This window comes from Magnolia sinica, chromosome 7, assembly GCF_029962835.1.
Source record: "Magnolia sinica isolate HGM2019 chromosome 7, MsV1, whole genome shotgun sequence".
NCBI lineage: Eukaryota > Viridiplantae > Streptophyta > Magnoliopsida > Magnoliales > Magnoliaceae > Magnolia > Magnolia sinica.
The window spans coordinates 40,452,984-40,525,072 of NC_080579.1; the positions used below are offsets into that span (position 1 = coordinate 40,452,984).

Genomic DNA, 72,089 nt, shown 5'->3' on the forward strand with positions numbered 1-72,089 from the left:
TGATTGACGGGGCACCTCCCCTTAGCGATAGCCATATGGACCCTAATTTGGGCCCGGATCGTGAGACTATGCCGGATTCTCAACTGGCCACTGGCCCCACTAATGGGCTAACACCTTTTGCACCACTGGTTCTAAAGCAGAACCATATATCTACTTCGATGCCTCACATGCATCAGGCTTCTCCTCCTGATAGGCTGGAGCAGATGATGCTCCTTATGCAACAACAACAACAGATTTGGACCACTATTGCTAGGGCCCTTTCCCAGAACATAAGTGTGGTTCTGCCTACATCACCTATGTACCCTGGTGGGAATATGGGTGTCAGCGGCCTATTTGAGCAATTTTAGCACTTCCGACCTCCCACGTTTGCGGGTACTCACAGACCTGAGGAGGCTGAGTATTGGCTTGACCGCATCTCTAAGATGTTGAAACTGCTGCACTGCACTGAGGCAGAATAGGTCAAGTTGGTCACCTACATATTCGAGAAGGAGGCTAGTCTCTGGTGGGACAGCTTCCTTAGGACAATTGCTCCTGGTTCCATATGGACATGGGAGGCTTTTGAGACACGCTTCCACGGGAAGTATTTCTCTCTCACCTACTATAATGAGAAGGAGGGAGAGTTCCTTCGCCTCCGACAGGGAGGGATGACTATAGTGGAGTATGAGAACCGATTCATGGAGCTAGCTAGATATGTTCCCTTGATATTGGCAGACCAGCCGATGTGAATGCGGCAGTTTTTTGAGGGTCTACGACCCGAGATACGCTCGAAGATGTGTTGAGCTAGCATACTCAACTATGCTGAGCTAGTGGACATGTCTCTACGAGCTAAGCAGGATAGAGACAGGCTATCCAGCACACGTGTACCTATGGTTCCTAGGCCTCGACCAGATTTACCGAGAAAGCCGTTCCTCGGCAAGAGGCCACATGCAGATTCTCCTCCTTGCCTTACGGCTCCACAGACACAGCCGAGCCGACCTGATATATGGTGCACCTGCTGCAGGAGGTCGGGCCATCCTGACACCTACTGTTTCACTAGGATGAGGGACAACAACTTTATGCCTCCTCGGAAGATCAACCGGCAGATGCCACCAGCTATCTTAGCTCCACCTTTACGTTCTGTACTACCTGCACAACCTTCTTACAGGACACCTGCACCTCGATTTAGGCCGCCTTAGTGACCTATGGCACCACAGCCGAACCGTTCTCAATAGGCGAGAGTACATGCGCTTGCAGCTGAAGCGTCTGAGTCAGCAGCTACAATGCCTTTAGCCTTTGAGGTCACTGCCCACATCCAAGGTACATCCGTATTTCTGTTAGTGGACACTGAAAAAGCCAAGCTATATGTCCTAGAGGGGGGTGAATAGGACAATGCCAAATTTAAACTCATAACAGCGGAATTAAAATGAATATGATAGCCAAAGTAAATCACAATGCAGTAAATTAAAATAACCTCAAAATTCAGATCTTGAGAGGTTGATACAAACGTTGTTCTAAGGACAACCTTACACCAAAAATAGAGTTTATGGTAGGACAACCTTATTTCTAGAAAGATCTTTGTATCAAGTCTCAAACTGAAGAGGAATACAATAATAAATATAAACTGAATTGAAATAACTTGTAATTAAAAATGTATTGTTCTAGGGACAGCCATACACCATAAAAATGGCAGGGCAACCTTGCTGGAACAACTTTCAAATGAAATTGAAAATCAAGCGATAAAGGAATAGTAGAAAATAAATTCTAAACTATTACAAGATTCTCACAAAGCTTGAATTAAATGATTACAACATTCACCACCATACATACATCCCACAAAAGAAATAATTAAAGATTAGAAGAATAAATCAATTAACCACAACACAAGGGTTTATAGTGGTTCGCCTGTGTGTTCACCAACTGTTAAATAACAGCCACACAAAATGCTACTCCACTCCTAATATCCTCACACAGGGGATATTAGCGTTCACTAACAAATAGGTTTTCCTAGGTTCACCCAAAACCTTTACAATTGTGTCTTTGTCTGTGGGCTTACATAATTAAAAAACCCCACTTCTGAGTTTTCCTGGCTCTCCTCAGAAAACCAATACAACAAGATTTTTCTGGCAAATCTTGAAAGAAACCAAAATAGAAAGGGATTTACAATTAAATGTAAAATACTTGATTATCTCCTTCGTTGTAGTAGCCCGGTAGAACCAAATCAGAGTAGATGATTGAATGTCCAAGTTCAATGTCCAGTACTCGATTACAATGGTTCTAATTCTAATAGATTTTAAATTAAACCAAATAGGGCTTGCATTAATTGATTTTGATTCCAAAGAAAGGGAATAACAATTCCTCTTATCAAATCAGATTGGAATAGCAGAAACAAAATCAATTAAATAAAGCTAAGGAAAGAGTATATTAAATAAGCACACTTAGCTTAGATGGAGCACAGAATTATCTCTCAGAAGTTCGACGAAGATTGGCTTGAATGAATTAATTAAATCGATGATTTCTTCTGAGATTCGTGCACTATTTATAAGTGAGCAGATCGGGTCTTCGACTGGTCTAGAGTGCTCTTCGACTAGTGAAGCAATAACAGATATTTGAAAAATCCGACGGGATATGCTTTGACCGTTCTACGACTGGTCGAAGCTCTCCTACGACTGGTCGTAGATATTTTGAGTCGTAGGTCTCCTTCGACCAGTCGTAGGTCTGCTTATCGCTGGAATTCGAGTCGAAGATGTTCGACTGGTCGAAGATGCAATCGACATTGTTCCTACGACTGGTCAAACAGATTCCTGGACTAGTCGAAGCCTAATAGATTTCATCCGAAATTTGTAACAAACTCACGACTGATCGAGGAATTTCTTAGACAGGTCGAAGCAAGTCTAGGACTAGTCGAAGAAGGCCTAGGACTAGTTGAAGAATAGACCAAACTCATGTAAAATAACATTCGGTTTATGTATCCGAAATGACCTACTTCTAAGGTCAACCTATGGTCAATCAAACCTCAATCATGAAGTATGGACATTGAAACATTAGGAACAAGTGACCTTAAAGAATGAGTCTTGAAGTCTTGATGTAGATCAATCTTGAAATCTTCATGTAGCTCAATCTTGAAAGGGTCTTGAGTTCTTTACCAACTGCCTTGTATTCTTCAGCTTGAGTCTTGTCTTGTGAGCTTTACTTGATGTGAGCATAGCTTGTTCATGAATGTTGATCCTTGAGAGAGCTTCACTTATGCAAGTTATATACACTTGGGCTGGTGGTGCGCAACTAATTTGATATGTGTACCTTCGCAATGGCCAGGATTTTGGTTAGGCGCACGACTAACCTGAGATCAGGAGTCTACCAAATTGAGTCTAACTATCCAAATTTAGGTATGAGACTAGTTTGGATAGAAGTCCCTTGCGATGGACCTCACAGCTTGCGATACTACGTACTATCATCCCGACTTCACGCTCTAGTTTGGTCATTTCATTCGCACGACATATTTCATTACATTCTCAGCACATAGAATTTAGTTTAATATGCTCATGTATTACATATTCTGAATGAGGTTGATGGTATTATAGACCCACCAGGATCTGCATATTGCATTACATCCGCAGTATATGGCATTTAGGTCGCTATGTTTCTGCATTTGTATGGCTTAGGTGAGACTGTTAGTATTCGTGGACTCGTCAGGATTTGCATATTGTATTGCATCCTCAGTATATGATATTTAGCTTATTTTATCTCCGCATTGCATAGATGATCTACATTACTTAGTATATGATATTGGCTTATTATGTTTTTTCATCGCATAGCCTGGATAAGGCTTATAGTACTTATGGACTTACCGGCATGTTTCCGCATTACTCTGATATTGAATGACTTATAGCCTTGCCAATATTCTGCTTACGCTAATATTTATATGCTTGGCACTTTTCTTGCATACACACGTACACCACCCTCTAAGCTTTCTATAAGCTTATGACTATAGATGCGTGCAGGTGACGTTAGGATGCGACCGAGCTAAGGCAAGAGCGTGCAGTAGAGCTTCTGGAGTTTTTCTCATTTACCTTGTATTTCCCTTTTAACACTATATTCAATTGTTTATATTAGTGGATATGTGATGATGATGTTGCCTTTGTGATTTGGGTGAACTTATGGTTATGCTTCTTATGAGATAAATGTATGTTGAAAAATCCTACTTGTAGGATCCTAGGATCGGAATCTGGTGTGTAGGTGCTGGGAGCTGAGAATGGGGTACTACAGAGGTTGTTAGCATTGGATTCGTCAATTGAGAATTCTGTGAGCCTAGTTTCCGAGTCTGGGGCATGACAGAAGTTGGTATCAGAGCATAACTTGGGAATACCTAAAGATAACATCACATATCTACTGATAGCTACACTTCACTGTATGATTGTTGAGAACTTAGAATGATTAGGTCACTGAGTTCGAATAACTTAGAGACTTTCTAATAAATCTCCCCATTGTGTGTATATTCAAGAGTGTTTAAGGATAATAGGCGTCTTTGTTCTTTCCTATAGGACATGCCGCCCTGGAGAGCGACCCGAACGACTCCCACTCCACCACCAAAGACCCCTGCTCCCTAGCCTGAGGATGCCGCTCCTCCACTTGAGACTGGTGTGGATCCGACCTTCAAGGGCAAGGTAGGTACCCAGTATTTTCCCAGCCCAGGCAGAGCAGGAGCACACAACACCCTTATTCGAGAGTTCTAGCAGCTCGATCCACCACGTTTTCAAGGCGAGTCAGATCCGTCAGAAGCCGAGAGATGGCACTCCGAGGTGGAGAAGATTTTTGATATGATGGCATGTACAACCCAGCAGCGGGTCCGGTTAATCGTATTTCTTCTCTAGGGTAAGGCCGAGTACTGGTGGACCTCCATTACCCATGTTGCAGGGCCTGATTTCGTTTGGACATGGGAAGATTTCATAGACTGATTCAACTAGCAATACTTCCCCGACCACATTCCTTGGTAGCGAGCATTAAAGTTTGAGACCTTAGTGCAGGGAGACATGTCTATGGCATAGCATGCAGTTCTTTTCATGGTGCTATCGAGGTTCACACCGTATTTGGTTGATGATGAGGAGTGAAAGGCTCACTTTTTCGAGAACGGCTTGCGTTACGGTCTTCGAGGTCATATTGTTGGGCATCAGCTCTCGACTTTTTAGGTGGTAGTACGGAGGGATCAGATTTATGAGACTCAGTGGGCCGGTGCGTAAAGTGATCGGGATCAAAGGAGGGACCGGAAGAGGTAGGCTCCCTCCGATAACTCCCAGAGGCACAGGAACCGCCCAGCCATCCGAGCATCAGCAGCACCCCCAGCACCACCATCGAGGCAGCTCGCTAGTGTCTTTCATGGGTGCGGTGGGATGAGACACCGTTGGCGAGAGTGTCCCTGCATTCATCATCAGCAGCATCAACAACAGCTCATACCATCAAGACCCCAGCAGCAGCAGCCGAGGTAGCGATGACTACAAAGAAGACACACACCTCCCCAGCAGCCCAGGGCAGACTTTATGCAGCCCAGTAGGACCCTCAGTCGTCAGAAGGAGTCATCAATGATTTGCACAACTAGGCCTTAGGACCATCTTATTAGATTAATCATTAATGAAATTCTGAGGCTACAAGGTATCCCAGTTTCAATCATTTTTTATCCAGGATCTGAGGTTCAGTAGCGGTCACCATAGTGTTAATAAGGCATCTTGGGAGTGTGAAGCTGAGATTCACAAGTGTTATCCCCATCTCCTTAGTTGTTGACTACATTCGTGGGTTGTGTTTCTAATTTTACATGGTGAAGTGATTTTCTTCTTTTATAAGCTCCAGTTAGTTGTGTGATAGTATAAATTTTAAGGATAAAATTTTTTTAGGAGGGGAGAGTTGTAAGACCTGTATCCTAGACCGTACCATTCTATAAACTTCTGCAAATCTCCCTGTCGAATTTCAATAAACCGCGACCTGTAACCGGTGTTTGCGCGTGACCCTAAGTCACATCCCATATATCTGAGTTGACTCGACTCGACACTTATACCATTGCGGCCGTATTGTCACAGCGCTTCCAATGCCGCATCTTGCGCACCGATGCGATACCCAGGCCAGGAGATGTGGGCCCACGTTTATCTCAAAGAAACACCACGCATTTGCAATCCCGAGAGAATCTCTACCAAATGTCAAATCAATCAATCAATGTACAAGTCAAGTACACATTCTATCACCAGTACAAGCAACCCATACTCTACCCATCTCTCTCTCATCTAAAGTCAACTCTCTCTCCCTCCACTCATACCTTTCTTACACTCACCCATCACCCATCACTCAGTCTTACATCACCTCTCTCTCTCTTTCTCAAGTCCATTTCCCAAGCAACTCCTAAGGAGAGGACGTCCAAGCTTCCCATGGAGAAGCTATTGTGTGGCCCACTTCCTACCTCCCAAATCTCCCATCTCCACCCTTCAATCCTCATCTTCCACCATCAAAGAAGAAGCCAAGAAGCTTAGCTTTCCAAAGGACCAAGAAGAAGTGAAATAGGTGGGTGTACATAGCACTAGATAGTGATTTTGATTTAAGGCCCACATGATTTGGGACCCATGTTGATGTATGTATTGATGCATGAGTTAGAGGGGCCCATAGTGGAGGGGCCCCTCCATCGCTCTCTCTTTCTCTCTCTCTTTGATGTGTAGCCCACTTGATGATACACGTATGATGATCCAGACTGTCCAATTGTGGGTCCCACCTTGCTGTCCATCCGTTTGGACAGGGCTGGATGAAGGAAAAACACAAATATCAGTTTGATCCAAACTCTAATGGGCCCACCTTGATGTGTGTGGGCTGGACGCGCCATGATGTGTCCTACATCCACACGTCCATACATTTTATCCAGATCATGGGCCTACCTGATCCTGACCATCGAGGCTCAGGCGTCCAGCAACAATCGTTGCTAGACCATGTGAAAAGGGAAAATAAATATCAGCTTTATTCCAAGCTGAGGTGGGTCACACATGTGGACCCACCCCTCATATATGTGTTTCTACCATGCTGTCCATCCATGGGTCCCATGTGGGGACTACCATGGTGTACGTGTTGCAGATCCACACTGTCTAGAACTCTGGATGGTGGGTCAGCTCATGAGGTATGAGTTATATCCATACCGTCTATTTTTCTGACAGGTGGGACCCACCCACACGTGTAGTACGTGTGGGGTGGGGGCCCACCTCTGATATATGTATTTTATATCCCTGTCATCCATATCACAGGATGGTGGGTCCCACTACTGATACACGTCTGCAAGTTATGTGGGTCCCGCCCAGAGGTATGTGTTCACCTCAGCCATCCATCCATGGGGCCTACCTCTTGCACACGTGGAATCCTCACCATCCAGCAAGGACGGTGGGATCCACCGTGATGTGAATGTTCTATCCATGCTGTCCAGATACTGGACGTGGACCCCATGATGCATGCGCTTCATCTAACCGTCCATCTGTGGCTAACAAGTAGCACAATTGTTGTCATGATGTCAGCAAGTTCTGTGGGTCCCGCATGATCTCAGTCATCCATCTTTTGGGACGTGTGGACCCCAATCACGAGGTATGGGTTATATCCCAATCGTTCGTCCGATGGTGGGACAAATTATGATGTGTGTGTAACACCATCCGTCCACCTAGCTGGACGTGGCCCGACCCCACATGTGTGACAGGTTAGACCCACCTTAATGCATTTATTCTATATCCACTATGTCCATCTGCCCTGGACGGTGGAATGGATCCAACTATAATGTATGTGTTTATGCACACCGTCCATCCATTTCAGCTTACGTGGGGCCCACCCCACACGTGTTGCACGTGTGGGATGGGACCCACCATAATGATGTGTTGTATATCCGTTCCATCCATGGTAAGTGGGACCCACCTTGATGTATATGCTCTATATCCACCCGTCCATTTGGACGAGTGGCGTGAGGTCACCATGATGTATTGTTATATCCAACCGTCCATCCACTTGAGGACGTGAACCCCACTTGAATGTATGTGGTTCTCTAGCTGTCCATCTATCTAGGGTGGTGTGGGAACCTGCCGTGATGTATGTATTCACCATGCCACCCATCGGCATGTGGGGCACACCATGATGAATATGTTTCAATCACGCCGTCCATCTGTTTTGCTAAACCATGGGCTGCCCCATTTGGCCCACTTAATATATATGAGGCCCACCTGTTGTATGAGGCTCATTATGTAGTATTTGAGGCCCAGAAATCAGACCCATGTGATGTATTTATGGCCTTTGAATGAGGCTCAATGAGATGTATTTACAGCCCATTTAATGAGAACCAATGAGATGTATTTGAGGCTCATATGATGAGGCCCGATGTGGTGTATGAGGTCCATTTGGTAAGGCCCAAAGTGATATATGTGAGGCCCATGAGTGAGGTCCATATGATGCACATGTGACCCATAAGTAAGGCCCATCGTGGTTTACCTTCAACCCTTTATGTGAAGCCTATTATGTTGTGTATGAGGCCCTTATGTATGGCCCAATGGGATGTGTATTAGGCCCTTGTGTGAAGCCATGGCACCATCATATGTTAGGCTCTATGTGGGCCACTCCTTGGGAGCAATGTTGGTTAAATATCCACATTGATGGGCAATGATGGTTAAATGTCCACATAGTGACCTTCCCTTAGGCCATTATTAGGCCTATTCTCATCATTCTTTAAGTGGGTTGACCCTAATCATTGGGCCCCATTGATGTTTGCATGACCCACCTATTCATATTGGGTTAACCCATAACGTTGGGCCCCCATTGGTTGCTCGTAGGATTATTTCCTTTTAATCTTGAAGTTCATCTAGGACTTATTTGGGCCCCTAGGGCATCTACCGAGCCATATGATAGTATGGCGAAAGAAGCCCTCTTCAGATCCATAGTAATATAGGTAGGCCACCTAGGCCCAACCTTAACATGAGGAGAGTACGGCATCACCGTAGATGGAGGGATCTATGTAATCCGATTTGGAATATTCACTGCCGAGGACCGATCCTCATGGATTGGATCTGCTATCCTTTTATGTACCCTGCCATATATATAGGCCGATCATCGATTATGACTATGTTAGTATACGCACTGAGTATGTGTTAGCATAACATTGTGATTTATGAGGCCCATCGTGACCATGTGAAGCCTATTGTGATTACCTGAGGCCCATTGTAACTGTGTGAGGCCCATTGTGATTGTATGAAGCCCATCGTGACCATGTAAGGCCCATTGTGATGGTATAAGGCCTATTGTGCATGTACGAGGACCATTATGATGTGTGGGGACCATTGTATTGTGATGGTGTGAGGCCTATTGTGAATGTATGAGGCCCATTGCGATGTGTGAGGACCATTATGTTGTGATGGTATGAGGCCTATTGTGACTAGATGAGTCCCATTGCGATATGAGAGGCCCATTGTGACTGTGTGAGATCAATCACTATTATGATCGGTAATCATGCATAGGATCATGTTACATGCCCATATGCATTATCTGCATGTTTGACAAGAGATGCAGTTGACTATTGCATATGCCATTGGGCAGGTTGTTTATGGGACTCCCTGATAGGCGGAGTTGCCCCATATGAGGGCGCGATACGCGCAGGTTTGATGCATGACTGGATGGTATGATTCATACATGTCACATTTTGTGATATGACCACCGTACGCCCTAGTGACATCAGGGTCGTAGACTCCACAGGCATATCATGGATGTCCAGATGGGATACCGAAAATATTTTCTATATGGGGTGTCATAGATGTCCATGGGTGAAAGTCCCTAAACCCTCTTGGTACCAGAGGATGCCCCAACGTCTAGACCGAGTGGAGATATATTAGCGCATGAGGGCCGTATACTAGTAGGCCACATCTCCCACTGTGTCATGGTCGGTTGAGAGGGGGTGTGGCCTTACTCACCTGAGGAAATAGGCAATGTTAGGTTGTATTTAACTAGCTCATAAATGTGTCTACTATCGATGAGTCAGGCCCGATATTGGCATGCGGATAGTGAGGTCTCTTCCACTAACCCAGTTGTCCACTTAATGGGGCGGCAGGTGGCGTAGAGTGTAGTAAACCTTGGTGATGTACGATAATGATATTTATGATAATGATATGTAGACTTATTAAGCAAGAATTGCATACTCAGCATTTTACTCATTCATTCATTCATTCACTATCCACTCGGGCTGGTGGTGCGTAACTAATTTAATATGTGTACCTTCATAATGGCCAGGATTTTGGTGAGGCGTGCGACTAACCTGAGATCAGGAGTCTACCACATTGAGTTTAGCTATCTAAATTTAGGTATGAGACTAGTTTGGATAGAAGTCCCTTATGATGGACCTCACAGCTTGAGATACTAGGTACTATAATCCCGACTTCACGCTCTAGCTTAGTCATTTCATTCGCACCACATATTGCATTGCATTCTCAACACATAGTATTTGGTTTACTATGCTCATGTATTACATATTCTGAATGAGGTTGATGGTATTATGGACTCGCCAGGATCTGCACATTGCATTACATCCGCGATATATGGCATTTGGGTTGTTATGTTTTTGCATTTGTATGGCCTAGATGAGACTGTTAATATTCGTAGACTCGTTAAGATTTGTATATTGCATTGCATCCTCAGTATATGATATTTAGCTTACTTTTTCTCCGTATTACATAGATGATCTATATTGCTTCCTCAGTATATGATATTGGCTTATTATGTTTTCGCATCGCATAACATGGATAAGGCTGATAGTACTTATAGACTTACAGGCATGTTTCTGCATTACTCTGATATTGAATGACTTATAGCATTGCCAGTATTTCGCTTACGCTAATATTTGTGTGCTTGACAATTGTCTTGTGCACACATATACACCACCCTCGAAGCTTTCTATAAGCTTATGCACGATAGATGCATGTAGGTGATGATAAGACACGACCGAGTTGAGGCAAGAGCATGCAGTAGAGCTTTTGGAGTTTTTGTCATTTACCTTGTATTTCCCTTTTAGCACTGTATTCAACTGTTTATATTAGTGGATATGTGATAATAATATTGCCTTTGTGATTTGTGTGCTTAGCACTTATCTTGCGCACACACGTACACCACCCTTTAAGCTTTCTATAAGCTTATGCACGATAGATGTGTGCAGGTGACGATAGGAAGTGACCGAGCTGAGGTAAGAGAGTGCAGCAGAGCTTCTGGAGTTTTTATCATTTACCTTATATTTTCCTTTCAGTACTGTATTCAACTATTTATATTAGTGGATATGGGATGATGATGATGCCTTTGTGATTTGGGTAAACTTGTGATTATGCGTCTTACGAGATAAATGTACGTTGAAAAATTCTCCTTGTAGGATCCCAGGATCAGAATCTGGCGTATAGGCACTGGGAGCCGAGAATGGGGTACTACGGAGGTTGTCGACCCCGGATTCGGTGATCAGGAATTTTATGAGCCCGGTTTCCGAGTCTGGGGTGTGATAACCTCGACCTAGGACCTCTGTAGAATCCCCCACTCCATCATCTCCTGCTGAACAACAGAGAACTCCAACTCATGAAATTCCTCAACCAAACATACCCCCCTTGGTAGTTCCACCACCCAGCGGAAATCTTCTTAAAAAATATCAAGGCCGGAAAATTATTATGACACGATAGGTTGATACCAACTGCATTCAACCTTATGGGATTGAAATCCTTCTGACCTTAGTTAGGTGGGAGAAAATCTTGTAATTTAGGGGAGAAATAAGAATCGAGATGGTCTATCAGTTTCTAGCCTATTGACATTCCAATGTTAGCGATCCTCCTTCCGTGATCATCACAATTGGGGACACAACCACAGTCATCACACCAAACTGGATTGCAAACTTTCTTAGGATTGCATGCTCACCTGTTGGTCTGTGCAACATCAACATTAATTCTCCACTTGTGCACTTGTCTATCACAAATTTTTTTATGCAAAGGTTAGGACGTTGCATGGCATGAATGGAATGCTTTAAAAACAGAACACATGCCCTTCAATTTCAGAGTACTCCATGCCATTTTTACCACAAACATATATCCTCGTGGTACAAATCAAGTGGACATGACTCCCTTCATAGTTGTTATCTTATATTCTATCATACATGAAACCAAGCTGTGTCTCCCATCTCTCATAGTCCATTAGCTTGCTCTTACCGTTCATGGAACTCAACCTATATACCTTCCATTCCCACATTTTATATGTCGATTGTCTCTGGAATGTGGACTTCTACCCATCAATGATTGTCCTCTACCGCCTCCTAAGTTCAAAAAACTATAAATATCAAACATATGAAGTTTGCCCATTCAGAAGCTGACTCTTAACATCATGATCCTGAAGCGGCTAACACTATTGCACCAACTGACATCCCAACTGAGGAGGATGTGCCAGCTCCATTTACTATCCCGACGACCCTTGACTTAGCACAGTCTCATTGGCATCGCCGACATCAGGATAGGATCGAGATGATTCTTTGAGGCCAGCAGAGCTTAGAAGATCGGATGGGCTAGACTGAGTCCCGACTCACAGACATGGAGTAGATAATAGAAGGCATACAACGCACTACTCAACATATTGTAGATCTTCTCACATGTCGCCATGATGATGTTGCACCGCGCATACCGCATCTACTCCATAGCTCCTCTCACACTGCATACAGATGTTGATTTGTTAGCTAGGGTGCATGTATATTTTTGAATATCCTAGTTTGTGTGTATTCTGGCTGAATTTTTACTGATTAGATCTTGGTGTCCCTAGTTGGGACGTTTCATTTTGGATATTATTGCCCATGCTTGGGACATTAAATTTTGGATGATTAAGCCCATAAGGGCTTCTGGCTAATGGTTGCTACTCATGTTTGGAGTAGCCTTTTTGTGGAATGAATGATGATATCTCCTTATATGGCACATATGTTGCATACATTCAGATACATGATGCTAGGGTTTACAAATGATTGCTTATGCTAGTATGCTGCATGATAATTATATATACTTGCATCGTGGGAGTTTAAAAATCTAACAAATACTTGCAAATATTATTTCTTGGACCCTTTATAGGCTTGGAAGCTGTAGAGTTTCGTTTGTTTTCATACTTGCTCTTACAAAAACTATTCCTCAAAGATGTATGAATTCAAAACTTCAGTTACGATATTGCTCTCTAAAAACACTAACCCTTTGCCAATGACTAATAAAAAGGGGGAAAACAATACCTAACATTGTCATTTAATGATTGTTGTTTAAGCAAATGGTGATGCAGGTTGAAAGAGGAGCTAGCAATAAAGTTTTAAAGTTGTTTTCATTTTAGGACTTTGTAAAATTGTGTAATATGGTTGTACACACAAATTAGTTTAGTGCTCTAAGTGTTTTTGTCATGTAATTGATAAAGGGGGAGATTAAAAGTGCCCTGGTTTGTCAATTATCGTGACACAAGAGTCATAGAGTCCGGTGAGCCCCATATGAAGACTACAAGCTGAAAGAATCAATAAGTGGATATGTGCAAAAGTCTCCAAAAGGTGATAAACCTCACATCCCATGACCAAAACACCACAGGTAATAATCTCCTTTAAAATTGCTCTAATCTATCCTAAAATCATCTAGGAAAATAGCTTTGATAAGTTAGAAAATAAAAAACCTAGTTACAAGAACAGTTGAAAACTCACATGTCTTTTCTGCAACTATCGATGACATCGAGACATGTTCTGTTCGTGACATCGACCTTATGCTTGAATATGTCCAGCAACCATTCTATATATCTCTGGAATTATTTAATGGAATCGAGACCCATTCAATGTCATCAAAATTCAAACTTCGATGACATCGAAATATTAGCATAAAAGGTTCAGTGAGTTTTAAAGGAAAATCATGATTTATTCAATGGCATCATACTCCTTTCGATGACATCAAATTTCAAACCTCGATGTCATCAAGGAAGGATAATGCAGTCTCGATGACATCGATGTTAGAATTATATAAACTCTCTCAGTATCCTCTTAGTCCTCTTGGTAAGAGAAACTCAATGAGATTGGAGTCTGTTCGAATCATCGAAGGAAACTTCTATGACATCAAACGGACTTCGATGACATCGAACGCAGATAGATTTCTACCCATTTGTTTTTACCATTTGAACTGTATTGCCTATTTATAGAGGCTTGCTTCTTAGGTTCCGGAGGGAGAATGAGAGTGAGATTTAAGAGATTATTGCTACTTGATCTACCCTCTATCTTAAATCTCCTTTCTCATTGGAGTTCATCTTCTAATCCACTCTTAAATGTAATCATTGAGAAATCAATAGATTGGATTGAAGAATAAACTTCACCGTTCAAAGAACTTTCAGCAATATCTTAAAGACAATTTATTAAGCTAAAATCACTTGAATGGTAAATATCCTGAAATCTCTTCATCACTTAAAGACCAACATTTAATATAGAAGATTCCATAAGATACCTTGACCAAACTCTGGCGACTTGTATAGGAAGCATCTACAATTGTTGCGGATTAAGAAAGTTGAAGACCTCCATCAACAATGAAGATCACCTTCAGCATGTGTCATGAATGGGGCTCATCTACTTAAAGCAAGTCACCAGAGTCTAGTGACCCTGAAGATCTTTCCTTGTGTAGGACTGATACTCAATGGTTAACATATTAAGACCTTCACAGGCCTCTGAAGGGAGAATACGTTATCCTTGTGTAGGGATAGGTTGCCTTGTGTAAGCTCCTTTCTATGTCCTTGTGTATGATGTGTCACCTTGTGTAGGCATTTAAGGTTGCCTTGCGTAGGCTCCTTAGTTAACCTTATATAAGTTGTGAAGGTTGATGGTTAACTTGATTTAAAACCATTTGATAGTAAAATCTGGCACACTTCAAGGAGGAGTGTGCTAACCGGGAGTGGAGTAGGCACATAGTCGAACCATTATATATTGTTGTGTTTATGATGATTATTTGTACCTATATATATATATATATTGATTGATTGAATGCTTAAATTATGCGCAATATATGTTTGATATAATGCAGTAGTAATTTCTCACTATTCTTGCTGTCTTCTTAACTCATGTCAAAATTGGTAGAATTTTTAGTTAAGAAGAAGTAAAATTTTAAAAGTCCTATTCAACCCCCCACCCCTCTAGGACATTTGGTCATATATCCATACTTCGGTAAACAACGATTCTATCGCAATTTTACTTAGATCCCTACCGGATAAGTTCACTCCCAAGATAGCCTCAATAGAAGAGTATAAGAACATAGATGGGATGAAAGTAAAAGAACTCTTAGTTTCCTTACAAACATATGAACTACACTTTAAGACCCTCTCTAGAGTAAAGAAACTTATCATTCTCAAAACATCTCATAGGCATTCAAATAGGCTTAAGACAGTTAAATCTAAAAGTGATAGTGATGATGGTGAACAGGATAAGGAATTCGAAGAAAATTTAAGAAATTTCTCAAATTGAGTAAAGAGAAGAGTTGTGACGAGAGGACAAGATAGTTGAGAAACATAAGGAAAGATATGTAAAACAACCTAAGTCAATTCAATGTTGCAACTATGAGGGTTATAGACATCTTGCCTCCAATTGCCCTAGTAAAACAAGATTCAAAGGCAAGGCTATGGCGACAACATAGGATGATATGAAGTAATCCAAATATGCTTCAAAAGACTCCTGTATTATTAAAGACCTTAGTCACTTACGTATCTTAACGACCTACACCACAATATTCATCCCTAGAGATTTGAGAGACTATAACACCTCAGAAAGGTGACCTTATAAGGTCTCTTTGGGATAAATTGTTAAATTCGTGGATTAAGCCTCATTCGTCTTGATAATTTAAGTTTTAAAGTTGCTAAATTTTAATATCACATATTTTTATCTTAGACTATCATTGGTCATTCCTATTTTAATTGGTATATCTTTTGAATGACCATAATTAGCATGCTCCATGATTTTTAATGATCATATGTACCCTTTAACCCTTGGTAGTATGTGCGTTATAATTGATAAATCTATGACCTATAAGAGTTATTTCATATTATGTTTTTATTGGTATATATATTGGAACTAACTCTTTGTCAAGTACTGACAAAAAGAGGGAGAAAGATCAAGTCCCACCAAAATAATGAATTCTGTCTTATAGGGTTTGTTTGTTGTTGCAAGGATTGATGAGATAGGGGGAGAAAATATCAGCGAGCATCGCAAGTGTTACATGTCTTGTTTGTATCGAGTTATAAATCATTTGTAATTTGACATGTAATATTTTATGTTGTTTTAGTATGTCATTGGTATGAACCATGACATGGTCTTATGTAGGTTTTTGTCACATAATTACAAAGGGGGAGATTGTTAATATACTAATTTATACACCCTACTTTTTAATCATGTGAGTCCTTATGTCATGTATTCAGTTGAGCCATTGAAAGCTTAAGACCGAAGACACAAGTTAAGGTGGAGCATCAAAGAGCAAAGAACAGATAAAACATGGTGCCTTTATGACCCTTACTCTTGACACAAAACAACCTAAACCTTTAGATGATCATAAACCTAATTGGTAAAATCGTTATTGATCATCCCTTAAGCCATATGAGCCTAAATTGGTCATCCTTAGATTGCCTTTAGAGGTCATGTGTTACTGGAAAAACTACACAATTTTAGCAACATTAGATCTCACCGAACCAACATTTGGTCCGACCAAAAAATGACTAAAACAAGACTGTAAGCTGAGGTAGAATTTCAAGTAATTCGGTTGCAACCAAGTGTCACCTTTCGTCCTACTAAATACCATGTTCTATGCAATCGAAGACCACTTCGGTGTGAACAAAATGACCCAAATTTGTCTAGCAGCTTTCTTGCCTAATTCTGTTCAACTGAACTTCAATTCGTTGCGACTAAACATACTTTAGTGCGATCGAACATACACTCGGTGCGACCGAAGACTAGGCGTTATAGATCCATTGGAATTTCTTTCTTATAATTCTAGCAACCAGCTCTTTGTGGAAATGATATATTTTGGCATTTTAGAGACCTTAGTACATCTCAAGATCTACCAAACCTCTTAAGCTCTATCTCAATGAGATTCATACTCTCTTCTTGGTGATTCTTCACTCTAATGAGCATTCCAAGATCTCTACAAAAATGATGATCTCAAGCCATCTTTAGAGTTTAGATACCATTTATCTTGGCAAACCTAATGGGGTGTTTGACGTATAGGAGTAAGAGGGTTTCAATGGGAGTGGGATTTCCAAATCCCGGGTTTGAAATAAAAACCCGTTTGGGAATAGCTGAGTTGCTGGGTTTGAAGGTATTACTTAGGTATGGTGCCTGGGCAAGGGATTGTCCTAATCCCACATGGACTTCGAGCTAGCCTCAAGTCACTTCTGAATACCACTGTTGGATTTTGGGGAGACTAATAATCCTATGGAAATGCAAAGTTTAGGAGGTGTTTTGAATTACGGGACTTCCTACGGAAGTGACGTCACCAATTTCTGTGGGGCCCACCATGATGTATGTTTTGTATCCACACTATTCATCCATTTGGAGAGATTGTTTTAAGGCATGATCCAAAGAATAAGTCAGATGTAAGGCTTGAGTGGACCCCATGATAGAGAAAAGTGGGAAGTTTTTAATGGTGGGCGTCTCTATACCCACTGATTTTTGTGGTGTGTGTTCACAACCCCAAGTGTAGGTCACGATCCAGTAATAATCTTCGTGAGACTGAGGTCGAATCCACAATGACTAATCTCGTGAGTATTCTGAAAGCAACTAGAAGTAGAACTAGAAGAAGATGCAAATCTAAATCTAGAAATTAAGGGAGAGTAATTGTGAATTATTTTACTAAAACTTGTAAATTCAAAGTTGGGAACTTAGGTTTCCAAGGATCCACATGTAGAGATCAAGGAGATCTATGCTTGATCCAAGGACACAACTGGAATCAGAGTCCTATCTTATCCAATTGAAAGATATCTCAGTAAAACCAAATTTGAACTTCCTTTAACCTAATTCTCAATGGATGAGAGTTATGAGAACTGGAAATGATTCCATCACAAAACCATGCCCAGGAGACAATGGCTCACAATAGGATATACTAATCTCATAACCAAACATAAGAGAATCATGAAGATTAGAAGGGATTCCATCATCCAACCATGCCCAAGGGATGATGATGAACAACAGGATTTCCTAATTACTCAATCTCAATACATGAAAAGAACATACTCAAAGCTATCGCAGATCTATTGTAATTTGAGTCACAACAAACCATTAAAAACTGAAAGTATTTCTTAAATATCAAACTAGAATCAAAGAGAGTTCAACATAAATATGAATCAAAGCAATAAAAAATATCTCATCATACTATAAGCTTCACCTCTTAGCTAGCCTAGCTAAGAGGTTTAGCCAACCATAGACATGATTGGAAATAAAACCCTAGAAGTAAGCATGAAAAACTAAGGTAGAAAGAAGAAAAACGATTGGCGATGGCTCTCCACCCTTGTGCTTCACTCATCCAAACCTTAGATTGATTAGATAGATTGATGCCTAGGGATGCCCTGAGGACTCTTATTTATAGTTGTGTAACACCTCCTTTCGTACCTTTTTGGAAAAATCTGAAAACTGCCTCAAATTTATTCACTCTATGTAACTTTGCGCGATTCGTTTGATGACATCGAACAGGCTTTGATGTCATCAAAAGTGTCTTTTATACGTGTTTTTTCCACGCTTTTGTAGCTTTATCCGGACTCTGCGACCTTTTATGTCAACGAACCTACCTTCGATGTCATCGAAGAGGCCTTCGATGTAATCGAACATTATCTGGGGAATCAATAATGTGTCCAAAATAGTCCAGAGAGTTATTCCAATTTCTTCAATAAATTCGATGTCATCGAAGAGACCTTCAATGTCCTCAAATAGATCTTCGTTGTCATCGAGGAATGCTTCGAGTAATTGAAAATGGTGCCCAATATGTCCAGCGAGTTTTGCCGAAATTGCACAGAAAATTCGATGTCATCGAGCTGGTCTTCGATGTCATCGAGCAAAACTTTGAGTTATCGAATAAGTTCTTGAGTTATCAAAAAACATCTTCAATTTTTCCAGCGACTAACTCAATTTTCCTTCATACATTCAATGTCATTAGCCTGTATACATTCAATGTCATCAGCCTATATTCGATGTCATCGAATGTATCCTTGATGTCATTGAACGGTGCTCGATGACACAGTCAATGTGTATTTTGCACTTGTTCTTTCGGCTTCGTTCCTTCTCCACTTAGTTTCCTTGAATCTTGGGACCTTGAAATCTTCAATCTTTATCTCATAAGATCCATTCTTTGCATTGGTGATTTTTGAGCGACAAATCCATGCTTTAGTACCTTTTCCAATCCAAGCTCTTCAATTCACCTTGCAACACAAACATGAGTAAAATAAGACATTGAGCAGTATCATGTTCATAAAACCAAGATATAAATAGGGTTCAATATGTAATATTTGACCCTCAACACAATTCCCAACCAGCATTTTGCTAGTCTCGAGCAAAGTATGCGTAAAATAAATCTCAATGCTTAATGTCAGAAATCTTTTTCAGAAAAATAGTCTTGTGTGCACTCAAGTATGAAAGGGTAGAAATAAGATGTAAAAGTGAGATTTTGAAAACCTAGAACCAAATCACATAAGAAACCAATCAATAATTTGTATATCAAGTTTTTCAATGTGCTTAGTGAAAATCAACTTACTTCCTATACGAATACTATCAATTCATCATGTTAGCCATGCTCATCACTTCAAGATCAGTTTGAAACTCAGGTACTGATTTCAAACTTATCCCCTTTTCCTTCTTTTTCAGGTTTTTTATTTTATATCGACGGTCAGTTTTTATTCATTCTTTTCTAAATTTTTGCATTCTTTTCTAAATTTTTCATTCTTTTCATTCTTTTTCATGACCTCTTTGTCGATCTCCTATTTTTTAACTGGTTCTTTTCTTCTTTTAAGGTGGATAGACTTCTTCAGACTTGATTCTCACCATCTATCAATGATTCACATACTAACAATTAGAAATTCTAGTATGTCTTACAGAAGACAAATTGAATGCGTTTTGTGATTTAGATTAACATGATATTCAAATTACTTCTTAATCAATTAAGCGCAAGAATTTAGGTGATAAATTACATAAATGATTAGACTCGAGCAATTCAAAATTCAATCTCTATCTTATCATACCCAAAGCACTCTTAAGTACACCATTCATTGCTTCCTAAACAGATTTCAACTTAAAACATTGAAATTTAAAAAAAAAATTGCTCAAAACTGAGAAAATACTGATTAGGTTACCTCATCTCCCATCCCCAACTGAAAAATCTACATTATCCTCGATGTAAATGAATTAAGCATGTGTTGCAAAAGAGACAATGACAAGAAGAGGGAAGTGATGGAACGGTAATACCTGAAGAAGGAATCCTGAGGCTATTTCTTTCAATGATCTCAATGCAAAGATGGGTTAGCACAAATAACACTCAACAAAATATAAGTAGACTATCCTAAACAGTAGAAGCAAATTACCCTAGTCCTATGAAAGCGATAAATCTACCTATAGCTCCATCAGACTAGGAGATTAATCCTGGTACACAGGATCAGTCAGAGGTATGGACATGTCATCTGAATCAAATTTCTCAACAAATGGCTTTAAGCGATGTCCATTTACTTTGAATTCATTGTCATTGTTTGGATTTTAAATCTTGACAGCCCCATGAGAATAGACATTAGTAATAGTGAAAGGGCCGATCCAACGAGATCGGAGTTTGCCCGGAAAGAGATGTAACTGAGAATTGTACAAGAGGACTTTCTGACCTGGTGTGAATGATTTCTGAAGAATGTATTGGTCATAAAACACCCATCTTGTCCTTGTAAATTCTCGAGTTCTCGTTGCATTATTTCGAATTTCTTCACGTTCATTCAACTGAAGTTTGCATAGCGAGCCAGTATTGTCCAAGTTAAAGTTCATATTTTTTATAGCCCAGTAGGCTCTATGTTCTAACTCCACAGGCAAGTGGTAAGCCCAGTAGTTGTTCACGGCATTCAATTGCTCGTTCAGTGCTTCTTAAAAAGTAGGTATCATTGGGTAATTTTCAGTTGTATGTATGTTGCAAGCACAGATACCGCAAACAACTTCCTTAGCCTTATCCTTCTTAAATTTCATGGCCTCCACCTTCCTTGCAAGACTGACCACTTTAGCATTTATATCATCATCCTCTTTCAGCAAGTATATCCCACCCCTCTCCCTTGCATGAGTAAGCTTAGATGTAGGCCTAGTCATGAGTCGAGTCAGCTCGAGAAACTTGATCGACTTGACTCGAAAAAAACTCGCCTCGACTCAGTGGGACGAGTCAAGTCGAGTCACACTAGGGAGCTTGACTTAAAAAATGAGCCGAGTTCGAGCACCAAATTGCTCGACTCGACTCAGGCTCGACTCGACTCGAACTCAACTGACTCTACCTGCTGCCTATAAAACTAAAAAATAAAATCCCTAATTCCCTACCCTAATCCAGCGCTGCTCGACCGAACGCCCTTCTCCAATTTTTTTCCCCTTTCCTCTTCTTCTCATTCTCCTTCCCAAATCCAAGGACCAGATCCCCTTTTTAGTTTTTCCTTTTCCTCTGCTTCCCATTCTCCATTTCTCCTTCCCAAATCGGATCCAAGTATCCGACGATTCCTACCATTTGCTGGAGCTTGGAGGCTGGATCCTGGAAGCCTGGAAGAGATCGATACTCTCTCTCTCTCTCTCTCTCTCTCTCTCTCTCTGTTTAATGAGCTTATTGCCCTGCTTGAAATTTCAGATCTGCCCTGAGGTTTTATATCTGTGTTTTTGTGTGATCTCAACCGCAAATTGGTGATCTGTGTTTTCACTGGTCAAGATCTGTCTCAAATATTCGACCCGAACCCTCTCTACAATGTTATAAATCCCTGACTAGACTGAGTCGGGTCCATCGCATACCTGTAGATCTGGTACGCGTTGGCAACCCTCTCTTCAAGGGAGTGACTACAGTCAGAACTCCCCACCCTTTTTAGTTAATCATTAAGCCGTTAAGAAAGAACCAACCTATAAGGTCTGTTGGACACCTGAGAGGCAAATATGGTGGACAGACCCACCCATGAACATAACCACATGCAAACAAAAAAAAAAACGAAAGAAGAAAAAGGCTTGTTTACTCAGCAGTGGGTCACTCTTAGGTGAAGAATGGATGGGCTAAAAATACAGCCCTATAGGTGGGGTGTGGCCCACCTGACGAGTGGAGTCGTCTGTATTGCTTCCACACACGTTTCCCATAGGGAAGGTCACGAGGCAACTCGTTTCCAGGGGTCAGGCCTGCCTCAGTATGTATGCAAGTGTTAACTCTCGGTTACAAGTAATTCATATCCTATGCCTATGGGTGGTCTGACCCTGGAGTGCTAGGGCTTGAATTGCTGGAATTGGCCCAAAGGATGGGCCTGGGCTTGAAATGTAGGCCTCATAACCAAGTGGGGCGGGATTAGGCCAGGCCAAGCTAATGATAAATAGCCAAACTACCTTGTCCAGCCCAACCCATTGCCCTAGTGCAAATTGTGTAGCACATGTTCCAATCCCTCCCTTGTCTGAATAGTTTGGACAAGGAGGTAACCACTTGATTTTCGGTGAGGCCTACCACAATGTGTATCTAAAATTCACTTTAAACATTAAATGTTTAATCTCACTTTAGCCTAGAATCAAAATATTAGGCGGACTCATGATTTAGAAAGCCACATTCGCCTTGATTTTTACAAGGCCGACTATGATAATTATATAAAATCCACTCCAACCATTAGATGCGACACCATAAAGTTAGCCTGGAGCTCACACTCATGCTTATTTGTGATTTAGGTGGGCTACGTAAAGAGAAACAAATTAGAATATAAGTATTACCTTGTATGCTATTTCCAATCATGTGGTCCTCCCAAATTTGGGATGAGATGAGTTTTGGGCCATAGGACTAAAATGGAATGACACACCGAGTGGTCGGGATAAATTTCACATAAGAATCACAGTGGGCTCACTAGTGCTGTCAACCATTTGCTCCCACATTGACCCAACCTAACTTTAAGAAAATTAAAGAAAGGTTAGTAGAATGGGAATACTTCTATTAATAAGGTAGCTTTTAATAAGGTAGGGTGAATACAAGCAACCGAAATTTCTCTCCTTCAAAGACAAAAACTTCATTACTGTGCAGTGGATGATAAGCAGAGACTTGGAAGTAGCTTAAAATTTGCTTAGGTGGAATGTGAATTAAATTTCAAATTAAAAATTCCGCAATATGGTCCTCCTTATTTGACTATCAAATATATTGGATAGCTAAAAATGCATCATGAGCCAAAATTTTGCTTATTTAGCTATTTGACTATCAAATTTATAGGACCGCGATGGATGAAAAATCTAGTGGCTCTATTTCAACAAACAAGTGCTCTCCAATCAAAGGTCAAGATTGTTCAATGAAACAGAATTGTTTATATATGAATACTAGGAAACATAGTTTTTTTTTTTTTTTTTTTTTTTTTTTTTTTTTGTATTTATATTTCATGGGTGTTTCAAGACATGCAACGAACTGGATCAAATCGGGCCGCCAAATGGATCGGATCAATAAGAACCCATTTCTGGAAGGAAACTGTTTGAACTGACTAGATCGACCATCTGGTTGAAGCGGTTCATCTAGCTCGACAACACAAACCCTGCAATCAAACCTTTACTCATCATGGGTTGGGCTAATTTGGACCCACCCATCCACAAAAACAGATCACATGCCGTCGAGGTTTTAAAACATGGCCCTCTTGATTTAGTTAGAAGATCACAGTTCAGTTCACTAGCGCAGCTAAGTGCGGCCCCAAAATGTTGTCGAAATCATGTCGGTGATCTGTGTTATACTTCTCATCCCAACCATTTCCGCTCAAAATTTTGAGGTGCACGCAATAGCAGAGAAAAGTAGTACTAAATGGATAAAATGAAGAAAATAAAGAATATTTGAAATGAATATATAAAATTTGCAAGCTTGAATTGATAATATCTCAAGACAGATTTATTGTCCTTTTCTGGATATTTAATAAGTGTGAGATAATGGAGATGGTCAACCATTTTCAGAATAGGATGAACTCACATATCCGTAATTCAGCACGAAGATTTACACCTCTTAAGTGATTGATAAATTGTTAGAGGTTGACACTAATATTCTTCGCAAAAACATTTTCAATAGATTGTTAGAAGTTGAAGTTCCATTAGATATTTCGTTTTTCTTTTTTTTTTTTTTTGTTTAATAAATTTTTAGGCACATTTTGTGTTTTCATATTTCTATATTTGTGCTTTAAATCATTATCTCAATCATTTTCTTATATATTTTGATATTTGTTCTTTAAATGTTTATGCTTATGATTCTTTGTTAACTGATGTTATTAATTAGTATTTAGGCCACCTAGTGGTTTAGCAATGTATCCCCCCATTTAGGAATTTATATTGAACATGTACGGTCATTCGACTGAAAATGCTTGTTCTTTATGGATTCCTAAATTGTCATATTTTGGACAGTTTGGTATCATACCATGTACTTAGGTTGTCCTCATTTTCAGTTTATATATAGTTGGAATTGCAGTGGCATCTCCCTATATTTTCTCCGGATATGTGGTTCTTTACTAATTGGTTTCCTCTATCCATATATAAGGGATTACATGTGGTGGCTAATTAGTATTGAATTTTACATATATCTAAAGAATATGGAGAGATGCTACCAAAACTTCAGCTCGCATGTAATCTGTACGGGGATAGTACATGGTATGTTACCGAATGGGATAGAGACAATTAGCACCTCTAGATAGAGGCAAGTAGGAATAGATGCGATATTTAGAGACAATTAGTAAACAAAATTTGAAATAATTAGGGACAATATATAGTTATGTATATGTATGTACCCTGGTGGATTTATTTATTAGGGGACTATTTGAGACACTTGTGTCTTGTAGTTTATGGAGGGGCCTCAATATTATTTGTACTATATATTTATATACATACAAAAATGTGATTGATTGATTACTTCAACCTGTAAAAGCTCTGACTTACCTTACATTTGTTATCTTTTGATTTATAGATGATTATTGAGAAAAATGCAAGTACCCTCGGTGTCGGTGCATCAATCACATCCCCTCCTATCGTGGAGGGAGACATATTACAAAACAAAGTTAAAACGACTTCAAGTTCAGTAAAAGGAAAAAAAAGATCAGTAATATGGAAATTTTTTGATGAGATAACGCTACCAGATGGTTTGGTAAAAGTTAGATGAAAGTATTTTAAAACTCTTTACGGTAAGTATTCTGGTTCTTCTACAACTCATTATCAGAGGCATCCTGATAAATGTGTGAAGAGACCAATAACGTCGGGGAGTGGAGTCCAACAACTGCTTTCATTAACCATTTTTAAAAATGATGACTCTCAAACTACACTCTCCACTTATAAGTATGATCCAGAAAAACTGAAAGAGTGGTTTGCAAGATTAGTGATAGTTAACGAGAAGCCATTTAGCATGGTAGAGAGTAAAGTTTTTATAGGATTTTGTAAATTCCTTAATCTCAGATGTGAGAAGGCCTCTCGCCGTACTGTGAAAAGAGAGTGCCTGAAGATGTATGCAATTGAGAAAGTAAACTTGAAAGCACTTCTAACATCCGTATTAAGAATATGTTTGACTTCAGATATGTGGACGGCATCGAATCGAAGAAAATGATATCTATCATAAACCGCACACTTCGTTAATGTAGATTGGAAACTACAAAAGAATATTATAAACTTTCTCTACATTCCTCCTCCTCATGCTGGTGTGGTGATTTCCAACTGTATTTACAATTGTCTTGTTGAGTGGGGCATCAAAAAGGAAATTTCTTCAATAACTTTACATAATACCTCTTCTAACGACACTTTGGTTTCTTTTTTACGTAGTTAATTCAAGGCAGCCAAAAATTTATACTTTGATGGTAAAATATTCAAAGTCAGATGTTGTGCCCACATACTGAACTTGATTGTGCAAGAAGGGCTGAAAGCAATTGACTCCACGATCGCTAACATACAAGATAGTGTTAAATATATAAGGGGGTCACCTTCAAGACTGAGTACGTGGAATGATATAATCCAACGTTTAGATATGAAATCTAAAAATAGTGAAGTTGGATGTCTGCACGCGCTGGAATTCAACTTATGAAATGTTGGATACGGCTTTGGAATTTAAAGTTGCATTTCCTGAACTTGCGGCGCGTGATAAAATGTACACATACATACCTAGTGATGATGACTGGACTAAAGTTGAACATGTTCATCTGTTTCTCAAAGTTTTTTACAACTGCACGAAGATTTTTTCAGGGAATAGTATCCTACAGCAAATCAGTTTATTCCAGAAATTATTTTCATTATGGATGCTATAAAAAGGTGTGTCGATGAGGGTCCAGGTTTTTTTTACAAATGATGACTTTGGGAATGCAAATGAAATTCGATGAGTATTAGGCTGATTGTCATTTATTAATGGCCATTGCAGTTGTTATGGATCCACGGTACAAGATGGCAATGATTAAATATGTTTTCATATCACTTTAATCCAGTTCTAAAAGAGTTTCAACAAAGACCGCCACTATTCATGTTGCAGTTGAAGAGCTGTTCACTTCATATGTTGGTACTTCGGCTGCAACATCCAGTCCAAAAATTACTCAATCTATGGGGTCGGGTAGTACTTCTATTGAAGGAAAGAGACTTCGTGACTTTGTCTTTTTTAGACGAAGAAGAAACGAATACGCATAAAATTGAATCAGAAGTAGAGAAGTATCTAAAGGAGCCAGTCATAAAGTTACAAGAAGATGATTTTGATATTTTGTAGTGGTGGAAGTCGAGAGCTCGTAAATACCCTACACTTTTAGTAATAGCACGAGACATATTATCAATTCCAATTTTGACCGTGGCATCAGAATCAGCTTTTAACATGGGAAGCAGGGTTGTTAGTGAGTATCGAAGCTTACTCTCCTCGAAAACAATTGAAGCATTGATATGTTCACAAGATTGGTTGCATCCAGTTTGGGGCGGTAGCAGTTTCAATGTTGAAGAGTTTAAGGATGAGAATGAAAGCGAAGACGAGGTCCAGAATGCATCTAAAACTTCTTGAAGGAATGTAGGCTTTTAAATTTTGTTTAAGCTTTTATATTTTGTGATGTGTTTTCTCCTTTTGATTTGATGTCGAGGACTAACATGTGGTATTGAGAGGTATATATGACATTGTTTTTATCTTAGTAATGTGCCTTTTGTATGTTTTTGCCTTTTGTATATTTTCAAAAATATAATAAATTGACATGAGAACAGGCTCAACTCGACTCTAGGTAAGCTCGTCTCGACTCGACTCGAGGTAAGCTCATCTCGACTCGATCCACCAGCTCGACTTAAGCTCGACTCGAAAGTTTTGGCAAACAAGCCAAGCTCTCGAGCTCGAGTAGAGCACGTACAAGTCAAGCCGAGCTCGGCCCACCTCAACTCGACTTGGCTCGATGTCCAACCCTACTTAGATGTGGTGCTAGATTTTGGGGAGATGTCCTATGATTGTGCAGTTTCAGCGTGTATGTCAAAGTAATCCCACACGTCATCGACAATTTTTTTCATGAACTCCTCATTGCACATCGTCTCGACGAATTGACACATAGAAGATGTCAGTTCATCATGGATGAAAGTTGTTATACGCCATGTTTCAAAACCATGTTGTGGGCATGAACTGACGAGATCCTTGAACCGCTCCCAACATTGGAAGAATGTTTCATCTTCCTTTTGGGCGAAGTTCATGATCAACTTCCTGATGGTGTTCATCTTATGGTATGGAAAGATTTTTTTTTTTATGAACTCCTTCATCATGTCATTCCATGTGCCAATAGATCAAGGACGTAGTGAGTGCAACCACGTCTTAGCTTTTTCTTTCAAGGAGAAAGGAAAGAGTTTCAGCCTGATCGTGTCCTTAGACAAGTTAGGAAAATATAAAGTGGCTATAACTTCGTCAAATTCTTGCTAGTGTAAGTATGGACTTTTAGTTCAAGTCCAAGGAACTTTGGAAGGAGTTGGATCACTCCAGGCTTGATATCCATGTTTCCTGTGTTTCTTAGAAAAAACATACAAGAAGGAGTGCTCACCCCCGCCGGTTGTAAGTAATCTCGTAAAGTACGAGGTGGGGGTGCATGGTGCACCTCATTCTCATCCTGGACTTCGGCAACTTGAGGTTGTGACTAATTCACTAGTTGATTTATATCCATAACCTTAATTAACTTTGAGGATCTTAAGTGGTGTCTAATCCTATGATGAATATATAACCCCTCAACCAATCCTCCTTCACTTAAAAGACGTCAAGTGTTGTCATGGACCCACTTGGGCATGAAACACTCTCAGCACTCAATTTCAGAATCTAACCTAAACTTAAAAGAAAGAAGGGAAATAGAAGTCTAAAAATAGAAAGGGAGATAATTAGAAAGAAGTTACCAAATTAAAAGGTTCTATGTTAGGATCCTGCAAAAGAAAAAATAAAATGAATTAGTTACTAAAAAGGAAATAAGGAAAGCAACCTAGTTTCTATAAAAAAAGAAAAAAAAAAGAAAAAAAAAAAGGAAAGTTTTTAAAAATAGAAAATAGAAAGTTTCTTAAAACAAAAATTAGTTTCTTTAAAAAAATAAAAAATAAAAACAAAAATAAAAACAAAGTAGGAAAGTTTTTATCATAGAATTAGAAAGTAGTTTAGTTTCTAAAAATAGAGAAGGAAAGTTTCTAAACCTAGAATTAGAAAGCAAAGTTAGTTTCTAAAATAGTTCTAATCCTAAAAATAGAAAATAGAAAAGCCTTAATCTTAAACTAATTCCAAAACTAGTCAATCTTAGAAAAATGTAACCGTTAGTCCCCGACAACAGCGTCAAAAACTTGTTTACAACCCCAAGTGTAGGGTCTAATGCCGTAATAATCTCGGTGAGACCAAGGTTGAATCCACAGGGACTAATCTCATGAGTATTCTGAAAGCAACTAGAAGTAGAACTAGAAGAAGATGCAAATCTAAATTTGAAAATTAAGGGAGAGTAATTGTGAATTATTTAACTAAAACTTGTAAATTCAAAGTTGGGAACTAGGGTTTCCAAGGATCCACTTGTAGAGATCAGGGAGATTTATGCTCGATTCAAGGACACAACTGGAATCAGAATCCTATCTTATCCACTTAGAAGATATCTTAGTAAAACCAAATCTGAACTTCCTTTGACCTAATTTTCAATGGATGAGAATTGTGAGAAATGATTTCATTACAAAACCATGCCCAGGAGACAATGGCTAATAATAGGATATACCAATCTCATAACCAAACATAAGAGAATCATGAAGATTAGAAGGGATTCCATCATCCAACCATGCCCAAGGGACGATGATGAACAACAGGATTTTCTAATTTCTCAATCTCAATACACGAAAAGAACATACTCAAAGCTATCGCAGATCTATTGTAATTTGAGTCACAACAAACCATTAAAAACTTAAAGTATTTCTTAAATATCAAACTAGAATCAAAGAGAGTTCAACATAAACATGAATCAAAGCAATAGAAAATATCCCATCATGCTATAAGATTTACCTCTTAGCTAGCCCTAGCTAAGAGGTTTAGCCAACCATAGACATGATTGGAAATAAAACCCTAGAAGTAAGTATGAAAAACTAATGAAGAAAGAGGAAAACCGCTTCACGACGGCTCTTCGCCCTTGTGCTTCGCTCATCCAAACCCTAAATTGATTAGATAGATTAATGCCCAGGGATGCCCTATGGACTCCTATTTATAGTTGTATAACACCTCTTTGAAAAAAATCTAAAAACCGCCTCAAATTTACGCACTCTGCATAACTTCACATGATTCATTCGATGACACCGAACAGGCTTTGATGTCATCGAAGGTGTCTTTTATACATGCTTTTTCTGCGCTTTTGTAGCTTCATCCGCACTCTGCGACCTTATATGTCATCGAACCTACCTTCGATGTCATCGAAGAGGCCTTCGATGTCATTGAACATTGTTAGAGGAATCGATAATGTGTCCAAAACAGTCGAGATAGTTATTCCAATTTCTTCAATAAATTCAATGTCATCGAAGAGACCATCGAGTCATCGAACAGATCTTCGATGTCATTGATGAATGCTTCGAGTAATTGAAAATGGTGCACAATATGTCCAGCGAGTTTTGCCAAAATTCCATAAAAAATTCGATGTCATCGAGCAGGTCTTCAATGTCATCAAGCAAAACTTCGAGTAATCGAATAAGTTCTCGAGTCATTAAAAAATGTCTTCAATTTGTCAAGCGACCAACTCGATTTTCTTTCATAAATTCGATATCATCGACCTGTGTTCGATGTCATTAAAAGTACCCTGGTTTGTCAATTAGCATGAGTGTTGAGTCAGCTAGTCGAAGGAACCCCATAGGAAGATTGATCAAGCGTCTGCCTCAACAGGATGTGTGCCCGAACTCACCACAGGTAAATCTTAGCCTCACATCCCATGTCCCAAAACACCAGGTAATTAAAACCCTTAAAATTGAATAGAAGTTTTCTACCTTTGTTGATTTATCGACGAGTGGTTCGATAAAATCGAACACTATTGTCGATGTCCTCGAAGCTCACTCGATCTTATCGAAATGAGGACCAAAGATGTCCAACAACTACAAAAATATCTGGACTAAATTATCGATGGATCGATGAACTCATCGATATCATCGATGTTTAAATCTCGAGTCCATCGAGCTAACTCGATAAAATCGACATCAGGTCTGGTGTGTTCAAAATGCTACTAAGGCAAATCATGTAATCCTCGATATATCGAAGTGCTCCTCGATATTATTGGAATTCAAATCTCGATGATATCAGAAGCTCTTCGATGATATCGGATTAGGACACATTTTTTCAGCAAATTTTTCAAGTTGTTTTTCTTGGATCGAGGGTCACTCGATAAAATCAATATTCAAATATCGATCATATCGAGGCATGGTTGATGTCATCGAAAGTGGACATAAACTGTCCAGCAAGCTTATAGGAAAATTCCTTGGAATTATCGATGAATCGATACTGCCCTTAATATCATCAATATTCAAATTCCGATGATATCGAGTGATGCTCGATCATATCATATACCTGAAATATTTCAAAGGCAAGTGCTCTCACATTTTCAAATGTCGAGGAATCGAACCTCGTGTCGATGAAATTGGAGTTCGGAATCTGATGACATCAACGCTTGTTCGATTTCCTCGACCAGTTGGCAAAAAGTTTTAAAAGCGTTTAACAGTTGAGTTCACGTCATCGACTGGTCAGTCGATGCTATCGAGAGTATACGCTCGATGATATCGACCCTGCTCGATGATATCGAACTCTGTCAAAAATGTGACCTTTCATATCCATTGGAACCTTTTGCCTACTTAATAAGAGCTTGCCCTTGGTTGTTGGTAGAGAAAATAGAGAGTTCTTTTGTGTGTTTAATGCTATATCATATACCTTAAGCCTTTTCTCTCATGGAAGTTCATCCTTCAATCCACCCTCATCATTGACATCCAATAGATTGGATTGGGGAATGAACTTCGCATTTAAGGATCCTACAGCTACTACCTTAATGGCAAATCATTAAGCTAGGATGCCTTGAATGCATAGATGATTGGAATCACTCTATCTCCCTTATAGTAAAACATTTAATAGAGTAGGATTCCATCATAACCTTGACCCAACCCATCGCCATGTATTGGTACATCTTCTGAGTTGCAGTTCAAGGGAGCTGAAGATTCTTCGTCATCAAAGGAGGAGATCTTTATCAACGTGCTGAATGAGGCTCATCTACTTATCTGTAAGCCATTAGAGTCCAGAGGACCCTTGTAATCATTTATTTTATAGGATTGGGTCTAAGGTATTTCTCACCCCTTACAAGCCCTCATAGGAGGCCTCCGACGGGAGTATACGTGGGGGTGCTTTGTGTTGATCCTTGCTCTGTGGAGAGGATAAACTGGTTTGAGGTGAACCTGATTTGAAACCTCCGGTTTGAGGTGAACCTATTGTGAAACCTTTATTGAGGTTCCTTGTGAGGATCCTGTGTGGCCTAAAACTTGGGTACTGTGTGTTGACCCTTGCTCCTGTGTGGGGCATAAACTGTGTCGTGTAGATAGGTTGTGTTAGCCTAAGTGTAGGTTGTACTAGTTAGAGGTGAACCTAATTCAAAACCTTCAGTTTGAGGTAAACCTGTTGTGAAACCTTCGTTAGTGAGATCCAGTACACTAAAGGGTTGAGGGCGTCCACCGGAAGTGGAGTAGACAAGTAGTCGAACCACTATAAAAATGACTGTGTTTGAGATTGCTATTGTCTTCCATTACTTGTGTGATTCCTTAAATACTTTTATATTTGATTATATGAGATTACATCTCACACACAGTCACATCCATAATGAACTATGATTTGCATATTCTTTATCTTTCAAATAGTTTTATGATTGGATCCTCTATTTGGCTTAGAAGTCATTAGAGTTACTCTGAAGAAATCCTGATACATGCATATTTACTCAGGATAAGATTAATAGGATTTTAAATAACCATAAAATATCAAAAATTCCTATTCACCCCCCCCCCTCTAGGATATATTGGCATATTCCTACTTTAACTAAAGTGGTCATTACTGCAATTTCAATTGGTATCAAAGTGGGTCTCTCTCAAGGGCTTCACCGCCTAGAGAGTGATCTTGACTGAAGTTGGTAATATGGCCAAAGGAAAGGGCTCATCGGTCACTAGACCTCCAGTATTTAATGGATCAAATTATGTATACTAGAAGGCTAGAATGCATTACTTTCTGAGATCTTTGGATCATGATGTTTGGGATATAGTTGAAAGAGGATATGTGCCACCAACTGATCAAATTATACTTGAAAATGGTACAAGTATCACCAAACCAAAAGCCAAGGAGATTTGGACAGCATTTGATAAAGAAAAGCAAACCTTTGAAGCTAAAGCTATGAATGCTAACTACTGTGATATGTCCCAAGAAGTTTTCAATCAAATCAGTATATGTGAGACAGCTAAAGAAGCATGAGACTTGTTGGAAACAACCCATGAAGGAACAAGCACTTTGAAGAGATCCAAAATGCAACTCCTAACATCATAGTTTGAAAGTCTCAGAATGGAAGAGCATGAGACCTTCATGGAAATTTTCACAAAACTAAACATCATTTGCAACTCCATGGGTGGATTAGGTGAGAAAGTTCCGGTCCCAAAAATCTATAGGAAGATACTAAGATCGTTACCAGAACGGTTCAATCCTAAAGTAACAACCATTGAAGAATGTAGAAACATAGATGAAATGAAAGTAGAAGAACTAGTAGGTTCCCTATAAACATTTGAACTACACTTCAAACAAACTCCCAAATCCAAAACTACTATCCTCAAAACTTGAAAGAATACAACAAATGAGGACATTAAAAGTGAAAGAGAAAATGAAGATGAGGAAGTGGCCTTGTTGGCATAACGGTTCAGAAAATTCTTTTAGAAAAATCGTGGCCATCCATTTAAAGGCAGACAGTTGGACAACAAACATTTCACAGGTAAATCTGGTAAAAAGTCCAAGGAACCACAATGTTATACCTGTCGAAAGTTTGGACACCAATCCACCGAATGCTCGAATAGGAAAACCAAAGGAAAAGCGATGGCAGCCACATCGGATGATACGGAAGAGTCAAATTTAGAATGTAGTGACTCAGAGAGCGATGGAGACCAGAAATCTCTGAAAATTCTTATGATCTCTACTACCTCAACTACTCCCATCAAAACTGAAAACATTGAAGAACCGCAGGCGACTGAATCATTTCCATCAGATAATGAGGAAACTGAGAAGGAAGAAGAAGAAGAGGATAAACTACAGGATGCTTACAATCAACTCTACAGTCATAGCATTAATATCCTTAAAAGACTTGGATTAACTAAAAATAAAAATGAATTGCTGCAAAAAGACCTGGATAAAACATTGGAAATTAATACACACTAATTAATGATTTACAACAATATCACTCAGATAATGATAGACTAGAAAGAATCAATATCTTCCTTAAATCTGAGTCAGAAAAACTAAACAAACAGGTTGAGCTATTAAAAGATAAAAACATGCTCCTTGAAAATGAAAATCACACACTCCTATTTGATTTAGAAGAATCCATAAAATTTACTAAGCTAAACTATAAGTTTTCCCAAAGTGGTGAGAAATTAGAAAAACTCTTAGGTATGGGAAGACCCAGAAAGGACAAGAGTGGCTTAAGATATGATAAATTTAAAACAAAAACTGGAAATGCAGAACCAATGGTGAAAAAATCTGCTGCTTCAGGAAGTAAAACAAGAACTACTCCAGTTTGTCATTTAAGTGGTGATTTAGGTCATTATAAGTTTGAATGCTTGTCACTTAGGAGGACACAACATCTGGTCAAAATCATTTTGGAAAATTCAAACCAACCAGAGAAATACAAGACGTCAAGAGTCCACCTGGGAATATGGATAGAAGAAATACACATCCATCACCACTTAGAATGACTAATAGAATGAAGGAGTTGTCACACCCCAAACTCGAAAAATGGGCTCACAAAATTCCCGATCACCAAATCCAGCACCGACAGCCTCCGTAGTGCCCAATTCTCAGCTCCTGGCACCCATGTTCCAGATTCCGATCCTGGGATCCTACGAGGATTTTCAGTGTGATTTTTTTTTGTAATGGAGCATAACCACAAGAATAACCAAGTCGCAAAACAAAATCACCACATATCCACTAATATAAATATTTGAATACAATGCTGAAAGGGAAATACATATGTATCAAAATCAAAGCTCCAGAAGTGCACTCTCCAAGTTCAATGCTGCTGCGACCTAACGCCACTTGCACGCATCTATCGTGCATAAGCTTATAGAAAGCTTAGAGGGTGGTGAAAGTGTGTGTAAGGTAAGTGCCAAATATACAATAAAGTCCATAAATCATACATCATCGGAATAAGCAGAAATACTAACAAGATCATGAATCATACGATATCAGAATAAGCGGAAATATACTAGTAAGTCTATGAGTCATATAATATCAGAGTATGCAATGCAGATCATAATGAGCTAAATATCATATACTGCGGATGCAATGCAATATGCAGATCCTGCCAAATTCGTCTGAGCCATATAAGTGTAGAAACGTAGCAATCCAAAATGCCATATGTCGTGGATGACATGCAATATGCGATGCGAATGAAATGACCAAGCTGGAGTGAAGTCGGGATAATAGGACATAGTATCACGGGCTACGAGGTCCATCATAAGGGAATTCTATCCAAACCAGTCTCATACCTAAATTTGGATAGTTAAACACAATGTGGTAAACTCCTGATCTCAGGTTAGTCGTACGCCCCAATCAAAATTTTGGCCATTGCGAAGGTACACGTAACAAATAGTTGCGCACCACTAGCCCAAGTGGATAGTGAATGGATGAATGAATGAGTATGCAACTCCTGCTTAGTAGCCTGCCAGCATAGTAGCCTGCCAACTACTGGTAGCTCACCCAATGTGGTAGCTCGCCCAGGCCTCAGCACCACCCACATCACACCCACCCACATCAGCGTCTGCCTACGTGTGCTCACCCACAGTGCAATAGTGACGGGGTGTCATAATATCATGTCAGTCCTCATATCAAGTCCACATATCAGTATAGTTCCTCTCTGGGAAATCATCGGGGTCTATTACACTCCACACTGACTGCCGCCTCCCTAGCCGCACAGCCTAATGAGTGGAAGAGACCACACTATCTGCCTGACTAGTAGTCTGCCAATACCTACCCAACTCGTCGATAGCGAACTCATTTGTGAGCTGGTCAAACTCAGCCTAACTTACAGCCCCCTCACTTGGGTAGATAAGGCCACACCCCCTCCCAACCGACCACGACACAGTGGGAGACGTGGCCTACTAGTATTCGGTACTCGGGTGCTCATGAATCCACACGGTCTAGACGTTGGGGTGTCTCCTGACCTCAGAGGTTTAGAGATTTTCACCCAAGGACATCCTAAGTGCCCACGGTGCTAGAACCAAGTATTTTCGGTGTCCGATGTGGCCATCCATGATGTGCCTGTGGAGGCCACGACCCTGATGTCGTTAGGGCATATAATGATCATGTCACACATATGTGAGATGCATGAGTCACACTGTCCAGTCATGCAGCAATCTCGTGCGTACCACGCGCTCATGTGAGTAACTCCTATCAGTGAGTCCCCTAAATAGTCTGCCCAATGATATATGCTATGATCAGTCACTACTTATATCAAGCATACATATGATGCGCATGGGCACAAATCATGGAGTTACACTAAGCATGTTATAAGGTGATGAACTATCCTCACAACAAAAAGCCTAGATGGCCTACACACAACAAGTATGGGCCTATCAATGGGCCCTAGGGAGAGTTATAATGCAAATATTTAACCAACATTATTCTTACAATGTGGAGGTCAAACCATCATTGCTCCCAAGGCACAGCCTGCCATAAACCTCATTACAAAAACTATGGTGGAATCACACATTACAATGGGCCTTATGTACATCTCATTGGGCCTCAACCCATGGGCTTAAATATATCAAATGTGCTGCATCACATGGGCTTCATACATATCAAGGTGGCCTCCACAATGGGCCTCATACATCACATCAAGGTGAGCCTTAACAACAGGCCCCATGTATCACATCGAGTCTAATCAAATGGACCGAATCAAATGGGCCAAGTCGAATGGGCCAAGTCGAATGGGCTAAGTTGAGTGGGCCAATTCAAATAGGCCGAACACAATTCATCTATTTTTAGAGATCAATATTTATATAAAAATGAATCATATCAAAAGATTAACTGGACCATTCTATATTTAACCGTGTTGATAATGATTTCCACGGTTAAATTCCAATAGGCCCCATCATAGGGTTTATTTCCCATCCAGCCTATTCATAAGGTCACAAAGACCTGGATTTAGAGGAAAAACAAATATCATATTGGTCCAAACCCTGTAGCCCAAGGGTTTTAATAGTGGACATTTAAACCCACTGTTTTCTATAATGTGGTCCACTTGATCCTAGATCTGTCATATTTTTAGCCTCAAGCCCTAAGACAAGCTTGCCAAAGGATCGGACAGTTTGGATGTAACACATGCATCATGGTAAGTCCTATAAGGATGGACGACATAGATAAATCACATACCTCATGGTGGGGTCCACATGTGTGGCCCACCAGATGGAAGGACGGTTGGATACAACATATACATCACAGCAAGGCCCACCGTCCAGCTACCTGGACTGTGGAATAACACATGTATCATGGTACGGCCCACCGTCCAGCCATCTAGACAATGTGGACCAAACATATACTTCAAGGTGCGGTCTCACATGGGGCCCACCATAACGTTTATTTTCCACCCAATCTATTGGTAAGGTCACGCAGACCTGGCTGAAGAGGAAAATAAATTTCATAATGATCTAAAACTTCTCTGACCCAAGAAGGGTTTCAATGGCAGATGTTTAATCCTCCACTGTTTCCTTGTGACGTGGGCCACCTGAGTCCCACATACTGTTGATTATTGGGGTGGCCCACTGTCCTAAAGGGGCCCACCAAATGCACGGTGTTGATGTACGACACACATCATGGTGGGGCCCATGGCTGGGACCCAACAATCCCTGCCTCTTGCCAACGTGTAGCAGAGGACGCTGTTGTAGAATCCTCTGGACGTCAGCAGTAGTAGCCCTGCTGCATGTATATTATTTATTATTATTTTTTTAAAATGTTTTTTCGTGATTTTTCTTATGTGGGGTCCGCATCAGGAGAATTCAACCCAACCGTTGGATTCTATGGCTCAAGAAAGCCTGAATAAGCCCAATATTCGATGTGTTTTGATATACAGAAACATCAAAGTGAATTTTAACGGTAAAAACCACTATTTTCTATGCTATGGCCCGCCAGATAATCGGATTAGCCTCATTTTTCGGCTCAACGCCTAAAATGAGCTGAGGAATGGGATGGATGGTGTGGATCAAATTTATACATCAAGGTGGGGCCTGCATCAATGGCCCACCCAAAATTTTGAATCAAGGTGATATATATATATATATATATATATATATATATATATATATATATATATATATATATATATATATATATATTTACAAAACAGGGGGAAAGAAACTTTCGTATACACCAAGGTGAGCTTTCTTCTTAGGTAGGCCACCAAATGGTGGATGGTGTGCATACAACACATATATAAAGTGGGCCCCACCTACAGATGGCTTGGATAAAATACATGCTTCATGGTGGGGTCCATCTAGGTGGGCCACACAGCCACATCATCACACACAACAATAATAAAAATGAAAGAGAGAAGGAGAGAGAGAAAGAAGGAGACACATGCAATGGAGGGACCCCGACACTATGGGCCCTCCCTTTCATGCATTTCAATCTACATCAAGTGGGTCCCAATACATGTGGGCCCACCAAATCAAATCATCGGTGGAGATTCCTCCTCCACCAAAATGAAAGGTCTAGATGACCTCTATTCATGTAAAGAAAATAAACATCATGATGGGGTCTATGGAGAATGGCCTCACATGGAATGATTATGAGAATCAAGGTGGGCCATCGGCCACATCTAGGGTCCAAAGTGAGATCCGTACCATCAATCGGTAGGCCTCACTTGGCCCATCATCAAAAGAATAAAATCTAAGCCTATAAAAGCACCCACCGTTTGATCTTCTTGGTTTGATGGAACGCCGATCTCCTTGTGTCTCACTTTGATGGAAGGTGATGAGAGATGAAGGGCTGGGATGATGGATCTTGGATTAGGAAGTGGGCCACATACAACATCTCACTTTTCTCTCTTTGGAAATGCTTGGACATCAACCATTTTTGTCTCCTTTGTTGCTTGGAAAATGTGAAGAGAAAGAGAGAGAAAAGGTAGTTGTAAGAGAGGTGATGGGTGTGAGTGATGGATGTGAGGTGATAGTTGTACTTGACTTGAGAGTTAACTTGGTAGGTTGCTTGACTTGGGGAGAAAGAAAGCATGGGTTGTGCACTTTGATTAATTGATTGATTGATTGATTGATTGATTGATGGGCCATATTGTAGAGATTCTCTTGGGTTTAGCAAATGCGCAGTGTTTTTCTCGAACTAAACGTGGGCCCATATCTCCTGGCCTGGGTATCGCCTTGGTGCGCGAGACGCGGCGTTGGAACTGCGGTGATGGTGTAGTCACAATGGTATAAGTCTCAGATTAAGCCAACTCAGATCTACGGGATATGACTTAGGATCGCATGCAAACATCGATTATAGATCGCAGGTTACCAAAATTCGACCGGGAGGATCGCGGGAGTCTAAGAAAGAGTACGGACTAAGATATGGGCCTTACAGGAGTTATTGAATCAAATGGTTGAATTAAACAAGAAAAGTAAAGAATTTGTAAGACAAGGAAACATGATTCAGTTGCCCAACTTGATTAAAGAAACTAAAACTACCACAGTTAAAAATCTTGTCACAAAATGGGTAGTGAAAAAAAAGAAAATTTTTCTTATTACTCACTTAAATCATATAACAGGCAATGATACTAAGTGATACCTAGATAGCGGATGCTCAAGACATGTCACAGGTGACAAATCCCTTCTCTCAAATTATTTAGATCTTAATGATGGGATAGTCACCTATGGAGACGGAAGCACAGCTAAGGTAATTAGACAGGGAATTATCAAAGGAATAAATTCGCTCAAAAATGAGAATGCCTATTGCATAAAAGGATTGACACATATCTTCTGAGCATTTCATAAATATGTGATAATGAGCATGTGGTTACATTCAACAAGCGAGAATGCGAAATCCTAAACCTATCAGGTAAATCAATGATGAAAGGTTGTCACACAAATAACCACTGCTACGTCATTAAAGGCAAAGGAAGGGCTGATCCATATGCCTAGAAATATTAAACATTGAAAAACATGTCCGAGTCATGCATTTGGATCTGGATAGATGTTGAAAAGATGCAATTTTGATGAACTTTTAACGATACATCTAAGGAACCTCACCTCAATCTTTTTGTATATAAACATCTTGATGTTTATAATTTTGGATTGTACAATGCTTGTACAAATTTTTGCTATGTATACTATTTGATTAAAGATATACTATATTATACATGAAAGTTTTTCGAAGTGCTGAAAAATGAAAAATATTCACCTTCGTTATGTCTGTCGATAAGTCATGAGGACTCTCGATTAAATCGACCAAAAATCGATATCATCGTCGCCTCGTTGGAATGGGAAAAGTCACATGATCGAGAATGTTATCGAAGATATCCTCGATAACATCAAATGAGGTCCATCGATATCATTGAAACAGTGTTCGATGATATCGAAGTGTGTGATGAGGGTCGAATATTGCATATCAGACCCTAATTAGTGCATGATTTTACGTACATGATAATGCTTAATGGAATATTTTAATTATATTTTTGTTACAGGATGAAATCAAGAGCGTTGATGGAAAAAGAGTACTACAAGCGTGGATTTGATGTTCCAAAGTCACCAGAGCAAGGGACGCACTCCAGAGAACTAAGGCTGAAGAATTCACATGCCAGGGACCCGAGGAAATCAAGCCGTTCATGTTAAAAAGGCCCGAAAATGGTCCAGAATGCAAGATCACATGGTTCCCACCATCCGATTAACTCAAAACTTCATGCATAGCCTGGAGGCCATAAATAAACCGTACATATTAAATTTCAACCATTGGATATCTCGAGAAGTGGGCCAACGGACAGATCAGCCCATTAATCTTCAAGTTTAGGCCCACCTACAATCTGGATATACTTCAAAATTAACCCAGACGGTTTAAATAAGGTGAGAAACAGGATAGATGGATTGGATTTCTCTAAAGAATCACAGTGGACCCCATATGTATAATGTGTGTACATAGTGCACATGTGCACTACCGGAGCACCGAACGCACCTAAGTCGGTCAGCAGCGCTGACCCGACTCCCTTTTCAAAAACGGAAATTTTCGTTTCAGCGTCCGCGGAACCGAACCGCGGTCGTCGGACCGCTGTGGACCCCACCGATAGCCCGTTAGTCTGATCCAAGCCGTTCATCGTGTAGAAGGGTTCAAGAGCTACAAAACCATGTTTACAGTTTGTGCCCATACGTGCACACGTGTGAGATATAGAGGCCACAAGTGGACTGTCCGGTGACGTTCAAAATTGATTTTATTGTGATTTCTTCTATGGGTCGCGTCAATGGACGTTCAAAACCATCCATCTTTGAACGAAATCTCATCCTCTATCCAATGGAAGGGGTGGATTTCCCTGAAAACGCTTATGTGGGGCCCACCGAGCATCACAACGCCGGACGTGCGAAGGCTTACGCACGTCCGCGAAAAGCTGACTTCCGGGCGGTTGTGGCCCACCATCTTCGATCAGATGGAAGATCTGATCCGTCCATCATGTAGAACAACCAAAAACGCCCCAGGAGACGTTGATTTTACGGAAAAAATGCAAAGAATGAGGGACTTATGCAGGTACAGAAGTTTGCTGCGAAAAGGGCTTTCGCTGTGCATACGACAGCTTTCCAAACCCGATTTTCTCCATTCCAGCCACTCCAGCAGCTATAAGAAAGGATGCAAAACGTAGAGAAGAAGGGAGGAGAGCTAGGGAACAGATCCAGAGAAGAGAAAGAGAAGAAAAGAGAAGAGAAAGAGAAGAAAAGAGAAGAAAGAGTTTAGAAGGATGTTTTCATTTTATCATTTTTATTTTTCTTACTTTTTAACTGATCACATGGATAGCTAAATTCCTTAGCTAGGGCTGAGATGAAGCCTCCAACTTGAATGATCCTTGTTTGTTGATTTAATCCTAATTTAATTGATTTGTTTCTTTCTCTAGTATGCTTAATTGAAAGTTTTGTGCTTCTCCATTCTAAGAGCTTAACCAAAGTCTAGTTATGGATGTTGTTTGGAACATTATCTAGGTGCTTGTGTCTGACCATGAGCAGGTTCCTATAGAGGAAGAAACAGGAATCTACATCTCTCCATGCCTGACCATGGATGGAAAGATGTGATCCATATGCTTTAAGGAATTATACATTCTGTGTGCCCGACCAAGGACATAGAGTGCGCTTTATTTGTTTTTAATATCAATCTGAATTAGGGAGAATCAACAGGTAAAACAAGGTTTATGATAATTAGAGGTGGATTCGAAAGTCCTAGTCTTCTCTTTGATTAAACTTTCCTCATTTTTCCATTGATTTTTGTTTAGTTTACTCAATTACTATCTCAAATATTTGTTGGATTAGTTAAGAAGAGTCTTTAATTTTGAATTGTGACAACCAGTCCTCGTGGGAACGATCTCGTAATACGTACCATATCTACATCTGATTCGTATACTTGCGAGTTTAAAATCATTTAAATCAGGTTGGTTTAAATAAAACATCAAGTTTTTGGCGCCGTTGCCGGGGATTGTTTCGGTCCAATTGGATTTAGGATTCTCTCTTATCATAATTCATAGTCTTAGGTTTTTTTTTTTACTAACTTTAGGTTAAATTTTTATTTTTAGAAACTAACATATTTCCTGTTTTGTAGGGACCTGACATAAACTACTAATTTGGTAATCTCTTTCCAAATTTTTTTTTCTAATTTCTATTTTTAGAATTAGGGTTTTATTTTTTTTAGAAATTTTCTATTTCTAGGTTTTTTTTTTTTTTAGAAATTTCCTATTTTCTAATTTTAGATTTTGATTCTTCTTTCAAGTAACTTTCTATTTTCTAGTTTTAGAAATTTCTTTTTCCTTTTTAGAAACTAACTTAGCTTTTATTTCTAAGATTAGAAACTTTCTTTTTTAGAAATTAACCATTGCTTAGGATTTTTTTCTAGCATTATTTTAGGAAATTTAATTTATTTTTGTTTTCTTTTTGTTTACAGGAATTGAGGAAGGAAGCTGCTAAATAACATTGTCTTCAAAAGGAGGAGCTCTCAAATCTTCAGACATTCATCATCTCCTTTTCCCGGGTTCTTCCTTCCAATTCTCGTTTACATAGCTTTCTCTTGTTTTTAGGAATTCATAACTTTTTCTTTTAGTCTTATTCATCTTAGGTTGCATCTTAGTTTAGTTTTCTTTCTTATATTGATAAAATAGTTTATGCTAGGACGTAGATCTCTGAATATAGAACTAGCATCTTTTGATCCTGAAATAGAAAGAACCTTTCATAGAAGATTTAGAAACATCCTATTTGAAATGGCGGAAGAGAATGGAACTAAAGCTCTTAGAGATTATTCAGCTCCTGTCCAATTCAATGCACCTTCATGTATAGTGTTGCCTGCCACCACGGCAGCACACTTTGAACTTAAACCTGGGGTTATACAATTGTTGCCCTCCTTTTATGGTTCAGATAAGGAGGATCCATATCATCATGTGAAAGAATTCTTAGACATTTGCTCCACCTTTAAGTTCCAAAACTTTTCAGACGATTCGATCCGTTTGCGCCTTTTTCCTTTTTCTTTGAAGGATAAGGCGAAAGCATGGTTGAATTCTCTAGGAGTTGGATCTATCACTACATGGGACCAACTGTCTAAGAAGTTCTTAAACAAGTTCTTCCCGGTTCACAAAACTAATGCTCTCCGTAGAGAAATTACGAATTTCACACAAAAAGAGGGTGAGCACTTTCATGAATGTTGGGAAAGATAGAAGGACTTACTTCTTAAATGTCCACACCATGGTTTTGAAAAGTGGCAACATGTTTAATACTTTTATGACGGTCTGACACCCCAAAACCGTCGCATGGTTGACGCCACCAGTGGAGGGTCATTCATGACCAAAAGTGATGTCGAAGCTTGGAATTTCTTTGAAACCTTGTGTGAAAACTCCCAGCAATGGGACTATTCAAATAGAGGTGAAAGAAGCCCTCAACCACTGAAGAAAGGAGGTATATATGAGGTAGGAGTCACGCCAGATCTTTATGCCAAAATTGATACCCTGACAAAGAAGGTGGATGCTTTAATGTTAAACAATGGACCTCCACAAACAACTCAAGTCGAGTCATGTGCCATATGTTCTAGTCTCGCCCATCCTACGCAGTCTTGTCCATCTAGTTCAGCATTTCCAGAATTTCTCTCTGAACAAGTACATGCTATGAACACCTTTCAGAGAACTGAGAATAATCCTTACTCAAACACCTACAATCCAGGGTGGGCTAGGCATCCAAATTTTTCTTGGGCAAAAGGACCACAACAAGGAGGACCATCTGGAAATCCTCCTATGCAACCTTACTCCCAAGTTGGCAGTCAACAACCTCAGCAATTCTCACAGTATCAACAAGTGCCTCCACAATCTAGGAAACCATCTCTTGAGGATACACTCAATCTTTTTATGTAGAGTTCACTTCAATTTCAAAAAGACACCCAACATACTTTATGTAACGACCTTGGAATTTTCTGTGCTAATATTTCCTTAAGTAGTTGTTTTGGGGTAATTAGTGCTTTACTCGATTGCTTGTGAAATTCGCATCAATCACTTTAAATTGTATCTGCATGGCTCTAAACGTGTAGATTAGTGAGCGCGATCCATCGCTAAATCCAGTTGTTCTGGGGAATTTTTGGAAGATCTGGATCGGACCTGGACCGCGCGTCGAAAGTCCGATGGCGATGATCTTAGGCTGTTGCGGTCACCGAGTTGGGCTTGATCTTCACCTCGAAAATCAAGTCCATGTGATGTTTTGGGTTGATTTGCTTGAGCTCGGAGTGAAGAGTGTGAGAACGGTTGGAATTTATTAAGCTTTTATTGAAATCTGAGTCGTATCGCTTACGCGACGATTTTAAGCATTCTGACCGTTGGATTCTAACCCAATTTCACCCTCTGATCAGGATAGTTGGTCCAGGCATATCCTAGTGCTTGTGGACCTGATCGAGATTCCGTGACCGTTGAATTGAGAGTGGTCCGCCACGGCTGATCTGAAGAGCTGGTCGGTATGAAAACTCAGCTTGACCTAGATCCATGGTCAATGAGCTTAAGTCCGACCTTTCGTGGTTGTAGGCCCACCAGAAGTGCTTCGTTGGATCGAGAAAGGCTTACTTTGGTTATAACCTAAGTATACCTTGTCCCTAGGGTTATTTTCATCAAGAAAAGGCCTATTTATAGTCCTTAAACCCTAGCCCTCTTTTCCATACGATTTTCTCTAACCCTAGCTTGGAAAGAGAGTGGAAAAGAGAGAGAAAGTGAGAGAGATAAGTTGGTGAATCATCTTGATTTCTTCCTTGTTCTTCTTCATCTTCGAACCTTCACTTTGAATCGTTCTTCTGACGATTCTGAGTTCCTTTGGGGTAAGTTAACCTAACCCTAACCTGTGTTAGAGCTTAGATTAGACTTGGTGTTGTTTTGTCTCATTTCTATCCTTATTTTAGGGTATTCTAGCGCCGTTGACGAAGACAACTCGTCTAAATCAGCTCGGCGGTTCCTTCTTCGCTTAAAGTGCGGACTTTAAGTGTATAGGTTATGGTTTTCAAGGCTTTCAATCCCAGTTAGTGATTTATTCTTGTTATGGATGACATTTCACATGCCAAATGTTGTGTTTACATTGCTTTCCTGATATGCATGTGCTATATTAAGATTTGTGTATTCTAGGTGTATTTATAAAGTACCGTATACGTATATATTATGCACTTATGTTTGCCATGATTATTTGTCATGTATGTATGCTAGATGCATATATGACGACTCCTTGGTAAAAGGAATTGTCTAAGTGCATGTATTCCAACATACGCCATGTATGTTGTTCCATGTATGCTAAGTGTTGGTAGAAATGCATGAATGATCTAAGTGTAACTTATTACACTTATTGTGGGCGTTGAGAAGTGATTCTCAATACTCCTATTGATGCGCATGATTTCCTTTATGCAAGTTACATTCCAAGTTATTTAAATTCAAGCATCTCCTATGCTTACATTTATGTTAAGTTGATATTCTTCAGATGCGTTTGTGCCATGATTTGAGTTATTGTTCCATTACTGTTTTACATTCCATATGAATATCTGTAGTAGTGTAGGATGTTTGGGACTATGCCTTAGTCCAGGAGATCGGTAATTGACCCTATATTCGTGGTTGAGATTACTTTCGCCACGTAGGACGTATTAGACGAACTCGAGCCGTATTAGAGTTGGCGGCAGTGGTTTGGCCACGCGGAGTGTTTGCGCACTCTATGTCGTTCAATTCAATGTGCGCTCGTGCTAGTCGAGTTCGTCAAATAACCCGATTGTCCGATGTATGTTAACCATGTATGGACGCTACTGTTTGAATCTAGGATACCGAACTTACCAGTGAAATCTTAATAACCATGGTACATGATCCGCTAAGACTCATGAGCCGAACATGGTGGTATGGGACACCGTGGTCGAGCTGTCGGCCTACGCTGGGGTGACGAGCCTCCCCGTAGTGACCAGTGAGCAACTAAACTCGTGAACCGATTATGGTGGTATGGGACACTATATTCGTGCTGTCGGCCTACATTGATTGGTGACGAGCCCTTTGTAGTGACCTCGAGCATACCTGGATACCGCAAGGAGGTGACGAGCCGATCTGTGGTAGTAAGGGCATGAAAGGCGTGCATTGATTGGTGACGAGCCCTTTGCTACGGCCTCAAATATATAATCGTATGAGATGTCTAGGATTGATGACCCTAGTATGGATCATTATTTGGATAGTGATATAAGGAAGGTATCTTAGCTTCCCAATCCTGTTGTGTGAAATGGACTAATAACAACTTGGTAATCATATCCATGCACCGCATTTGCATGTGCTTTGTAGATGTGGCACACTTTGAGGCGATGTCATGCGTAACGTAAGATGAAGACGTTGAGGGTGTACGAGTGAGGGCACGCATCATGTTGCATTCATACCTACATTAACAAGAGTACTTAGGATTTATTTAATTGTCCTGCTTTATCATTACTGTTTGATTGAACTGATAACATGTTAACCAGTGCCTTATTGTTCCACTGAGTTGATCACTCACTCCCACGTTTCTGGGGCGGTGTTACACACCCACCAGACTCTGTCTTAGGCCCTGATGTTGCAGATATGGATGCGACATCTGAGGCAGAGCGGGAGCTGGATGACGACGAGGCTGCCTTCTCCTATATGCAGTTTTCAGACGGGTTCTAGGGAGCCTCGGTCTGTTGCGCGGGATCTCTGGGATTATTTTTGGGAACTGAAATGATGTAATTTGATACTTATAATTTTGTTAAATAACACTTTTACACGATCTGGTTGTATATGTAATTCAGGGATTTACACTTGTACACATTTTACTATAAGTCTTCCGCTTGCTTTATTCACTTATCCCTGAATCATATCTGTGTTTTTGGGCTTAATCTATTCCATGTTTTATGTACTAATACAGTCAACATACATTCATCATTAAATATGTTGCATAAGTGATGTTTTGGAACTCGGGAGCTGAGTTATTCTCAACCCCCGAATTTCAGGGCGTTACACTTTACTAGCTAACCAGCAGAGTTTACATGCAAATGCGCAATCCATTGCCAAGCTGGAAGTACAGTTGGGTCAACTTGCTGCCACATTGAGTGAGAGAGAGAAGGGCAAGTTCCCTAGTCAACCTGTGGTAAATCCAAAAGGACAGTATGAGATTGGCTCTAATTCAAACTAAGAACAATATCATGAGCAAGCCAAATCAATCATTACCCTTAGGTCCGGTAAACAGATCGAGAACAAAGTAGATATGCCTAGGGAAGAATCAAAGTCCAATGCGGAAGATCAAAATGAAATAGAGAGACATACTAGTGCATCCAAAGTCCAACAACACTCTGACTCTTAGGAACCACTCATGTGCCATCTTATGTGCCTAAAGCACCTTTTCCTCAACGTCTGGCACCGGTTAAGAAAGGAAACAACTTTAATGAGATATTGGACATGTTTAAGCAAGTCCAAATCAACATTCCGTTGCTTGATGCTATCAAGCAAGTCCCTGCTTACGCTAAGTTTCTTAAAGATTTATGCACTCAAAAGCGTAAGATGAATGTTCATAAGAAGGTCTTCCTTGCAGAGCAACTCAGCTCCATGATTCAAAACAACACTCCTCCTAAATTTAGGGATCCAGGAGCTCCTACCATTTCTTGTGTCATAGGAGAGCATAAGGTTCAGAAAGCGTTGCTTGATTTAGGGGCCAGTGTTAATTTGTTACCATATTCGGTCTATGAGCAGCTAGGACTTGGTGAGCTGAAACCAACTAAAATAACATTACAACTAGCTGATAGATCTATCAAGGTGCCCCGTGGTATTATTGAAGATGTGCTAATCCAGGTTGACAAGTTATATTTTCCAGTGGATTTCATCGTTCTAGATACTCAACCTGTCTTGAATCCTACAAGTCAAATCCCAGTTATCTTAGGACGTCCATTCTTGGCCACATCCAATGCTATCATAAATTGTAGGAATGGAGTTATGAAGTTGTCCTTTGGTAACATGAAGATCAAGCTCAATGTTTTCAATGCTGCACAACAACCAGCAGACTCGGAGGATATATGTGAAGTGGACATGATTGAGAGTCTAGTGCATGAATCTTTCCTTCAATCTTCCGAAGACGCACTTGAGACTTGCTTAGCACATTTTGGCATGGATTTTGACATAGAGAATTCCATCCAAGAAGTTAATGCATTGCTCGATTCTACTCCTATAATGGAGACTGTCAAATGGAAAGCGAAAGTGGAACCTCTTCCACCCTCTGAGTCTAAACCGGTCCCATCTATTGAGAAACCACCTGAACTTGACCTTAAACAATTGCCTGAAAACATCAAGTATGCATTTTTAGGTCCGTCTGAGATCCTACCTGTCATCAGAATGTCTAACCTTGAGAAGGAACAGAAGAACAAGTTACTTAAAGTGCTTAGAGAATATAAGGCAGCTATTGGGTGGACGATAGAGGACATGAAGGGTGTAAGCCCCACTTTGTGTATGCATCGTACTGATCTTGAAGAATATGTAGAAACATCGCGTGAAATGCAAAGGGGGCTTAACCCTAACAAAAAAAAGGATGTTCGAGCGAAGGTGCTTAGATTGTTAGACGTTGGTATCATTCCAACGGAGGTGCTTAGGTTGTTAGACATGAAAGAAGTCATTCGAGTGGAGGTGCTTAAATTGTTGGATGTCTACCCCATTTCAAATAGCACGGTTCAAGTTGTTCCCAAAAAGTCTGGGATTGGTTAATCAAGATGTGGAGGAAATTTATTTGGCGGACCCAGGTTATCAAGATTGATTAGTTCATGGTCCATTCTTGTCTGGCTGAAGACGTTAAACTTAGCGCTTCTGGGAGGCAACCCAGTTTTTCATTCCATTTCACTTTTCTCATTCATGAGTTCAATGTTTGTGGGTAGCATTGCTGCAAACTCTCACGAGACTACAACTCGTCCACTAGGGGCAACCTAGGGGTTTAAAGGCTTGTTGCATACGCTAAATGCAATCGAGAGCACCTGTGAAAGTGGTATAGATAGGATTTTCTTTTTGCGTCTTTATCATTTTGCTTTTGTTGATTTCTCTCTTGTGCTGACTCGCTCTTACATGGATATTTTTTTGGAATGTCTCTAGATTCTTTCATACATGTACTATTTGTCCATCACTCGTCTTTTATTGTCCCATATGCATTTCATGCTTATTTCTTTTACATTGAGGACAGTGTAGATTTTAAGTTGGGGGTGGGTGATTAGATTACCTGCAATCAGATTACCTCATCAGTATTTTCTTGGTCTTGAGCACAAATTGTGAAAATTTTTAAAATTTTCTGGAATTTCTTATGCATCTGAAGTGATTGTGAAGGATAAGGGTGATTTTAACATTGCAAGGTATAGAATGTCGGTAATTTATAACTCTTGGATTCAACCATCTGTTAGATTTCACAGTTAAGTTTGAATTGTTAACCCATAATTAGAAATTTTAAACATTGATTGAGTCATGATCTCACATATCACATCTCGGTTGCACATTAAGGTTCCATTTCAACATGGAATGATTAACTTGGTAATCACTAAGCATGAAAGGAACCGGCCTGAAAAATAAAATTTTTAGCATCAGTTATAAAGAAAATCTGAAAAGGTGAATCGAATAATCGTCATCATAGGTTTGCTCCCTATAGATGAAGATTCGATTCCCCATGGTTGACATGAGAAAAGGGTTAGGTGTACAATCTTTACCATATGTTTGCTCCCTATAGGTGAGGATTTAATTCCCTTCCTTGGCGTTACTGTTCATAAAAAAATCAAAGGCTGATAGAATGAAAAGTTAACCTATCAGGCAAGTGTTGGTTTCAGTTGTCATGCATTCCGTTGTTAATTACTAATGATATCATGAAATTGACAATTGGATCTCTTAATGAGAGTAAACCGAGATGACACTATACACTCATGGAACTCAATATTTAGAATATTCTAATTAATGGATTAATATTTTGAAATTGATTATGAAGTTTATCGTGAGCTTGATTCCAGAAAAAGAAAATTCTGTACACCATTCATGAATCTTAGAATTCTCGCGCCTCGACGTTCTATTCACAAGTCACTCGAGTTCACAGGAATTGTCCTTTATTTCTGAAATTATTTTTTTCGCATGTTTTGCTCGGGACTAGCAAAATGCTGGTTGGGGGTTGTGATGAGGGTCGAATATTGCATATCAGACCCTAATTAGTGCATAATTTTACATACATGATAATGCTTAATGGAATATTTTAATTATATTTTTGTTACAGGATGAAATCAAGAGCGTTGATGGAAAAAGAGTACTACAAGCATGGATTTGATGTTCCAAAGTCACCAGAGCAAGGGACGCACTCCAGAGAACTAAGGCTGAAGAATTCACATGCCAGGGACCCGAGGAAATCAAGCCGTTCATGTTAAAAATGCCCGAAAATGGTCCAGAATGCAAGATCACATGGTTCCCACCATCCGATTGACTCAAAACTTCATGCATAGCCTGGAGGCCATAAATAAACTGTACATATTAAATTTCAACCATTGGATATCTCGAGAAGTGGGCCAACGGACAGATCAGCCCATTAATCTTCAATTTCAGGCCCACCTACAATCTGGATATACTTCAAAATTAACCCAGACGGTTTAAATAAGGTGAGAAACAGGATAGATGGATTGGATTTCTCTAAAGAATCACAGTGGACCCCATATGTATAATGTGTGTACATAGTGCACATGTGCACTACCGGAGCACCGAACGCACCTAAGTCGGTCAGCAGCGCTGACCCGACTCCCTTTTCAAAAACGGAAATTTCCGTTTCAGCGTCGCGTGTAACGAACAGAAAATCCATTTTTACGGACCGCTGTGGACCCCACCGATAGCCCGTTAGTCTGATCCAAGCCGTTCATCGTGTAGAAGGGTTCAAGAGCTACAAAACCATGTTTACAGTTTGTGCCCATACGTGCACACGTGTGAGATATAGAGGCCACAAGTGGACTGTCCGGTGACGTTCAAAATTGATTTTATTGTGATTTCTTCTATGGGTCGCGTCAATGGACGTTCAAAACCATCCATCTTTGAACGAAATCTCGTCCTCTATCCAATGGACGAGGTGGATTTCCTCGAAAACGCTTATGTGGGGTCCACCGAGCATCACAGCGCCAGACGTGCGAAGGCTTACGCACGTCCGCGAAAACCTGACTTCCGGGCGGTTGTGGCCCACCATCTTCGATCAGATGGAAGATCTGAAACGTCCATCATGTAGAACAGCCAAAAACGTCCCAAGAGACGTTGATTTTACGGAAAAAATGCAAAGAATGAGGGACTTATGCAGGTACAGAAGTTTGCTGCGAAAAGGGCTTTCGCTGCACATACGACAGCTTTCCAAACCCGATTTTCTCCATTCCAGCCACTCCAACAGCTATAAGAAAGGATGCAAAATGTAGAGAAGAAGGGAGGAGAGCCAGGGAACAGATCCAGAGAAGAGAAAGAGAAGAAAAGAGAAGAGAAAGAGAAGAAAAGAGAAGAAAAGAGAAGAAAGAGTTTAGAAGGATGTTTTCATTTTATCATTTTTATTTTTCTTACTTTTTAACTGATCACATGGATAGCTAAATTCCTTAGATAGGGCTGAGATGAAGCCTCCAACTTGAATGATCCTTGTTTGTTGATTTAATCCTAATTTAATTGATTTGTTTCTTTCTCTAGTATGCTTAATTGAAAGTTTTGTGCTTCTCCATTCTAAGAGCTTAACCAAAGTCTAGTTATGGATGTTGTTTGGAACATTATCTAGGTGCTTGTGTCTGACCATGAGCAGGTTCCTATAGAGGAAGAAACAGGAATCTACATCTCTCCATGCCTGACCATGGATGGAAAGATGTGATCCATATGCTTTAAGGAATTATACATTCTGTGTGCCCGACCAAGGACATAGAGTGCGCTTTATTTATTTTTAATATCAATCTGAATTAGGGAGAATCAACAGGTAAAACAAGGTTTATGATAATTAGAGGTGGATTCGAAAGTCCTAGTCTTCTCTTTGATTAAACTTTCCTCATTTTTCCATTGATTTTTGTTTAGTTTACTCAATTACTATCTCAAATATTTGTTGGATTAGTTAAGAAGAGTCTTTAATTTTGAATTGTGACAACCAGTCCTCGTGGGAACGATCTCGTAATACGTACCATATCTACATCTGATTCGTATACTTGCGAGTTTAAAATCATTTAAATCAGGTTGGTTTAAATAAAACATCAGTGTGCCGCCCGATAAAAGGCGCTCGAGCGGAAAAATGGCATTTCTCTTCTAAAAATTATTTTTCCTTCTTTCCTGCTCGTCCCTCTCGGCCGGTCTGCAAGAATCTTCATCAGGGAGTCCTAGACGTCATTCAAATCCATTAATACCCCTTTTATTTCCTCCTTACATTAAGATTCCATCTTGCTCTTTTTGGGTATTTCCTGATTCTCAAGAGAAGTTCTGTCTGTTTATCTCCAAATTCGTCAAACTCTTCTCTGTGAGTATCGACAAATGGCCAAGGACAAAGGGAAATCATCTGGTCCTGGAGAATCTTCGAGATCCTCCAGGAAAAAGGTTCTTGTTTCAAGAGAAAGGGCAAGGGCTCCTGAACATGGGACTCCCACTCACTAGCGATTACAGCAGACATCGCATGGCGGGTCCTAATTTGAAGCAGCGGCCCCTCCTCTTGCTAGGGTGAATCCAGTGCTGGTCAAATACACTAGAAGGAAGTTAGTTCTTGAAAGGAGGGTAGATAGGGAATGTCTAAAACCCTATAATCTGGAACCCCTGTTAGCCGAAATTGGATGGCTACCTCTCCTTGATTTTGGCGATCCATGTCACTATGAACGGACCTACAACTTCTTTGCTTCCAGACATTCGCCGGTGGCCGATCCTCTGTCCATCACAGTTTCTGTTGATGGTGATGATGTTGAAATTACTCCTGCAGCCGTTGCAAACATCCTTGGCCTTACTCTATCACCCGTCGGTCTCCCTGACATGGACCTTGAGAATGTTGGAACCCGGTCCATGGTTACAAAATTTCTTTATTGTGCTCGTGATATCCCCTGGTATCAAGGTAATGCGCTAAAATCAAAATTCATGGAACCTTGGTATCATATTTTGCATGGCATCTTTGCCTCCAACATATATCCTAGAAGTACCAATCGTTCGAATCTCACCGGGTTCATGGCCATGGTAGTCTACTCCGTAGCTACAGGGATTAAAATCTGCCTTCCTACTCTGATTGTGCATTAGCTAATATATGCGATTCATACTTCTCGGGATGTTCAGTTTCCCTATGCTTGGATCATTCACACTGTATGCAATGCGATCGGTCTTCCAACAACAAATGATCCGGAACTTCCCCTTTAACACTTCAACAAGAACAACATTAGAAGGATGGATTTAAAGTTCCATAAATTTCCCAAAGACCTACTAGAGGAAGAAATTCATGAATAAGGAGAAGGTGGTGAAGGCGATACTCCAGCCGAAGGCGCTGGAATGGCTGAGGGTGACCCTCTCGAGCCCCAACAAGCTCCGTCCTCATTCAAACTCGGGCATGAAAAAAGGTTCAAGCTCCACCAGGATAGGATTGGAGCAACGATGCAGGAAGTCACCCAGCTAAAGGAGACTATGAATGCAAGGTTCACTGTCTTGGAACGACTGGTGAATGGGATGCAACAGTCGGTGTAACAATTGGTGGATCTGATCACCCGTAGATGGGACGATACAACACCATCCTCCTCCGTACCTCCACCATAGTATAGATAGTCTGTGTGCCGTCACATACACCCTACTCTCATCTTAACGTACAGGCATGGGTATCTTTTTGAATGCCCTATGATTGCATGAGTGTATGTGATGCCTTACTAACCTACATAGTCTGATAAGTTTTTTTTTTTTTTTTTTTTTTTTTTTTTTTTTTTTATGTATACTAGATACTTGTGTTTGTTTTTGGGTGCCCATGGATGGGCTTGATTTTTTTTTTGGTTTGGGATGGATGACATACTACTGCCAACCATGGGCAGTATATATTTTGGATACTTTGGGTTATGGCTATTTATATCTCATATATCTTTATTGTCATTTTAATTTGGTTTGCTTACTGGTCTACTTTAGACACTGCTATCATCTGCGAATCTTGTCTCCTATTTTATTGGGTTTATATCTACTATGGTCTGTGATGCTTGATCTTTATGCTCATACTATTAGTCATCACAGCTTAGCTTGTTTTTTGAACTAATATGCTTTCAAAGGATATTCTTTTACATCTATCTATTATGTTTATTCTATCTGTCTTTTTGGTTCTCCCATATGCTTCAACTTCAGTCAATATCCACTGTTATGTTATCCTTTGCCAATACTGACAAAAAGGGAGAGAACAAATCCACACCCCAAAGGAAAATTGTGTGTATCTGTTTGTGGATGGTGGTGCAAGTGTCAGGGGGAGCAGCTACTGACTGGCATAGTCATCTGTGTGTATGAACTAGATAGTTTTGTAAAATTGTGTAAAGTTCATGTACACACAATTTAGGGTGTTAAGCTAGACGTTGTTCTAGGGTGTTTTAGAGTTTTGTCACGTAATTGACAAAGGGGGAGATTGAAAGTGCCCTGGTTTGTCAATTAGCGTGAGTGTTGAGTCAGCTAGTCGAAAGATCCCCATAGGAAGATTGATCAAGTCTACCTCAACAGGATGTGTGCCCGAACTCGCCATAGGTAAATCTTAGCCTTACATCTAATGTCCCAAAACACCAAGTAATTAAAACTCTTAAAATTGAACAAAACACCTTAGGGTTTTTAGTTAGAAAACTTTTTCAAAATTCAGAATTTTTTTTTAGTTTTCTACCTTTGTCGATTTATTGACAAGTGGTTCGATAAAATTGAACACTGTTGTCGATGTCCTCGAAGCTCACTCGATCTTATCGAAATGAGGACCAAAGATGTCCAACAACCTCAAAGATATCTAGATTGAATTATCGATGGATCAACGGACACATTGATATCATCGATGTTTGAATCTCGAGTCCATCGAGCCGACTCGATAAAATAGACATCAGGTCTGGTGTGTTCAAAATGCTACTAAGGCAAATCATGTAATCCTCGATATATTGAAGTGCTCCTTGATATTATCGGAATTCAAATCTCAATGATATCGGAAGCCCTTTGATGATATCGGATTGGGACACATATCTTTCCAGCAAGTTTTTCAGGTTGTTTTTTCTTGGATCGAGGGTCACTCGATAAAATCGATATTCAAATATCGATCATATCGAGGCATGGTTGATGTCATCGAAAGTGGACATAAACTGTCTAACAAGCTTATAGGAAAATTCTTTGGAATTATCAATGAATCGATACTGCCCTCGATATCATCGATATTCAAATTTCGATGATATCGAGTGATGCTCGATCATATCATATACCTGAAATATTTCAAAGGCAAGTGCTCTCACATTTTCAAATATCGAGGAATCGAACCTCATGTCGATGAAATCAGAGTTCGAAATCCGATGACATCGACGCTCGTTCGATTTCCTCGACTAGTTGGCAAAAAGCTTCAAAAGCGTTTGATAGTCGCGTCATTGAGCAGTCAGTCGATGTTATCGAGAGTATACGCTCAATGATATCAACACTGCTCGATGATATCGGACTCTGTAAAAAATATGACCGTTTTATATCCGTTGGAACCTTTTACCTATTTAATAAGAGCTTGCCCTTGGTTGTTGGTAGAGAAAATAGAGAGTACTTTTGTCTGTTTAACGCTAGATCATATATCATATGCCTTTTCTCTCATGGAAGTTCATCCTCCAATCCACCCTCATCATTGACATTCAATAGAGTGGATTGGGAAATGAACTACTGCATTCAAGGATCCTTCAGCTATTACCTTAATGGCAAATCATTAAGCTAGGATGCATTGAATGCATAGATGATTGGACTCGCTCTATCTCCCTTATAAGAAAACATTTAATAGAGTAGGATTCCATCATAACCTTTACCCAACTTGTCGCCATGTATTAGTACATCTTCTGAGTTGCGGTTCAAGGGAGCTGAAGATTCTTCGTCATCAAAGGAGGAGATCTTCATCAATGCGCTGAATGGGGCTCATCTACTTATCTATAAATCGTTAGAGTCTAGAGGACCCTTGTGATCATTTCTTCTATAAGATTGGGTCTAAGGTGTTTCTCACCCCTTGCAAGCCCTCATAGGAGGCCACCGATGGGAGTGTACGTGGGGGTGCTTTGTGTTGACCCTTGCTCTATGAAGAGCATAAACTAGTTTGAGGTGAACCTGATTTGAAACCTCCGGTTTGAGGTGAACCTGATTTGAAACCTCTGGTTTAAGGTAAACCTATTGTGAAACCTCCGTTAAGGTTCCTTGTGAGGATTCTTGGCCTGTGTGGCCTAAACCTTGGGTGCTGTGTGTTGACCCTTGCTCCTGTGTGGGGCATAAACTGTGTCATGTAGACACGTTGTGTCAGCCTATGTCACGCCTCAAACCTGGAAATCGGATTCACAGGAATCCCGATTGCCGAATCCGGTGCCAACAGCATCCATAGTACCCCATTCTCGGCTCTCAGCGCCCATATACCAGGTTCCGATCCTGGGATCCTACAAGGAGGATTTTCAAGATGAGTTTGTCTCATAAGAAGCATAACCACAAGTATACCCAAATCATAAGAACAACATCATCACCACATATCCACTAATATAATCATTATAATTATATTATAATTATAACCTGCTAGAGTTCAACGTCCAGACTACGGACCGTCTAGATGTATTCTTCATCAAGGTGGCCCCTTTTCATCAAAATGGATGGACGGACTGGAGAAACACCTGCATCGTGGTGGCCACAGAACTAGTTGATGAAAAATAGCAGCTGATACTGCTAGCCGTCCACCAGACACCAAATACAGATGGACGGCATGAATAATACACATACCTTATGATTGGACGCACAGAACTTGCTGCATCTAGCAGCTGCTACGTGCAATGTGGGACCTACCATCCTTGCTTGAATGGTGTGGATCTGATATATCATCAAGGTGGCCACACGTATGGCCTGCTGCTTTGGACAAAGGTGATATTCATTTTTCCCTCTAGTGGTCCAGCAGCAGCTACTGTTGGACGTCCAATACTTGGACGGTCAGGCTCAGATCAGGTGGGCCCGTGATCTGGCCAAACTGGATGGACAGTGTGTATGTAGTACATACATCAGAGGTGAGGTCCAGCCGTTTAGACAGTCAGGATACAACGCATACATCAGGTGCGTCCCACCATCAGTGAGACCCACAGAACTTGCTGGCATCATCAAGGGTCCCCAACGAATGGATGGATGTGCAGATATAACACCTACCTCAGATGGGACCCCATGGGCTTGCTGACATCATCATAGCAGGTGGGTCCCACTGTTGGGACAATATAAATGAAGCACATACATCGTGCAAGGCCCACGTAACTTTGGTTCGGTTGATATTTGTGTTTTTCTTTCATCCAGACTGGCCCAAAAATAGGCAGCAAGGCGGGCCCCATACAATGGACAGTCTAGATTTTCTGGACACGTCAGATGGGCCACACACATCATCCTAAAATAATAAAAATAAATAAAATAAAATGAGGGAGAGAGAAAGATAGAGACACGTGAGAAGGGGAGGGACCCCGCCACTATGGGCCCTCCCTTAACAATGCATACATCAAGATGGGTCTCACCATAGGTGGGCCCTCAAATCATCAAACCTGATGTTATGAACACCCACCGTTAGATCTTGGACTCTTGCTTCCACTGATGCAATCTAGAGCTCGAAGGGCGCATTTTCAATGGTTGAGATAATTTAAGATGGTGGAGATTGGAGATAGGAAGGTGGGCCACACCAAGCTCTCTCATGGAGGGGTTGAGACGTTGGAGTTGCTTCCATGGGAGTTACTTGGAATGAGAGAGAGAGAGGAGTGGTGAGGTGGAGTGATGGGATGAGAGTGAGTGATGGATGAGTGTACTTATGTAAGGGAGAGAGAGTTGACTTTGGGGGGGTTGTTATACTTGGGGATGGAATGATTGTACTTGACATTTGATATTACGTGTAGTAGAGATTCTCTCGGTATTTGCAACGCGCGGCATTTTTCCTCTGACTGAATGCGGGCCCACATCTCCTGGCCCAAGTATCGCCTCAGCGCGTGAGACGCGGCGTCGAACCGCAGCGACGACGCGGTCGCACTGGTACTAGTTTTGAGTTGAGTCGACTCCGATATGCAGGACTCAGCTTAAGATCACGCGCAAACATTGGATACAGGTCGAGGGTTGCCAGAATTTAACCGGGAGGACCGCGGAGGCATACTAATATAATCATTATAATTATATTATAATTATAACCTGCTAGAGTCTAACGTCTAGACTACGGATGGTCTGGATGTATTCATCATCAAGGTGGCCCCTCTTTCATCAAAATGGATGGACGGACTAGAGAAACACCTGCATCGTGGTGGCCACAGAACTAGCCGATGAAAAATAGCAGTTGATGCTGCTGGCCGTCCACCAGACACCAAATACAGATGGACGGCATGAATAATACACATACCTTATGATTGGACGCACAGAACTTGTTGCATCCAGTAGCTACTACGTGCAACATGGGACCCACCGTCCTTGGACGGTGTGGATTTGATACATCATCAAGGTGGGCCACACGTATGGCTTGCTGCTTTGGACAAAGGTGATATTTGTTTTTCCCCTCTAACAGTCCAGCAGTAGCTGCTGCTGGACGTCCAATACTTGGACGGTCAGGCTCAGATCAAGTGGGCCCATGATCTGGCCAAATTGGATGGACGGTGTGTATGTAGTACATACATCAGAGGTGAGGTCCAGCCATTTGGACAGTCAGGATACAATGCATACATCAGGTGCGTCCCACCATTAGTAAGACCTACAAAACTTGCTGGCATCATCAGGGGTCCCCAGCGAATGGATGGAAGATGCAGATATAACACCTACCTCAGATGGGACCCCATGGGCTTGCTGACATCATCACGGCAGGTGGGTCCGACCATTGGGATTGTATAGATGAAGCACATACATCGTGTGAGGCCCACGTAACTTTGGTTCGGTTGATATTTGTGTTTTTCTTTCATCCAGACTGGCCCAAAAACAGGCGGCAAGGCGGGCCCCATACAATGGACAGTCTAGATTTTCTGGACACGTCAGATGGGCCACACACATCATCCTAAAATAATAAAAATAAATAAAATAAAATGAGGGAGAGAGAAAGATAGAGACACGTGAGAAGGGGAGGGACGCCGCCACTATGGGTCCTCCCTTAACAATGCATATATCAAGATGGGTCTCACCATAGGTGGGCCCTCAAATCATCAAACCTGATGTTATGAACACCCACCGTTAGATCTTGGACTCTTGCTTCCACCAATGCGATCTAGAGCTCTAAGGGCGCATTTTCAACGGTTGAGATAATCTTTAGATGGTGGAGATGGGAGATAGGAAGGTGGGCCACACCAAGCTTTCTCTCATGGAGGGGTTAAGACGTTAGAGTTGCTTCCAAGGGAGTTACTTAGAATGAGAGAGAAAATGAGAGAGAGGAGTGGTGAGGTGGAGTGATGGGAAGTGATGGATGAGTGTACTTGTGTAAGGGAGAGAGAGTTGACTTTGGGGGGGTTGTTGTACATGGGATGGAATGGTTGTACTTGACATTTGATATGACGTGTCGTAGAGATTCGCTCGGTATTTGCAATGCGCGGCATTTTTCCTGGGACTAAACGTGAGCCCACATCTCCTGGCCTGGGTATCACCTTAGCACGCGAGACGCGGCGTCGGAACTGCAACGACGGCACGGTCGTACTAGTACTAGTTTTGAGTCGAGTCGACTCCGATATGCAGGACTCAGCTTAAGATCGCGCGCGAGGCATATGGAATGGTACGGGCTAGGATATGGGTCCTATAGCTTAAGTGTAGGTTGTATTGGTTATAGGTGAACCTGATTTAAAGCCTCCAGTTTGAGGTAAACTTAATATGAAACCTCCGTTAGTGAGATCCGGTACACTCAAGGTTTGAGTGCGTCCGCCGGAAGTGGAGTAGACAAGTAGTTGAACCACTATAAAAATGACTGTGTTTGAGATTGCTATTATCTTCCATTACTTATGTGATTTCCTTAAATACTTTTAAATTTGATTATCTGAGATCATATCTCACACACAATCACATCCATCATGAACTATGATTTGCATCTTGTTTATCTTTCAAATAGTTTTATGATTGGATCTTCTATTTGGCTTGGAAGCCATTAGAGTTACTCTGAAGAAATCCTGGTACATGCATATTTACTCAGGATAAGATTGATATGATTTTAAATAACTATAAAATATTAAAAAGTCCTATTCACCCCCCTCTAGGACATATTGGCATATTCCTACTTCAACTAAAGCGGTATTTTGAAATGGCCAAGCTATATGTCCTAGAGGGGGGGTGAATAGGACTATGCCAAATTTTAAGATAAATACAGTGGACATATAGAAAGATAGAACTGAATAAATAAATCAATTCACACTACTGAATGCTAGCTCAAAATATTAATTGTTCTAAGGACAACCATGCACCATAAAATGGCAGGGCAACCTTACTAGAATAAATAGAGAAACTGAAGCTCAAAGTAATAAAGAGATAGCAAAAATATAATGCTGAAATGTAAATCTAAATTATTACAACATTCCCTACTGTACTTAAAATGTAAAATTTACAACATTCACATCCACACATACATTCCCCAATTCTGAATGATAAAAGATATGAAATATAAATCATACATCCACAACACAAAGAATTATAGTGGTTCGCCTGTGTGTTCACCAACAGTTAAACAACAGCCACACAGAATGCTACTCCACTCCTAATATCCTCACACAGGGGATATTAGCGTTCACTATTAAATAGGTTTTCACAGGTTCACCCAAAACCTTCACAATTGTGTCTTTTTCAAAGGGCTTACACAATTCAAAAACCCTCACTTTTGAGTTTTCTGACTCTCCTCAGATAACCAACAACTTTGAGATTTTTCTGGCTTAACCTCAAATAAAACCAAACAATGTAAATTACACAAATTGTTAAATAGATGATTTTCTCCTTTGTTGTAGCAGCTCAAAAGAACCAAGTCGGAGTAGAGATTTGAATGTCAAAGTTCAATGTCCAATACTCACTTTATAATGGTTCTAGGTTCTAATAGATTTTAAATTAAAACAAAAGGGCTAGCTCTAATTGATTTTGATTCCAGAAAAAGGAAAACAACAATTCCTCTTTTTAGATTAGATTGGAATATAAGAAACAAAATCAATTAAGAAAGCTAAAGAAAGAGAATATTAAATATGCACACTTAGCTTATATGGAGCACCGACTTATCTCTCAGAAGGCCAAATTAATTTAGCTTGAAGTTCTTTTAATTTCCATATATAATTCTGAGATTTGTGCTCTATTTATAGGTGATCAAATCATGCCTTCGACTGGTCTAAGGACCTCTACAATTGGTCGTAAAACGAACAGATATTTGAAAATTCGAGCGCAATAAGATTTGGCAGTTTCACGACTGGTCGTAGGTTTCCTTCGACTGGTAGTAGGTCTCCTTCGACTGGTCGTAGGATCCCTTTGACTGGTCGTAGGTGGCCGAGTTTCAATGTTGTTCTTTGAGTCGTAGATCTACGACTGGTCAAAGATGCAGTCGACATTGTTCCTGCAACTGGTCGAACAATCCCCAGGACTAGTCGAAGCCTAACAGAAAATTTTCAATTTTTGTAACAAACTTACGACTGATCAGGAAATGTTTAGACAGATCGAAGCAGTGCTAGGACTAGTCGAATAAAGTCCAGGACTAGTCTTAGAATAGACCAAACTCACTTATATAAAACATATGAATTATGTATCTAAAATAGCCTACTCTAAAGGTCAACCTAAGGTCAGTCAGACCTCAATAGTGAAGTAAGGACATTGAAACTTTAGAGACGAGTGACCTTTGAAAGTAATGGAGCTTGAAGTCTTGATGTCGTTTAAACTCGAGAGCTTTTTGAGATCTTGAGATTGAACTTGAAAGCTTCTTGAGATCTTGAGGTTGAACTTGAAAGCTTCTTGAGATTCTTGACTTGTAAACAGTGCTTGTCAACCTAAGTTGATCTTGAGTAGAGCATTGTTCTTCACAGATGCAAGCTTCATAACATATCTTTGGCACCACAAATTTGACAACAGAAAGGGCTATAAACTATGGCAGTTACAATCTCCCCCTTTGTCAAATTAGTGACAAAACACACTTTCAAGATATGTTACATAACACAGAATATTTGATTAAAGAATCATGTACCAGTTGTTATCAACCGGCATCCTGTAGACTTGTAAATCAATATTATTCAACATACAGTCCACCTCTGCACATACTCTCCCTGAGTAACATACTCATAAAACACCATACAATACAATGCTACTCCCTCCTCATGATAACAAAAACATATCCATACTCCCCCTTTTTGTCACAATAGGACAAAGGAAGCACAGAACAGATGGCTGAGGAGAAATAATCAATGAGAAATATGAGAGGTAACTAGTCAAGATATGAGAACATAGCATAAGCAACACACATAATTCATAGACTGAGCTAAGTTAAAGAGAGTGACAAACTCAAAAGTAGTTAGGAGTAATAAAGTTATTATAAACCAGTAATCTTAAAAATATTAATCTGACCCAGATGAAGGAGCAAGAATGGAAGGATCAAGTTGATGCATGCCTTTGCTCAAACGCCTAAGATATTTACGCATATATTTGAACTGTAAATTATGGGCAACATACATGTTTTCCATCTTAACATTTAGATTCTCAACTTTATCTTTCAATGCACTCAGACGTGCATCAAATGAAGAAGGCTCATAATCTGGATCATTTGTAGAATCAGACTCAAGTTCTTCAAAAATATCATTCATGTTAATATCATCAGGAGGAAGATCACCAGCTTCTTTCTCATGTTCAGCTTCAGCACTGCCAACACCATCACCTTGGCCAGGAAGGAAATCTCGCTTGATCTTATTGATATTGGAATTGTTAAATATCAGATGATAGATAGGAGCCTTTCCAACCGGCATGTCGACTGACATATGTGTAACCAACACAGTCATCAAATATCCAAAAGGAATGTCACTGTGACCAGGATGGAGTCGAAACTGAATGATGAAGTGACAAATCAAGGATGGTAAACAAATGTTAACACCTCTGACAACAGAATGAAGAATACGAACCATGAAGGACGTCAATTCAGATTTATTACCCGACCGATGATACAAATTAGACACAAAGATTTTGTGAAGAACTCTGTATTTGGGTAACAAATACCTTGAGGGAAGCGCATTCCCTTTAAGCATCCATTGTACATCCAAATTGCATAAGTCCTTAGTCAGCATATGTTTTTCAGCGACAGAGGGTTTATCAGATAAAGTATGGATAGGAATACCCTCATCATTCACTGGAATATCCATAAGGGCTGAAATCAAATGATGATCAACTTCAAATGGCCCTTCTCTTGTAGAGATAGAAAAAGTTAAATTTTTCAGTGAGAAAGCACATATGCATGTAAACATGGATTGGGCAATGGATCGGTATGCTGGTCCACCCCAAAGCAATAAGTTATTCCAACCTACAGATTGGAGCATAGAAAAATATCAAAAGGAGCAACATGATTAATATCAACTGGATGCTCAACAATAACATTATGCAATCTGATGTCCCGAACATAAGATGGATCGTCCTCATGAGCCCTGAGATGATGCTTAGTGATAGGGGCCAATCTGGAAGAAGAAGATAGACCACGGGACGTTGATTTTATTTCTCTAGAAGCCATATGCAATAAGGATTTCAAGAATATAAAGAGTTGTAAAGGATTGAGAAAAGGGTTTTCTCAAATCAGATTTTTCAAAAGAAAAACCCCAAATCTCAACTAAATTCGAAATAGACAACTCCAAGAGAGAAGTAGAAGCAATCTAGACATAAATCTATAAGCAAAATGCAAATGGAGTACTAACCTTGAAGAATTTGGAAGATGGGTTCGACTAGTCGTGTGTCGGCTCGTTGGAGAGTGAAGTTGAAATGAAGAAGAAGATGATTTCCTCCAAATTTTAAGTGAATTCCCGTGATTCACGACTGGTCGTGGATACTCACGACTGGTCAAGTACAGGCCAAAAAATCTGATTTTTACATATTTTTCAAGATTTGAAAACTAAACTAGCAAATATATACAATATGATACAAATACGCATAATTAATCATTTTAAAATGCACATGCTGAGATCAAATTTCATTTTGTTAAACCTGCTTTTGTCAAGCGGTTTAGTGAAAATATCAGCACGTTGATTCTCGGTAGGGATATATTCTAAAGATATAACCTTTTCTTCAACTAATTCCCGAATATAATGTAATCTAATATCGATGTGCTTAGAACGAGAATGCTGAATTAGATTTTTCGAAATATTTATGGCACTGGAATTATCACAATATAATAACATAGAATCCTATTTAATTCCATAATCACTTAGCATACGTTTCATCCAAATAAGCTGTGTACACGCATTACCAGCTGCGATATATTCATCTTCAGCTGTTGAAAGTGATATAGAACTTTGTTTCTTGCTAAACCAAGAAACTAAACAGTTTTCGATATAAAAACAACCACCACTGGTTGATTTTCGATCATCAAGATTACTAGCCCAGTCAACATCCGAGTACCCAGCTAATTGAACACTAGTCTCATAAGGATACTAGAGATCGAGATTAACAGTACTTGCGACATATCGTATAATCCGCTTGACAGCAGTCAAGTGCGACTCTTTAGGTTCAGACTGATATCTAGTGTAAATACCAACACTTAGAGCGATATCAAGTCTACTAGCAGTTAAATACAATAGACTACCAATCATACTCCGATATAATTTTGGATCCACATTTTTACCTGCAGAATCTTTTGAGAGTTTCAAGGTTGTACTCATATGAGTATCAAAGTTCTTACCATTCTCAAATCTAAATCTCTTAATCAAGTTCATAGCATATTTAGATTGAGAAATGAACATTCCATCAGGTTTTTGTTTTACTTACAACCCGAGGAAATAATTCAATTCCCCAACCAAGCTCATTTTAAACTGAGATTTCATCAAATCTGCAAACTCAATAGTCATGTTAGTACAGGTAGATCCATAAATGTTATCATCAACATAGATTTATATTAATAATATGTGATCCTTATGTTTTTTAATCAACAGAGTTTTATCAACACATCCCATTTGAAAATTATGGCTTAATAGAAACTTTGTTAGTTTCTCGTACCATGCCCTAGGAGCTTGTTTTAAACCGTAAAGTGCCTTTTTAAGACGATACACATGATCAACATTTTTGGAGTCTTCAAAACCCATTGGTTGTTCAACATAAACTTCCTCATGCAGATCGCCATTTAAAAATGCACTTTTCACATCCATTTGGTAAATTTTAAACTTTCTAAAACACGCAATGGATATAAAGAGTCTGATTGATTCAAGATGTGCTACTGGTGCAAAGGTTTCATCATAGTCAATACCTTCAATTTGAGTGTAACCTTGTACCACTAGTCTAGCCTTGTTTCTAATTATATTGCCAAGTTCGTCAGACTTATTTTTGAAAATCCATTTGGTTCCAATGATGTGTTTATCTTTAGGTCTAGGTACGAGATACCAAACATCATTTCTCACAAATTGGTTAAGTTCTTCTTGCATCGCAACAATCCAGTTTTCATCAGCAAGAGCTTCTTTTACGTTAGATGGTTCTATCTAGGATGTAAAACATACGTAATTGCATATATCCTCAAGTTGTTTACGGGTACGAACACCAGTGAGAGGGTTTTCAAGAATCTGTGTGGTTGGATGATCTTTAACAGTCCTCAGTTCAGAATCAGTCTGATTAGATGAAATATTAGATTTATCAATTACTAGTACTTCATCATTATCTGAATTTGAGACTGGTGTGTTTAAGTGATCATCAATGACCACAATGATGGATTCTTGAATCACACCGGTCCTTTTGTTCAGAACCCTATAAGCTCGACTGTTTAAAGAGTATCCTAAAAAGATCCCTTCATCACTCTTTGTATCAAACTTTCCCAGTGTTCACGATCTCGTAAAATATAGCACTTGCTGCCAAAAGCTCAAAAGTATTTGACAGTAGGCTTTTTATCGAACCACATTTCGTAAGCCATTTTATTATTACCTTTACTAGTGTAAACCCGGTTAATAATATAGCAAGCTGTATTGACTGCTTTAGCCCAAAGATTCTTAGAGAGCTTTATACTATTCAACATGACATTAGCCATTTCTTGAAGCACTCTATTTTTTCTTTCAACTATACCATTTTATTGTGGAGTTTTGGACGCTGAGAATTCATGTAATATTCCCTGGTCACTACAGAACTTCTCAAAACCGTTATTCTCAAATTCAGATCCATGATCACTACGAATCTTACTGACTTGAGAACCTTTTTCAGTTTGAATCCTTTTGAGAACCTTTTTTACTTCTTTAAGGGTTTCTGATTTATCCCTTAAGAAGATAACCCATGTATATCTAGTAAAGTCATTTACTATTATCAAAATATATCTTTTGCCACCTCGAGTTTCTGTCCTGGTAGGTCCTACTAGATCCATATGGAGAAGCTCGAGTGGTCTTGATATGGTATTGGAATTCACCTTTTTGTGTGAGTTCCTTGTTTGTTTGCCAAACTGGCATTCACCACATATTTTATCTAATTTTTGTAGTTTGGGTAGACCTCTTATAAGTTCCCATTTGCTAAATCTATGTTAATTTCAGTAGTGTACATGTCCAAGACGTTTGTGCCACAAATCAGTCTCGTCTGTTTAGACCATGTAACATGATTGATTAGATGAGCTGGATTCACTAACAATATAGCAATTTTCAGACGTTCTACGTCCAGTTAGTATTACTGAACCCTTGTTGTTAAGAATCTCACAGCTTTGATTAGAAAACCGTACACTATGGTTATTATCACAAATCTGAGATATGCTTAGAAGATTATGTTTCAGTCCGTTAACATACAACACATTTTTAATCAAAGGAAGGTTATAGAGTTGAACCGTACCTTAGCCAATAATCTTGCAGTTGCTGCCATCTCCAAATGTGACTGAACCGTCAGTCATGTCTTTGAGATCGGTGAATAAAGTCTTGTCGCCTATCATATGCCTGGAGCATCCACTATCTAGGTACCACTTAGAATGGCTTGTTGCTTTAAAAGCGGTGTGGGCAACCAAGCAAGTGACCTTTGGAACCCATTTCATAACCATTTTGGGTTTAGGAGGATAGTAGGTCTTCTTTTGATTGTAAGAGTTATAAGTATGACCTAGTGAGTTAGACTTTAGAAGCTCCTTAAGTAAATTAACTATCTTTTCTGCCAAAGAACTTTGGTTTTGCTTTTAATAGTTGATATGTCTTTTAGGTTTTTGAAAAGATTTAAAGTTTTTAGAAAACATTTGATCTTTCCCTTTTGAGTTTAAGATCTCTCCCTTTACAAACGTGGGAGAAGTATTCTTCGGTTTAGGAGGAACACTCTTGTCATAGCCCAGACCGGATCGATTACCAGATAAGAGTTTTTCTAATTTAGGATCACCTTGGGCATATTTCCAGGTTTCCTTTAAACTCAAGAGAGAAGAGACTTCATGTTTTAGTTATTTGTTTTCAGATTTAAGATTTTCAAACTGGGAGGTTTTAAAATCTAAATCGCATTTTGTCTTTTCAAAACAGTCTGAAATATGAGACTTTTCTAAAATAAGAGATTCATAAATTTCTTTGAGTTTAGAAAATTTCTCTTTTTGAAGTTTCAATTTCACAGCAATTTTACAAATTTCCTTGTATAGGGCATTATAAGCATCTTGAAGATCATCTTCATTTTCATATTCACTATTCAGATTTTCTTCATTAGTCGAGTCATCATTATCTGAAAAAGTGAATTTAGCTAGAGTCATAAGGGCCTTAACATCACACCCTGACTCAGTTTCAAGATCTTCTGATTCAGAAGAGACTTCAGAATCAAAGGACTCATCCCAAGTAGCTATCATACTTTTCTTTTTTGACTTGCCCTTATTAGGACACATTTGTTAGCCAAATGCCCATACTCATGGCAGTTGTAACATTAACTGTCTTTTAATGATTTTCTAGTTTTAGGTTTAAGTTTCTTTTTATCAAATGCTTTTTGAAAATCAACCCTCTTTTTACTTTTAAAATTTTTATAAAATCTCTTTGCCAAAAGAGCCATATCATCCTTAGAGTTTTCTAAATCAGAGTTTAAATCATTTTCATGAAAACCATTTTTAAAAGTTTTTAAAGCAATAGATTTACCTTTTGGAGCTTTAAAGGTTAACTCATAAGTCTGTAATGAGCCAACTAATTCCTCAACCCTCATATTGTCCGTATCACGAAGTTCTTGGATTGCAGTTACTTTAGAATTGAACCGTTCAGGAAGTGAGCGTAGTATTTTAGCACATATCTTGCTTTCAGGAATTTTATCGCCTAGACCCCACATAGAGTTTACAATGTCATTTAATCTAGTATAGAAGTCCATGAACATTTCATTTTCTTCCATACGTATTTCCTCAAATTTAGTTGTGAGGATTTGTATCTTAGATTTCTTAACAATTGAAGTACCCTCGTGTGTCATTTCCAATATATCCCAAGCATGTTTTGTAGAATCACAGGATATAATTCTTTTAAATTCATCCAGTGATAGTGCACAAGTAATTGCATTTAGTGCTTTAACATTTGCACTACTCTCAGTTTTCTGAAGTGTGGTCCAAGAGAAATACGATGTAATTTTCATAGATTTTGAACCATCAATCCCGGTTACTTTAGTGGTAGGAGGGGTCCATTCATTCACTATGGATAGCCACACACTTTCATCCATGGATTTGAGGAAGATCCTCATCCTGGCTTTCCAAATGGCATAGTTGGAGCCATTAAAGGGTGGAGGCCTAGTGACTGATAGGCTATCAAAATTTGACATCTTTTATATAGCTGAGATTGTTAGCTCAGGAATTAAATCCAAATAAAAAGCAATAAGAGCGAGCTATTAGGCTTTGATACCACTTGAAATGGCCAAGCTATATGTCCTAAAGGGGGGTGAATAGGACTATGTCAAATTTTAAGATAAATACAGCAGAAATATACAAAGATAGAACTGAATAAATAAATCAATTCACACTGCTGAATGCTAGCTCAAAATATTGATTGTTCTAAGGACAATCATGCACCATAAAAATGGCAGGCAACCTTACTAGAACAAATAGAGAAACTGAAGCTCAAAGTAATAAAGAGATAACAAAAATATAATGCTGAAATGTAAATCTAAATTATTACAACATTCCCCACTGTGCTTGAAATGTAAAATTTACAACATTTACATCCACACATACATTCCACAATTTTGAATGATAAAAGATAGGAAATATAAATCACACATCTACAACACAAAGAATTATAGTGGTTCGCCTGTGTGATCACCAATAGTTAAACAACAGCCACACATAATGCTACTCCACTCCTAATATCCTCACACAGGGGATATTAGCGTTCACTATCAAATAGGTTTTAACAGGTTCACCTAAAACCTTCACATTTGTGTCTTTTTCAAAGGGCTTACACAATTTAAAAACCCTCACTTCTGAGTTTTCTGGCTCTCCTCAGATAACCAACAACTTTGAGATTTTTCTGGCTTAACCTCAAATAAAACCAAACAATGTAAATTACACAAATTGTAAAATAACTGATTTTCTCCTTCGTTGTAGCAGCCCAGAAGAACCAAGTTGGAGTAGAGATTTGAATGTCAAAGTTCACTGTCCAATACTCACTTTATAATGGTTTTAGGTTCTAATAGATTTTAAATTAAAACAAAAGGGCTAGCTCTAATTGATTTTGATTCCAGAAAAAAGGAAAACAATAATTCTTCTTTTCAAATTAGATTGGAATAGAAGAAACAAAATCAATTAAGAAAGCTAAAGAAAGAGAATATTAAATATGCACACTTAGCTTATATGGAGCACCGACTTATCTCTCAGAAGGCCGAATTAATTTAGCTTGAAGTTCTTTTAATTTCCATATATAATTCTGAGATTTGTGCTCTATTTATAGGTGAGCAAATCACGCCTTCGACTGGTCTAAGGACCTCCACGACTGGTCGTAGAAAGAACAGATATTTGAAAATTCGGGTGTGATAAGATTTGGCAGTTTCACGACTGGTCGTAGGTTTCCTTCGACTGGTCGTAGGTCTTCTTCGACTGGTCATAGGATCCCTTCGACTAGTCGTAGGTGGTCGAATTTCAACGTTGTTCTTTGAGTCGTAGGTCTACGACTGGTCGAAGATGCAGTTGACATTGTTCCTACAACTAGTCGAACAGTCCCCAGGACTAGTCAAAGCCTAACAAAAAATTTTCGATTTTTGTAACAAACTTATGACTGATCTAGGAAATGTTTAGACAGATCGAAGCAGTGCTAGGACTTGTCGAATAAAGTTCAGGGCTAGTCTTAGAACAGACCAAACTCACTTATATAAAACATATGAATTATGTATCCAAAATGGCCTACTCTAAAGGTCAACCTAAGGTCAGTCACACCTCAATAGTGAAGTAAGGACATTGAAACTTTAGAGACGAGTGACCTTTGAAAGTAATGGAGCTTGAAGTCTTGATGTCGTTTAAACTTGAGTGCTTTTTGAGATCTTGAGATTGAACTTGAAAGCTTCTTGAGATCATGAAGTTGAACTTGAAAGCTTCTTGAGATTCTTGACTTATGAACAGTGCTTGTCAACCTAAGTTGATCTTGAGTAGAGCATTATTCTTCACAGATGCAAGCTTCATAATAGTGTCTTTGGCACCACAAATTTGACAACACAAAGGGCTATAAACTATGACACTTACATATTACCGCAATTTCAATCATCGAATGTGTCCTCGATGTCATCGAACGGTGCTCGATGACACAGTTAATGTGTGCTATGCACTTGTTCTTTCGGCTTCGTTCCTTCTCCACTTGGTTTCCTTGAATCTTGGGACCTTGAAATCTTCAATCTTTGTCTCCTAAGATCCATTCTTTGCATTGGTGATCTTTGAGCGTTAAATCCATGCTTTTAACACATTTTCCAATCCAAGCTCTTAAATTCACCTTGCAACACAAACATGAGTAAAATAGGACATTAAGCAGTATCATATTCATAAAACCAAGATATAAACGGAGTTCAATATGCAATATTTGACCTCAATAGTGTGGTCCATGTAAACTTTAGATCTCATTTTTGGGCCCATCAAGTTGATATTTGAGTTTTCCCTTCATTTAGGTTTGTCTGACTTTTTGAACAGGTTTGATGAAAAATAAACATTAAGGTGGGCCCTATGAAGGTTTCAACGGTAATCATCACTATACCCACTGATTGATGTGGTG

General features: G+C 39.6%; 2 non-coding genes across 2 annotated transcripts; one reads left to right on the forward strand and one right to left on the reverse strand.

Annotated features, from left to right (window-relative positions):
* Positions 1–27,776: 27,776 nt before the first annotated feature.
* On the forward strand, positions 27,777–27,883 carry LOC131252278 (small nucleolar RNA R71). Its single transcript, XR_009174311.1, has one exon. It is a non-coding gene; the product is annotated as a small nucleolar RNA R71 (small nucleolar RNA).
* A 15,857-nt stretch (positions 27,884–43,740) lies between these two features.
* On the reverse strand, positions 43,741–43,847 carry LOC131252221 (small nucleolar RNA R71). The gene has a single exon (XR_009174254.1). It is a non-coding gene; the product is annotated as a small nucleolar RNA R71 (small nucleolar RNA).
* Between the last annotated feature and the right edge of the window lie 28,242 nt (positions 43,848–72,089).